Here is a 72,089-nt window from a genome sequence, read left to right on the forward strand (position 1 = left end):
TGTTAAGACTCAGGGGCCAAGCTGAGAAAAATTATTTTTAATACTCTTTCAGAAGGCATTTTCTTAAGAACAAACTTCAGGAAGTGACATCACCAAGATGGCAACATAGGTTGTACCTGACTTTTCTCCCCCTCACAAGAAGGGGGAAACACTATTCACGGACAAGACACCACTGAGAGAATCCTAGAATATGGGAGTGAGGCTAAAGCATCCCCCTGCACAACAGAGACCAAGACAGATGGCATTAGAAGGGTAAAAGAAGTGGCTGTATGTTGACTGCATCTCTGCTAACCCAGGTCAGTGTAGCATTTTACAGAGAGGTCTCCCCTGAGGCTCATGTTCCTCCAGAGCAAAAAGAGAGCCCAAGGGTGATATCCAGCTTTACCCCCAGCATTGTGAATCACTTTGTGGAAGACCCTACTCTGGTTTTGCTCTAGGGGAATCTGAAGTCTCAACTTTTGGGAATCCCATCATGTTGGAGAAGCAGGAAGGGGCTTAGGACAACCATATTTGGGTGGGAAAGAAGCAAAGATGAATAAAAGAGGGAGGGAAAAACAAGAAAGTAGATTCGATAGTTTGAACTCTTAACCAAGTGCATATATGATGTACTAAACCACTTGTAAGCATTGTGCCATTCAATCCTAAAATGACCCTAGAGATAGGTGTTGTCATTGTTTAGTTGGGAAGACTAATCTTCAGAGAAATCAAGTGGCTCAAAGTTAACTGATTACTAAGAGGTAAACCAGATATTCGAGTCCTGGTCTGGCTGCTAGCCAATACTGTGCTTTAAATCGCTTCAATATCCTTCCTTTCTGACTGAGTTGTTGGCTGCTGAATTGGGGTCCAAATGATTACTGTGGGACTTTTTCAAGTGTATTACATTTGTTTTGGTCAGAACATGCAAGAAGTATGTGGTAGATGTCATTCATTGTCCCATTTCCCCATTGTGCGCTTTCTCTAATCATGCCCTTTGACATAGGACTTCACAGTTCCTCCCCTTAAATAACTGAATTATATTCCTCACGCTTTGACTTTGGATGTGGCAATATGACTGGCTTTGAACAGAATGAGGAGGAAGTGATGGTATGCAAGTTCCAATCCTAGGCCTTAAAAGACCTTTTGTGCCTCTGCCACTGTCATAAAGACCCCATACCCTGGCTTTTTCAGTAGTCCAAAGAAGAGGATAAGAAACATATGGAGCCAATTTACAGACCTACAGTGTGAAGCAGAGCTACCCTTAACACTATATCCTTAATCAGTCAAAATCCAGCTGACCTGTTGACTTTCAGATACATGAGAATTCCAGCTGAGTTCAGCAACCACCCAGCCCAACACATATGTTATTTGTGAGTGAACCCAGCTGGGGTCAGTAGAATTGCAGATCAAAAGTTAATCAAATGCTAACTGTGTGTATAGCAGTGAAATGTGTTTTTTATACCCAATAGCTCATACTACAAGATAAGCCTGAAAAGCCAAAGAAATCTTTACAGTCATAAGCCTGATCTATGGCTACAGAAGTGTCATTCTGAAATATCCTATGGCCTGAAGGTGCAGAAATGGCCAATGGACTTTCTCTACTTTGTAAAGTTATTGCATACTCATGAGCCTTTGCTCCCAATAACTACCATTCTGAACAACCATTCATAACGTTTAGGGACTAGAGACCACGAACAGCGGTAATTTTCAAGGTTGGGTAGGTAGGAAAGAAAGGTGAGATGGGAAAAAACAATAAAGGGAGAAAGCTTTTATTATACACATGCCTACCCTAACAGGATTGCTGATGGGGAAGTGCTATGCATATTTTATAAAATAAAATCACCCAACATACCTTGGTACTTGTGCTATGAGTTTTGAATTGAAAAAGACTTTAAGAGCAGTTTTCAACTTTTTTGTCTATGGCCCTTCTTTACCACTTTTTCCATTTTCCAAAGGAAAAATAATTCCATGATTTGGTTCCAATTCCAAGAATTGTAGGGAAACAATTTGTAGTAGAACTGTTGTTAATATACACGTCACTTATTGTTAACTTTACAGAAAACACCTAAGTTGCTGAAAATTATTTTTCAGTCCCTCTACAGTTTTGAAGTTTAGAAATCCAGCTGCTCAAAAAATCAGGGAATGACTAATTCATATTTGAACTTCAATAAATACACACCTTACCATCTAACTATTGGAAAATTATATGTCAAAAATGTTGTTGATGCAAATATGTACGCCTTGTCACTTTAAGGTGAACAAACAACCATTCCCAAGCTAAATTAATAATGATGAAACTAAATTAACAGTATTTATAATTAAAATGCAAGGACTGGAGTACCTGAAAACCACAATCAAGTGAAGAGAACACTGATGATAAATGCACTGATTACAGATTGCCCTTTCTGGAATTTGGTGGCATTCCAATTGCATATATACCTAGCACCATGTGTAGCATTCAGATTTACTAGTAGTATATGAATGAAAATCTAGTAATATGCTAGAAAAAATAAAGTTGGGTCTGGATTATCTTCTTGTATGAAAGCAAAGATGCTTTAAAAAGTTCTGGGTAGTATTAAAGGGAGTCAACCTAATGGGGCTCCCAGGGGTCAAATTGTGTCATTGGAACATGAAAATAATAATAATTATATTCAGTAGTGCTTCTGAGCATGAGATCTATAATCAACAGAGAAATTGGTAAGTATGACCATCAGACTTTCTGCTATAATGCAGTGGTCATTTACTTGGAAAATACTTATATACTTCAAGATTCACCAGAAAGGATATCACTCCAATTGCACTGGATAGGGCCGTATGAAGTCCTTCCAGCCAGTGACCAATAACAATGTTTCATACTTTCCAGTCCTAAATCTTCATTTCCCCATGTGCGATGCTGTTACACACGCCAAGACCTCTTTGCTCTTAGTTTCATGTATCATGTTTCAGCCATAAAATAAATGTGTGTTTATTGTCTATTTTCTAACCCCAAATTAATCCTTTATAATGCCCATCTTGTAGATAAACATTAGTAAGATCATAAATACAGAATTTCTCTTGCCCTCTGAAAGCAACCAATCCATAGGAAAACCATGCTTCTTTGAACCCACCACCAAAATGACCACAAAGAAACCAGAATCCTGTAACAAGTCCCTTCTGACACCCTTTTACTTAGATGCCTCATGGTTTTAGTCTTCTGTCAGTGTACCTTCAAGATGTACTGTCTTCCTTGTTACATGGAGCCAATAAGCCCAACTTTGTTCAACTACATGTGTGGCCCTAATAGTCTTTGACTTGAAGGTACTGACATCAAAAATAAGATGTGACCTGGATCACCTCAAAAAAAATTAAAGGTTACAGCTTTAAAGCATAGACTACAAGTTAAGTATGTTCTGTAGAGAGAAAGATGAAATAATAACCACTAAAGTAATTAAACATAAAAAGATCACCCTGATAGTTACAACTTACTATGTTGATCTTCCTGGATTTGCTAATATAATTATTATCTTTCAGATTCTAAGGTAAAATGATTTTGCCATTCCACGTTGTAGGTTAATGTCAAAAAAAGACTAACATCAAAATGATATAACTTTTTCTACTTAGTATTCATTATCCAAACGATTCTAAATATTGGGCTTGTGCCCTTAATAATCAGGGCTCTAAAAGAGAAGGTTCTTTAATTGACAAAAATTTATGCATGCATTTCAAATAGCACAGAAGATATCTGTGGTTTGATACCGGCAGATACAATGTAGAGCCAAATTTAAAAAAAAAAGGTACTTAAAAGCAACAATGGGGGCATGTGAAAACATTGCTTTTGGGAAAAAAAATATTAAAATGGAAACAAATCTCTCTTTCATAAGAGAGTCAGCTGTAATTACAGAAATAAAAACAAAATAAACCTTTGTGCCCTAAAATACAGAACTTCAGTTATTCAAATGGGATCTCCAAATAACTATCATGTTAATAAAGTTGAATTTATAACCTGGTGAACTAAAATACAGCTTTGAATAGGTAACTAAATCAGGATAAAGCAAATGTCTCTAAGTAGGATTAGAATGTACTCTGTCTTAACTAACAAACTTCTTTGTTGAGCTTTCTTGTTTTCAAAGAAATTCTCTTGTTGTCAAATTGTTTTGCAACAAGTCTATCTTATCTATCTGACCCCAAACACGCAGCAGAGTGTGGACTTCACACTTGGTAAAAATATTTTAAATAAAACATTACGTCTTTACTGGTGAAGTCTACCAAACATTTAAAGAAGAATGAACACCAATCCTCCTCAAACTCTTTCAAAATATTGAGAAGAGAACACTTCCAAACTCATTCTCTGAGGCCAGGATCACCTTGATACCAAAGCTAGAGTAGGCTACCATAAGAAAAATGCACACAAATATCCCTGATAAATATAGATGCAAAAATCCTCAATAAAATACAGTATAATACACCATGACCAAGTGGGATTTATCCCTGGGATGCAAGGACTGTTCAACATATGCAAATCAATATGTATTTTAAAGCATGTTCTAACATTTTATTCAAATGTGTGTAATAAATGTAATATATCATATCAATAGAATGAAAGATAAAAATCACATGATCATCTCAAGGAACATAAAAAGGATTTGACAAAATACAACATCCTTTCATGATAAAAGCCCTGAGCAGAATGGGTATAGGAGGAACATACTTCTAAATAATAAAGGCCATATACAACAAACCCACAGCTAACACCATACTTAATGGTAAAACACTGAAAGCTTTTCCTCTAAGATCAAGAACAAAACAAGGACACCCATTCTCACCACTCCTACTCAATATAGTACTGGAACTCCTAGCTGGAAAAATTAGGCAAGACAAAGAAATAAAAGGTATCAAACTCAGAAATGAAGAAATAAAATCATTGCTATTTGCTGGTGCAATTTTATATATAGAAAATTCCAGTGTCAACAAAAAACATTTGTAACTCATAAACAATTTTAGTAAAGTTGCAAGATTCAAAATCAATGTATAGAAATCAGTTGCATTTCTATGCACTAACAACAAACTATCTGAAAGAGAAATTAAAACAGTCACATATACAATTGCATCCAAAAGACTAAAATAGCTAGGAATAAATTTAATTTTTTAATGTTTATTTATTTATGAGAGAGAGAGAGCATAGCAGGGGAGGGACAGAGAGAGAGGGAGACACAGAATCCGAAGCAGGTTCCAGGCTTTGAGCTGTCAGCACAGAGCCCTAATGCAGAGCTCAAACTCATGAGCTGTGAGATGACCTGAGCCAAAGTTGGATGCTTAACTTACTGAGCCACCCAGGCACCCCTAGCAATAAATTTAACTAAGAAGGTAAAAGACCTATACACTGAAAACTATGAGACAATGATGAAAGAAAGCGAAGAGAGAGATAAAAGAAAAGATACTCCATGATCATGGATTTAAAGAATTAAAATTGTTGAAATGCCCATACTGTCCAAAACAATCTACAGATTCAATGCAATCCTTATCAAAATCCCAATGGCACTTTTCAGAGAAAAAGAACGATCCTAAAATTTGTACTGAACCCAGAAAACCAAAGCAATCTTGAGAAAGAACAAAGCTGGAGGCATCATGCTCCGTGATTTCAAACTATATCACAAATCTGATGTAATCAAAATGGTATATGGTACTGGTGCAAAAATAGACACATATATCAATGGAACAGAATCGAGAGCAGAGAAATAACCCTAAGCATAAATGGTAAAGTAATATTTGACAAGAGAGGCAAGAGTACTCTCTTCAAAAAATAAATGGTACTGGGAAAATTGGATATTCACATGTGAAAGAATGAAACTAGATCCCTATCTTACACAACTCATAAAAATAAACTTGAAGTGGATTAAAAGCTTAAATATAAGACTTGAAACCGTGCAAGTCCAAAAGAAAGCATAGGAAAAAAGACATGGGTCTTGGCAATGTTTTTTTGTCGTCATGACACCTAAAGCACAGGCAACAAAATAAATAATAAACCAGTAGGCCTATATCAAACTAAAAATCTTCTGCACAACAAAAGAAACAACTAACAAAGTAAAAAGACAACCTATGGAATGGGAAAAATATTTGAAAACCATCTGCCTGATAAGGGACTAATGTAAAAAAAGAAATAGAACTCGTACAACTCAATAGCAAAAAAAAAAAAAAAATGCAATTAAGAAATGGGTAAACAATGTGAAGAGACATTTTTCCAAAGACATACAACTGGTACGTCAACATTGTTAGTCATCAGAGAAATGCAAATATGAGATGTGGTCATTACCTTTGGAATAGGTCATTACCTCTTATCAAAAAGATAAGAGAGAACAAATGCTAGGGAGGATGTGGAGAAAAGGGAACCCTTCTGCACTGCTGGTGGGAATGTAAATTGGTATAGTCCTATGGAAAATGGTATGGAGGATCCTCAAAAAATTGAAAGTAGACCTACCATATGACCCAGCAATTCCACTTCTGGTAATATATCCAAAAGAAACGAAAACACTCACTCAAAAATATATTTGCATCCCCATGTTCATAGCAGCATTATATACTGTAGCCATGACATGGAAACAACCTAAGTATCTGTGGTGGTGTATGTATGTATATGATGGAACATTTATTCTGCCACAAATATGAGAATGTCCTGCCATTTGCAACAATATGAATAAATCTTGAGGGCATTATGCTAAGTGAAATAAGTCAGAAAAAGAAAAACAAATACTGTATGATCCCACATGAGATCAAAACCCCAAACCCTAAACCCAAACAACAATAAAACCTGCTTTGAAACTTCATCGATACAGAGAAAAGTTTGATAGTTGCCAGAGGAGGGGTAGGAGATGGGCAAAATGCATAAAAGGAGTCAAAACATACAAACTTCCAGTTATAAAGTAAAGAAGTCATGGGGATATAATATAGAGCATGGTGACTACAGTTAATATTACTGTATTGTATATATGAAACTTGTTAAGAGAGCAGACCCTAAAAGTCCTCATCATGAAAAAAAAAAGTAACCATGACAGATCTTAACTAGATCCGTGTAATAGCTAGTGATGATCATTGTATAATATATATAAATATCAAATCATTAAGTTATATGACTGAAACTATTATAATGTTATATGTCAATTATACCTCAGTAAAAGAATATGAATTCTTATTTTTGAAAGCTTTTAAAAATTTAGCACATGTAAAGCGATAATTACCTAAGTATCGTTTCATTGCCTTTCACAAGTGCTACTATGGAGGATTTTCAGTGTCATTTTGTGTACATATTTACAAATTTTTTAATTCTGATTTTCTCTTAATTCACATATGACTTAAGAATGCATATTTTAGTTTTTAAATATATGAGTCTTTGTGATTACCTTTTTATTGTTAACTTAAATTTAGGTGACTTATGGTCAAACAATTTGTTGTTTTATGTAATTTGTGAGGGGGGATTTCTTTTTTTTTTTTTTTAGCTTTATTTTTTTTTTATTTTTTTTATTATTATTTTTTTATTATATGAAATTTATTGTCAAATTGGTTTCCATACAACACCCAGTGCTCATCCCAAACGGTGCCCTCCTCAATACCCATCACCCACCCTCTCCTCCCTCCCACCCCCCATCAACCCTCAGTTTGTTCTCAGTTTTTAACAGTCTCTTATGCTTTGGCTCTCTCCCACTCTAACCTCTTTTTTTTTTCTTTTTTCCTCCCCCTCCCCCATGGGTTCCTGTTAAGTTTCTCAGGATCCACATAAGAGTGAAACCATATGGTATCTGTCTTTCTCTGTATGGCTTATTTCACTTAGCATCACACTCTCCAGTTCCATCCACGTTGCTACAAAAGGCCATATTTCATTTTTTCTCATTGGAGGGGGGATTTCTTAAGACCTCTCTTGGCTTCAAAATGTTCAGTGTGTTTTGGAGACAATTTGTAATAAATTTTAAAACTCGATTAAAAAGTATACATCTACAGTCCATGCAGGGTTCTAGATATGTATTTTAAAGCATGTTTTTACATTTTATTCATATATGTGTTTATTCATTTTATTATCTTCAGTTATCAGTTTCTGATGCTTCTGGTAAGTAATCTGATATGATTATAGATTTATTCTGCTTCATATTCTATTAAGAATTTGTGTTTTTAGACAGGGACAGGAGGATATTAGCTCAACACCATGGTACTGAATCTGAACTAGACCATTTATTCTTTGAGGAGATACAGAAATAAAAACTTCATCAATCCATAGAAACTATGATTTCTATTAAGTAGAAAGAGGGAGCTTAGCATTTGATCCTGGACCCTGATTGTTACAGTCAAAAAAGGATCTTACAAATGATTAGATTTCCAGTTACATGCTAATTGCTCTGAGTTAATTTATTGCTCCATCAATGAACAAGAGATTCAAATCTTGGCTGTCTGACTTATTTTATGAGTATATTGAGAGAGAGACAGATTTTTCTTAGGAATTAAAAAATTACTGTTTTTAATAATTTCAAAGAATTTTAAAGAAACTTTTAAATAAAAATACTTTTTATAATCCAGAAGTAGAAACCAGAGAGGAAAGGCGAAAAAAATCAGCTTATTTCAGAAATTTAGTTAAGATAGTAGTGGGAGGGAGAGAGAAGGACCAAGCAAGAGTGTCCCTAATGGTCCCAAGGTCAAAGTAACATTTCTACTCATATAAACAAGCCTCGTATAGAGCTACCTCTACTATATTGCAGCAAGAGAATTGATTTTTTGAATGACCCTTGTGAAAATCCTAAATGATTTATGATTCAATTGTATTTCCTATACTCAACTTACTAAAGTGAAAAAATTTTTCATTTTATTCCCAAAGACACTTCAACAATAAGAATTAAAGGGGAATTCAATTTACATTGTTAATTAGTAGGAAAGTTAAATTAACTAAATCTTCCATTCTTGAGGTACTTTGTTTACTTGAGATTTTACCTCAGTAAATAAAACTCAGACTGCTTTTTCACTAAGAAAGTTCTGTAGTCTAACTCAAAGCTTTGAATCAATGCTATTTAGTTTTTTAATTTTTTTCAGCCACATCTAATAAATAAAAGCCATGAAGACTGCCTTTATCTCATCATTTTTTTAAAAGTTATTCTGCCCAAGACATTCCCGGTATTTGGTGTGCTGCTGGGATATAAATATACATATATACACATATATAATTTTTATTTCCACATATATCCAATACCCGTAAACCATGACCCCAAGTCCAAATCTAAAAGATTTGGTTGAAGAGTACCTAGCTTCAGCATTTGTATGTAATTTAAAACAGTACTTTTCAAAATAAGTCTTTGCCTCTGAAGGGAAGAGTCAAAAAAACAATGACAAAAGAAACACAAAATACTTTGTAGGGTGGGTTGAAAAATTGCGAAGTATTCTTTGTTTTATCATTTACCTTCAAAAAGTGTTTTTCAAGTGTTTCCTTTCCAGAGCTACAGATGGTCTCTGCCATTTAGCATCCTGATTCCTGTTAGAAGCAGCCAATTAATATCATATCCCTATACTTCTAATCAAGGCTGCCCTATTAGTGCTCTGTTGAATGAACTGTTGCTGATTAACTGAAAATTAGTCAGTGAAGCTAACGATTTTCCCTCCATACCCTGTGGGCCCATACAATGTTCGTCTGAATTAAGGACAGTTAATTATGGTGTATGATTTGCCAGTAGACCGAACTTACTGAGTCAGTGTGAGAAACCCAGTTTGGGGGTGGCTGATGTGATGCAGGCTGGCAGATCTCCCTTTCAAGGTTTGCTGTTTTCCTCTGAGCTCATGTCTCTTCCAAGCATTTCTAGGAGATGGTGTCTGGCAGCTCTTTCACTCAGCTTACAAGAAAATCTCCACAGTGCATCATGTGGGGAAGAGCAAAATAGGAGTCTTTTGTCACTGTTAAATGTATACTTACATAAGCAGCAGAATTTCGGGGGGCTACCAAAGATTATTATAATTTTAATAAGCTTTAAAGCTGCTGAAGCACATTGCAATCAGCACAGAGATGACGTATAGGAGTATATGCCAACTAAGTGATGTGCTGTTTGTGACAATGTGATGAACAGATGTGAAGATGTCCTTCTAGATTGTCGGTCCTTGAGCTCCCAACACCAAGAAAAGAAGGTTGGGACAAGTTTTTGAGTAAGAGCAATAAGAAGCATCCCCACTTTATTGTTTCGTAACAGTGGCTATACAGTGAAATGTCAAAGAGAGAAGATGCAAACGTACTGAGATATTAGAATTCATGTTGTCTTTTTCTTGAGGCCTCAAACTACACTTTGATACATGGTACTGTTTTGTAGTCATGTCATTTTGCTCTTCCAGTTAATAAGCCCATTTAATAGAATTTAAGATGGACTTGCATTTTAATAAAAGGTGTGAGGACTGGCATACATAAATTATTTCTATTTTATATCTATTTATCATTTTTCAAAATAAAGACTGCCTAGCATTTTCTCATACTAATGTGCATGGTTAAACAAGAGGGAATTCTAATTCATAAACCTCTAAAACCAATAGTCTTTGGTTAAAGGAGCCTTGATAGTCTTTCATTACTATTTACTGAACCTGCCTTTTCTAGATATAAATAATCCTAGGGCCCCACTGAAGTTTTCTTCTCCCTTTGGTTTACATTTTAGTTCAGTATTATGTACTAAACAGATTGTCTACTTATAGATGTAGGGTGTAACATCGGAACCTCATTTTGAGCTGAGGAATTGATGTTAATTAAATGAAAGTTCTCCCTTAAAAAAAAAAAAGATGATGGTGAGAGAAAAACTCAACCAACAAAGTTCAAGTTTTTCTTCTTTCTAAAAGATTTTTCAAGTGAGGAACATGGAGGCTCAGAATCGGTTGCAGGTGTGAGTAAACCAGACCTTGGGTGAACTAAAGAAATGATTGCAAGAACCCCTTAAATGTAATGTCTTTAATGATAAGCTAATTATTGAGACTGTGTAATGAAAAAAGGCACTCAGGATTAAAAAAGAAATAGCAGAGAAATGTGTTGAAATATTTGCTTGGGCTTTCCCAAGGTAGATGTTGCGAGGCATGAATGAATGGTTGAATTAACCAGGATTTCAGGCAACCTTAGTTTGGTTCAAGCCCTCTACCACCAATGAGCTGTACATCGTCCCTGAGTCATGGATCTTCTCTGTGTCAGATGAAAACATTGGCCAAAAACTGTGGGGTCTGTTGTGGCCGAATCTGCTTACCAATAGGCTGAGTGGCAAAACACTTGGGCATGACTACTGTCTAATTTACCCTCTTGCCCCCCAGTACCCCAAGTTACAATTTTATATCCATCCTTGTTCCTAATTAATGAATCACAGCACAGGTATTAAATGATCAGGTATTGTTTGTGCCTCCAAAGCTTCACGTACCTATCTTTCTAGCAATTATTATGTGCCAGGAATTGACCTTTCTACAGCCAAATAAATTAGTTTTGGGCAGTAAGTTTTAAAATCTGAGTTGAAGAAAAGAGAGAGGATGCTTCATTTCATAGTCTTGCTCCTCTCTTGATTTTCTTCATGCAGTAACAGCTGTCTGGATAAGAGCTTTAAGGTGACTCCATCCCTCTCTTCTTATTTAGCAAGAATGACTACAAATTGATTTTGGGAACCACCTGTAAAAAAATGTAATTCCCTAAAAGGCCCTGCTATTTCAAATAAAAAGTCTATATTATGTTTTGGTTCTCATTATTGGTCCTGGAAAAAGATGTAAAAAAGATGAAAAAGTTCAAGACAGTGGTAACTAAAATGATCAAGGGGTAGCCACAGCATATTGGAGTCAAGGAAAAGATCCTCAAATCAATGATCAAATGTATAGATTTCTCCACACTTTGAGTTTTAAAGGGAGAATTTACAGCTGAAAATTACTTCTTAAGAAGGGTTTTCACACTATATCATCTTTCAACAGCCTTCACAAAGACATCAGGATAGGTATTACCTGCAATTTACAGATAAAAAAAAATCAAAGTATGAGTGATATTATAATTTGTTCAAATTCTCCTGGCCACTGGTAAATGGAAGAACCCAGCCTTGGAATCCAATGTCTTACACCTTCCATTCTTCCAACCTGATTGAACTTACATATCCTATTCAGTCTTGACAGAGAATAGCCAGAATTCTCTTTCCTAATCTCTTCCTGTCTCTAAATGTATTTTCCCTTTGACCTGGAATTGATGGTATATACTTATTGCCTTCTTTCTAATAATTACACGCTACAGGCATATCTAGTATTAATATAATTACTTTATTTGATTTTGAGATTGGGAGTCCTCAGAGCAAGAGGGCTATTTTCATGTGTTTTGCTCAAGAAAATTGTATTAAAAGAAATCAAATAATTCTTTTGCGACTGGCCCAAGAGGATGCCAGACAGGATTTAAGGGGCAGACCAGAGATCAGCAAGCTATGGCCCATGGGCCAAATATGCTTGCTGACTCTTTCTGTAAATAAAGTTTTACTGGAATACAGACACACTCAGTCCTTTGTGTGTTATCTATGTCTGCTTGTCTACCACAATGGCGGGGGGGGGGGGGGGCGGGCAGTTAGAACAGAGACTGTATGGCCTACAAAGCCTAAAATATTTACTCCCTGGCCTTTTGAGGAAAAATTGGCCAACTCCAGGCCCAGAGTCAATCCTCAAAAGTGTCTAAGGGGGGCGCCTGGGTGGCGCAGTCGGTTAAGCGTCCGACTTCAGCCAGGTCACGATCTCGCGGTCCGTGAGTTCGAGCCCCGCGTCGGGCTCTGGGCTGATGGCTCAGAGCCTGGAGCCTGTTTCCGATTCTGTGTCTCCCTCTCTCTCTGCCCCTCCCCCGTTCATGCTCTGTCTCTCTCTGTCCCAAAAAAAATAAAATAAACGTTGAAAAAAAAATTAAAAAAAAAAAGTGTCTAAGGAACAAGAAAAGTAGAGTGGGTTGTCCTCTGTTTCTTTCTAGGAATTCAGTACTTTGGGAGCTGCTGTTATTTCCAGAAAGACTATACTTTGGTACTCAAGGGAATAGAAGGTAGAAAGAGGGAATTGCAAGCAAGTTTGACTAAAGAACACAGAGCACTTCAGAAGGGAAATCATATTTAGGAGAGTTATTCTTCGATCAAGGGAATGAAAGGGAGAATTTCATGAGGTAAAGGTGTTTGTGATAAGCTGATTATAATACAAAGTGGATTTACTAAGCCAATCAAAATCTAAATTTAAATTTAAGAATCATGTAAATTATCAGATTTTATTTATCTTTGCTTTTAGCAAGGAAAATATTATCAGATTTTCTTTATTATAGTGGTAAATTCTAAATCTTGTGACACAGATTCAGCTTAAGAAGAAGTTACTTCACGATCAGATGTTAGTACAAATTCTTGTGCATCAGCTATTATAAAAACAAACTTTTAATATCCCACATTTTGAAATTTATGGAGGTGACTTTCATTTTCTTTAGAGATGATGAATGTGAGCCGACTGGCGCCGCTGTTTAATTATAGATGGCTAGCTGTGAGGAGCGTGGAAATGATCTCAGCCATTTAAACCTCAAGGCAATCTCCTGATGTGACTAAAAAGGTGTGCATTTTATTTATGTAGCTGCTTTACCTACTCACCCAGATTTCCATTGCACTTAGAAATTCCCAAGTGAAGTGTCTACAATTATTTTGTAAAGGGCTTGCAATAATACTCCCTTCCTTCTCATTCTTGCTCCCAGGAAATTTTTGCTTAAAGCTGCATTTGGGAAATAGTACATGGGAAGCATCATGGTATATAGGGAAGAGAACAGACTGGAGGCTCAGGAACACTTGAAACGCCCTTTGAAAGGTCACCGTGTGTTCAAGGAACTGCAAATGGCTCACAATGTCTAGAATGCAGAGTAGATGTTAAGTGTGGACAGTGGCATGTCTACAGAGGCGGTTGGAAACCAGATAATAAGAGGTACTGGGTTTCATGCTAAGGAGTAGGGACAGTTGTCAAGGTAATATGGAACCCCTGAAGGGTTTAAAGGTAAGAATATAGAGGTGCCTGGATGGCTCAGTCAGTTGAACATATGACTTTGGCTCGGGTCAGGATCTCATGGTTTGTGGGTTCGAGCCCCGTCTCAGGCTCTCTGCTGTCAGCACAGAGCCCGCTTCAGATCCTCTGTCCCCCTCCATGTCTGCCCCCCCCCCGCGTGTATGCTCTCTCTCTCTCTCTCAAAAGTAAACTTTTAAAAAAGACAAGAATATAACACAATTAAATTTACACTGTTGAAAAATACCGTGGCAGCAGGGTAGATAATGGACTGAAATGGAGAGAAAAAGAGTGAGGGTACACAGAGATTTGAAGGGCTGGTGTGAGTGAGGTTTTCAAGGAATGGTAAGGTGCAAAGCTGGGGATACGTCTGTGAGGGTAGAGAGCTAAATTGTTGAGGAGATATTTGTGTGGCTTAACTGAAAGAACTTAATTTTAACAGACACAAGAGTGAGGGAAGGGTCAGTGTAGGAGCTGAGTTAATTATAATAAGAACATTTAGGAGGAGAACAAGAATTAATGCCTATCTTAATACTGCATGACCAGAATCTAGGCCTGCCAAGCAGAGTGTTCCTGTGAGCAAGAAAAACTGAGAGGGCATTGTCTCCAAGGGCAGGAGTGTATTTCTAGATAACTTTGCCTATATGGAGCTTTCTTGTGTGGAAAGAATACCTGCCTGGGATCCCCAGGACTAAGACCCTCAGACTAAGGTTTTAGCACACATCTAGGAGGTAATTACCAGCAGGGAGTGGAGAAGTGAGGAGAAAAACAAAAAGAGCTAATATAGAAAGTGTTAATGAGTGGTTACCCCTGTGGGCAATTGGGAGCTCAGTTCTACTGAGGACATCTGGGAGACAGCGTTGAACATGCCTCAGCATTGTTCCATCGAAGGAGCAAAGAAGGTATTTATTCATCAATTCTAGTTTGTCACTGGTTAAGAGGTTAACCAATGACAACTTCCTGGCCCTTCCAACCAGCCCTGTGCTTGAGCTAAGCATACTCCCACGGGCAGGAAAATCCTTGAAACAAAGAGTTGTCAGTGCAGGAACTGTGAATGCAAAGAGTGATGAGCAGGGTTCTGACAGAGCCTACTGCATATATACACACCCAACTGTGGGCAGTAAACCCACTGTACCTTCTTTGAATTTAAGCGGGTAGAATATTTCTTAAGATAGACAAGTTACTTATTTCAATGCAGAAGATTTTCTACCTTTTGGAACCTATCTTAGTACATAGATACACTGGGATTTCGAAGAAGACTCAAACCTCAAGGTGGCCTCCAATGTACATTAAGGAATTATAACAATAAATGGCAATCCATGGTGACATCACCTCTTGAGCAAAGGATGAAACTGCAGAGTTAGGTATGCCAACTATAAATGTAAGAATTAAAACTGACTCAGACATATTTGGAAAAAGAACACACTATTCTCCAAAGCATTACCATTTCCTAAAATGAAACTACTAAGATTTGGTGATTTTCACATAATTTAAATATTTAATTGCTGATTTTGAAAAAAAGAAGATGATGGAGAGACTAATGCACAAGATGCATAAAACATAGTAAAGCAGCACTCCCAACTCTATTACTCTGGAATTGGGTTTAAGAAATTAAACAAAAATATGAGTTCAAGGAACAAAGTCATGAGGAGTCATATACAAAACAAAAGAACTGGATTCATTGCTAAGTAACCTGGAAGTAGCAAACAGAGCTCTAAGGCCAATTTCTGATAATCCATGGATGGAATTTTCTGGTTTTAGCATTTTACTTTACCTGCCCCCCATTCCTTCTTCGAATGCAAAGATACTGGAAATGGGTTACTGAAGAAGTTATCCTCTTTCCCTTCATCCCTGAAGCACTTTGGGAGCCAACGCTCCAGGACAGACATGGTCATGTCCAAGAACCACCCATGCACAGCCAGTCACGAAAACTGCACAGAAACAGCATCAAGAACCCCGGTCACAAAGATATGAATCTCTTAAGGGGGTAGGCTTCAAGTTCCTGATGAACATGCACTTCACCCAGAAGCACAACGAGAAGGGCCTGAAGAAGATGTAGACCAACCCTGCCAGGGCCATGAATGCACGTGCTGAGGCTATCAGTGCCCTTGTCCAGCCCAAGATCCTAAAGGGCGGCAGGTGCAAGCTCAATAGACTTGCCTACATCACTCACCTCAAGTTTGGGAAACATGTTCGTACCTGTATTGCCAAGTGTCTCAGGCTCCTCCGACCAAAGGCCAAGGCCGAGACTCAAATCAAAGCCCCTGCTGCAGCTGCGACTCTGGCTCCAGCTCCTGCTGTGGCTCAGTCTCCCCAAGGTGCCCAGGTGCCCACGAAGGCCATTCTATACTGGAGCTGACGTGAGAACAGGACTGGTGCGACCCCTAGGCTCTGTCTGCATGGGGCCAGTGTCCCTTTATGTTACTTGTACAAATAATCCAGCAGTAGGATCTGTCAAAAAAAAAAAAAAAAGTCATTCATACCAGGGTTTGGTATCCTGAAGGTCTGGCTCTGTTGCTCAGTGTCTATGTAACCTTGGATAAATCACTTAACCTCTGTGTACCTCAGTTTCCTCATTTGAAAAAAAGGTCATAATAATAGTACCTACCTCATAGGGAGTTTATGAGGAATGATAAATTAGCATATGTAAATTAGAGCACCAGACACATAATAAGAAATACACACGTGTTTGTTACTATTAAGAATATATAGCTCTCTTCTGGGCAAAGAGCAAGCTGTCATAGCTTATGGAATGTGACTGCCGTAAATCACACAAAAAGTGTACCAGAATACTGTTTTTAATGATTTTTAACATTCGAAAGAACTGACAGAGAAAATAGATTCTTTGGCATTCCAGAGGCAAAAAAAGACTGATGATGGAGGTTACAGTTCTGACACCAAGAAGAAGTGTTGGTCCTTAGAGCTGTAAAACAATGAGATGGGTTGCCTTTGAGGTCATGCGTTCACTGACATGGGAGCTGCAGGGGACTCTGGTTACTTATTAGTGTTGCTGGAGAAGGAGTTTGTGCATCAGAGAAAAGGTATACATAAATGACCTTTCAGATTTTTCTAATTTCGCAAGTCAATGATTTCACAATTTGTCTCTGAACTCTCTTTCTAATCTTCTACCTTACTAGTTCCTCATATGAACCCTCTGCCCTAGACATACAAGCATAATGGTACACACTCACCAAGTGTTAGGCTGTCTCACCATTTCCCATTTTTTGCCATTTTCTCCACATTGAATGTCATTTTCTTAACAAAATAAGACAAATAGTTTTGTTTTTTTAATGTTTATTTTTGAGAGGGAGAGAGTGCAAGCAGGGTAGGGGAAGAGAGAGAGGGGAACAGAGGATCTGAAGCAGGCTCTGTGCTAACAGCAGGCAGGCCGATGCGGGGCTGGAACTCATGAACCACGAGATCACGACCAGAGCTGAAGTCTGACGCTCAGCCGACTGAGCCACCCAGGTGCCCCTTTCAGGTTTTTTTTTCTTTCTGACTTTTTATTGAAATTCCAATTAGTTAACATAAAGTGTAGTATTAGTTTCAGGAGAAGAATTTAGTGATTCATCACCTACATACAACACCCATTGCTCATCACAAGTGCCCTCCCTAAGGCAAGCATTTTAAAACCCAAGAGTCCAAATGTCCAACAAATGATGAATGGATAAAGAAGATGTTGTGTGTACACATACACAAATGGAATACTACTTGGCAAGGAGAAAAAATGAAATCTTGCCATTTGCAACAACGTGGATGGAACTGGAGGGTATTATGCTAAGTGAAATAAGTCAGTGAGAGAAAGACAGACATCATATATTTTCACTCATGTAGAATTTGAGAAACTTAACAGAAGACTATGGTGGAAGGGAAGGAAAAATAAGTTACAGAGAGGAGGCAAACCCATAAGAGATTCTTAAATACAGAGAACAAACTGAGGGCTGATGGGGGGGTGGGGGTCGGGGAAAATGGGTGATGGGCAATGAGGAGGGCACTTGTTGGGATGAGCACTGGGTGTTGTGTGTAAGTGATGAATCATGGCAATCAACTCCCGAAGCCAAGCCTACACCATTTACACTGTATGTTAGCTAACTTGCTGTCATAGACTCTGGGTCTGGAGTTCTTTCTTGTCCAGCAAGAAAGGAGGATGCAGGATTAAAAAGCGAGAGAGGCTGAGGTCTGGGAGAAGACCAGACCCCTGATTAAGGGTCCTTGCTCCATTTTTATCAGGGTCAGAAGGCTTACAAGCATGATGGACATGCACAAAAAGACAATGAAACTGTAAACATTAACTCCTGGGCGTGAGTGAAAGGTGGTTTTGAAAATATGCTCTGTTAGGGGTTTGGGTTAATACAAAACAAAATCCTGGCGCTGAGCAGAAGGTTGTTTACAGCAGACTTGAGGCACCACCTCTGTGTACCTAAACTGGTCTAGGGGATAAGAAAGACAGAGCAAGCTATCTCAGGGTCAACAAGGCACCTTTCTTCTGCTAATTAGCTCCTCTCTGGGCAACTTCACCCAGAGCAGTATATAGCCCTGTTTACCTGTTTACCTAATTTGGTCCCTCCTTCCTGTGAAAGCAGCTTTCTGCTATAGTACAAAGTTGGGGGTCATTTCTGCCCTGAATACTTAATCTTGTTTACCTCATATACCTTTGCCCTATTCTGGCCCTTTGCCCCGCCCTATCTATACTGGGGCCTTTGCCCTGCCTTACCTATACCTATTTCCTAATCTTGTTTACCCAAACTTGGGTGTGAACATCCTGTGGATTTCTAATTATTTATGCCTTGTTAACCCATTGGTGCAGACTTGGAATTCCTAAGCTTATTCCCCACAACTTGCCAATAAATCGTTTTTTAAAAAGGGCTGAAGAGAGTACAAGAAAGGTGAATGAAATAGGTTTCAATAAATACCAATCTCCAAATATTCCTCTAGAGAAAAAGGATGGATTAGAGGAACTATACTTTCAAAATGAGAGTCCGTTTCAGCTGTGTTGTATTCCTACCTTCCAAATGACTGGAAGTTTTGGTAAATGACAGCCCTTCCACCAGCAGGGACCATGACTTTAGGCATGTAAGATAACATCATTCCATTCCGCAGATGATGCAGTCCTGGTGCCCAGAGAGGCACAGAAACTCATCTCAAGTCACACAATACTTGAAGAAGTTGGCATCTAGAAGTTGGGGCTCCTGAGCTTATCTCTGCTATGTCATGCTCTGTTTTCCCTAAGTCTCAGGATCTCTGTTTTTCTACCACATTCTAGAGTTAATATATTAGCTATCCTAATTATTGTGTAAAAAAAAAAAAATCTTTGAGTATTCCCAGGCTGTTGCTCTGGCAAAAGGCGGGTGGTTGAGAAGCTTTTCAGAGTTGATATGGTGCATATCTGGAATGGAGTCCTGGACTCAGACTCTAAAGACAGGAATCCATGTGATGGTGGATGAATTGGTTGACCTCTCTCTCAATTCCTCATCTGTTTAAAAACGTGCCCAATTCCAAGGGTTTCTGTGAGTCAAATGAGATTTGTTTGTGAAGGTATTTTGTATAAAGAAAAAGGTTTTTTTAAAGTATGGCCCAGAGAGTCTTGAGGGTCCCCATACCTTTTCGGGAGGTTTACAAAATTAAAACTATTTTCATGAATATAAAAAAAATAATAAAAATAAAAGTATAAATCTTATTAAAAGTTGCAGCACATATGGTGTATTAAAGCTTAATCTCTATGCATAATACAATAAGGACTTGCTTTTTTTCCTAGCCATGTTAGGCTTGATCCTGAAATATTTAAATGGATATAAATGAAGGCTGAAACAACAAACCCTCACCCTCCTGCCCATACATACTCATTTAGAAAGGACTAAGTAAGTCTGTGTGTGCTAACTTCTGTAAGAAGTCGTAAAAATATCTCTCATCTTTTAGATTTTTATTTTACAGTATATTTCTAAAAATGTTTTAATTCAACTTTAAATAAAATAAATAAAAGAGTATCTTTATACAGGGGTTCATCAAAAATATATGTTAGTACTTCCTTTCAAGGGAAGGTTTCTAGGGGAAAGAAGGCAAGAAAATGGTAGCTGTTGGCCATTAACTGGTTCAATAGTTACATATATTTTGGTCAGAAGCCTTTATTTAAACCAAAGCTTAGAAAACAGACTATGAAAATTTGGAGCTGCTTTAATTGAGGAGGTGATGGGAGAAAACCCTGCCTCAAAGACTTACAGGGTCACAAGAGTACTTACTCTCTGAAGCTATGCCATTCAAGGGGACAGCACCTTCTCACCCTGAGAACCAAGACCATTTTCTTGGACCAAAGGCAGTGGGAGCTTGCTCTCAGAGATCTTCACAAGGGCAAATGTGAAGTTTTGTATGTTCATTTGAGCTAAAAAAGCATTTGGAACAGGCTCTGGCTTATAACATGATTTTCTGATATGACTTGAGAAGTTACACTACCTTCTCCATGTGGGCTTAAAAACGCCCCAAATTGGGATTGCATTGAATGTGTAGATAGCTTTGGGTAGTATTGACACTTTAACAATATTTATTCTTCCAATCCATAAGCACGGAATGTTTTTCCATTTCTTTATAAAGAGAAACATATACATATGTTTTCACTCTTATGTGGATCCTGAGAAACTTACCAGAAGACCATGGGAGAGGGGAAGGAAAAAAAAAAAGAAAGGTTAGAGAGGGAGGGAGCCAAAACATAAGAGACTCTTAAAAACTGAGAACAAACTGAGAGTTGATGGGGGGTGGGAGGGAGGGGAGGGTGGGTGATGGGTATTGAGGAGGGCACCTGTTGGGATGAGCACTGGGTGTTGTATGGAAACCAATTTGACAATAAATTTCATATTTAAAAAAAACCCAAATTATGCCCTGACAACTTGATTTCCTAGCAGCTTATATATATCTATCTTTTCCTTTTTTTTCCAATTTTTTATTACACAGAACCTGAGTTACTCCTGGGGGGAAAGTATTAGTCCTAAAATATGCACTTTCCTATCAGAAGTCATAAAATAAACCACATATCTTTCCCTTTTTCCATAAAACTCTGAGGGAAAAACTTTTAGAAAATGTAGACTGTAACTGAATAATTCTACTGAGCATAAATAATATAAAATTAAACAATGCTTAGGCAGAAATATGTTGTTCTGAGATCATTGTCAGGTTACAATTTCTTCTGTTATTTCAGAGTGAAAAAGATGAGTTGCTATGGTTTCCTGTCCTGTTCAAACTGGGTTTTGTTTGGCCACACTAATATTTGTACAGTTATTTTTCCATTACTCAGGAAACGCCACAAACACTCAGTGATAATTGCACAAGCTTTTTTTAAAGAGCATCCATCTCCCCTGACAGGTTTTATGAATTCACATATGTTCTCAGAAAATTTTTATGATGCATTAATAAAATGCTTGACAAAGCACATGTTTTCAGTATAATTATTTACTTAAATGCTCCTTTTCTACACCCCCTCATTTGCTTACCTAGATGATTCATTAAAGATAATTTAGATATGTACATGTTAAAATCAAGAACAAATGGAGACCAGCCTTGAAAATTCTCTGAGCAGACAAAACCAATTTAGTTATGACTAAATTTATTTAATTTAGTTACGGCTTAATCTACTTATTTTCCAAGACTAACTTGACCTGGGTCATTTCTTGCTTATGAACTGTTTCCAAAGGTTGATATGAGATCACCACTGACCAATTACCTGTCATTTTGGAAAATTCTAATACTGTAACCCATCACTGTAAAGAATAAACAGTCTGCTTTCTCACAATATAAGCTGCTTTATAACAACATACCCCTGAGCCTCATTCCATGTTCTGGTTTGAGGGCCCCTGGTTTGCAAACCGTCTCATTGTTTTGTCAACAGTAAACTTTTACTAATTATTATTTCAATGGTTAAATGGATTTACTTCTGTTATTTCTGAACTTTTGAGATCTCATGGATCCAAAGAAGATCCCCCAAAGACTCTGAGGCTGGTGACGAAACAGATGCCGGTGCCCACAGAGCCCACTGAGCTCCCTGCTTTCTCCCCAACCCTGGAGACTGAGGGTAAGTGTCTCTTGGATCTGAGATCCACTCGCTCCATGTTTTGAGCTGTCTAACATGCATGTGCATGTTTGCTTTCTGTTTTTATTTGTTGAAGCTTCTTCCTAAGTCACTCTATTCTGTTCAAAAGGGAAGAAAAATTTCCTGTGTCTTGGAGCACATGTTGGGAAGTAGGACCCCTCATAGGTAAGATGTCTTAGGGAACCTAAAGGCAAAGACGTGTTCTACCTCGTCTATAGACCAGAATCTGATGCCTTTTTTGGAAAATGGGTGAACTTTTGGAATTGTAGTGGCCACTTTGGGGAATCTGTAACTTAGGTAAGTCCACCTTGAGGGTCATCCTTAAAAGAGAAAATTCTAAACCTCTCAGAGACAATGCGATGCATTCTTTGATTAGTATGAAGAAGCTTCTAAAAGACAAAATGTATTCAAAAACATCTCTAAAAGGAACCTTACAGCATGCAAATAAAAAATCTTTAGTAAAAACGTGTGGCCATCTGAACAGGTAACTTTAACTTAGTTCACCTGCCAGAAACACAATTTGGATGTAGTTATTCTTCTGAGTTTTGAGACGTGGCTAAAATTTTTAAAACAAAAGTTAAAAGATCTCCATATTTGTCTGTATGTTATAGATATGTGGCAGTTTTCTACCTCTGGATGATATTTCCAAAATTTATTTGTAAAGAGCTCTATTTAACTGGCTTACAGAAAATTAAGCATTTATAAAAGTCAAGTACACTCTCAGAAACAGAAAAGCTAACCCAAATAATCTAGGATAGTCTTTGATAAATAAAAGCCAGTTTAAGTTCGTTGGTTTCATAAAAGTAGGCATGTCTTAAAATTTGTCAACAAGAAAAATAATTTCAGATGATGGTTAGCTGTTTGATGTCTAATCCAAGAATAACTGTTAAAAGCAAGTACTTTAAACAAGTGCAAATAAAAGTTTATACTAACTGAAACTAACTAATGGATATTCATTGAATATCTAAATCATTCCCTCATAAGAAAAACATTAAACACTAAGCATAAGTTTAGGTTTATTTACTTTTGGCTTTTTTTTTTTTTTTTACAGAGAGATAAAAAAATATTTGGGCCTTTTAGTAAATATGTCTTGAGCCACATTGAAAAATTCACTAGGAGGAAGAATGTACTTCTAGAAAATTCTGAAATGTACTTATAAATTGCTACTCTACTACAGGATGCTAATACATGAAAGATAGTTTACACTTGCCTGCTTCTTGTTTATCACTGGGAAGTGAAGATTAAAGTAGCTAAAAATTTATAATCAATATGTAAAAATACAACTATTAGAAATAATAAGGGTAAAAAGAGAAGACTGTATATGAAAAGTAGGTAAGGAAAATAAAGTGTGTTATTTGGACAAGAAAAGGTATTAATGACATGGGGGTGTTTTTTCATGAAAGAGAAAAGAAAGTAATTTTGTCCTACAGAAAAATGATTGTTCCAGAAGAAGAAAGGAAGAAGGGCAAAAATTGAATGGATACAAAAGGCTGTAGAAGGTTTGTGGAAAAGAAATCTTGAGAAAGGAATTTTATGTGGTCAAGATAAGACTGGAATGTTTTAAGTTAAAAAATGGAATAATTTTAATATTAAAGGTATAGTGAGGCAGAATTAGATTTTGATTTTCTGTTAAAAGGACAGGTTTTTTAGATTGTTGATGTGCTCTTAATAAGAAATTATACACGAAGTTTCTTTACCTCTAATGTAATCTCCCTAGGAAACAAGGATTCTGTGGCTTATAAAAATATTTCCAGTGCTTCACATGGTCTTTATCAAATCTTTGATTACTTAGAAAAATAAATGAGTCTTCTCTACTAAAAGAACTAAGGTTATTTTTTTTTATATATAACTACTTGACTATGTGTATTTGCCTTTGAGATCTCTGTCACTTTGGCTGAATGCTTAACTAAGTAAATTGCATAATGTTTTTTCTATGTGCATATGAATCCTCCCCAGATCTTAAACTTGGCTATTTTTTTTAATATGAAATTTATTGTCAAATTGGTTTCCATACAACACCCAGTGCTCATCCCAAAAGGTGCCTCCTCAATGCCCATCACCCACTTTCCCCTCCCTCCCACCCCCATCAACCTTCAGTTTATTCTCAGTTTTTAGGAGTCTCTTATGGTTTGCCTCCCTCCCTAACTTTTTCTTTTTTCCTTCCCCTCCCCCATGGTCTTCTGTTAAGTTTCTTAGGATCCACATAAGAGTGAAAACGTATGGTATCTGTCTTTCTCTGCATGACTTATTTCACTCAGCATAACACTCTCCAGTTCCATCCACATTGCTACAAAAGGCCAGATTTCATTCTTTCTCATTGCTAAGTAGTATTCCATTGTGTATATAAACCACAACTTCTTTTTCCACTCATCAGTTGATGGACACTTAGGCTCTTTCCATAATTTGGCTATTGTTGAAAGTGCTGCTATCAACATTGGGATACAAGTGCCCTTATGCATCAGCACTCCTGTATCCCTTGGGTAAATTGCTAGCGGTGCTACTGCTGGGTCATAGGGTAGATCTATTTTTAACTTTTGGAGGAACCTTCACACTGTTTTGCAGAGCAGCTGCACCAGTTTGCATTCCCACCAACAGTGCAAAAGGGTTCCCATTTATCCATATCCTTGCCAACATGTGTTGTTTCCTGAGTTGTTAATTTTAGCCACTCTGACTTGTGTGTGGTGGTATCTCAATGTGGTTTTGATTTGTATTTCCCTGATGATGAGTGATGTTGAGTGTCTTTTCATGTGTCCGTTGGCCATCTGGATGTCTTCTTTGGAAAGGTGTCTATTTATGTCTTCTACCCATTTCTTCACTGGATTATTTGTTTTTCAGGTGTTGGGCTTGGTTAAGTTCTTTATAGAGTTTGGATACTAAACCTTTAACTGATATGTCATTTGCAAATATCTTCTCCCATTCATCGGTTGCCTTTTAGTTTTGTTGATTGTTTCCTTTGCAGTACAGAAGCTTTTTATCTTCATGAGGTCCCAATAGTTCATTTTTTCTTTTAATTATCTTGCCTGTAGAGATGTGTCAAGTAAGAAATTGCTGCGGCTAGGTCAGAGAGGTTTTTCCCTGCTTTCTCCTCTAGGGTTTTGATGGTTTCCTGTCTCATATTCAGGTCCTTTATCCATTTTGAGTTTATTTTTGTGAATGGTGTAAGAAAGTGGTCTAGTTTCATTATTCTGCATGTTGCTGTCCAGTTCTTCCAGAACCATTTGTTAAAGAGTCTGTCTTTTTTCCATTGGCTATTCTTTCCCGCTTTGTCAAAGATTGGTTGGCCATACATTTGTGGGTCCAATTCTGGAGTCTCTATTCTATTCCATTGGTCTATGTGTCTGTTTTTGTGCCAATACCATGCTGTCTTGATGCTTACAGCTTTGTAGTAGAGGCTAAAGTCTGGGATTGTGATGCCTCCCACTTTGGTCTTCTTCTTCAATATTACTTTGGCTATTTGGGGTCTTTTGTGGTTTCATACAAATTTTAGGATTGCTTGTTCTAGCTTCGAGAAGAATGCTGGTGCCATTTTGATTGGGATTACAATCAAAATTGTATTTGATTTGATTACAATCAAAATTGATTACAATCAAAATTGGCTATTTTTAAGTCTTTTGCCACTTACAGTTATTGCTTTCCTCTCACTTCTCTGAAAATGGTTACAGTGAACTACAGACAAAAGTGCTTCGCCTTTCAAGGGATTCGGGGAAAAGACCCTGATAAGTACTCTAAAATGCAGGATTCTACTAACTTTAAGATCTTAATAGTAAACTGGGTAAAGATTTCTAGAACTTAATGGAAAACTGATTCAAAAAGTGGCTAATCCAAGACAAAGCAAGCAAAAATTAATTACATAAGACTGAATGAACTGATAATGATGATGATAGTTTTCATGAGTTCGTTTAAACAATGCTAGTTGTTTAATGTTTTGCTTTCCAGATTTAAAGCACCCCGTCTTTTCCTCTCTTTCAAGCTATTTATAACGTACAGCTACTTGGTAAAGTTTATCTTTGCAACAAAGGGTGGAATATTTATCTTCTTCTTCTTACATGATTCCCCCAGAATTCATAAACTCTTTTATCAAATATTCTTATTTTTAATATTTTATTCAAATATTCTTAGTTTTCATGACAACTTATGTGTTTGCGTAAGTTCAGTTCAGGACACAATTGGAGAAATCCTTGGCCTGGCTTCCTAGTCTCAAGAGGTTCTTGAAAGTCCAATCTAAGATTCCTTATGAAAAGTACCAGCAAAAAGAGCCTATATGGTTGATTACTATTCTTGCTGCACTTATGTAAATAAACAGGCCAAGTTACTGAAGTTAGACTTAATTTGAAACAAATTACTCTTACTGTCCTTATCTCTGATGGAAATGAGGATGATTATAAAGAAAAAAAAGCATATTTCAATAATACACCTTTGTAGTTATCAGATCCTAGTGCTGTTACATTGTGTTTTCTTAAATGGTTTTATTCAAATTCCAGCTAGTTAACATACAATGCAATAGTAGTTTCATGTGTACAATACAATGATTCAACACTTCCACAGGACAACTGGTGCTCATCACAAGTACAATCCTTAATTGTCATCACCTATTTCACCTATCCCCCACCCACCTCCCCTCAGGTAACCATCAGTTTGTTCTCCTTAGTTAAGCGTCTATTCCTTGCTTTGCCTCTCTCTTTTTTCCCCTATAATCATTTGCTTTGTTTCTTAAATTCCACATATGAGTGAAATCATATGATATTTGTCTTTCTCTGACTTATTTCACTTAGCATTATACTCTCTAGCTCCATCCATGTTGTTGCAACTGGCAAGATTTCATTCTCTTTTACAGTAATTGTTTCTGAGTTTTTGTTTTCTGCCTGTAGAAACTGGATTGGATCCTGAATTCTAGCTTCTTCCAATATGTGGCTACAACTCTCCAAGCTAACATTTCCAATTTTCTCCCATTCTTATGACTTGGAATCATCATGAAACTAAAACTGTCCATTTCCCAAAGCTGTGGGAGCTAAAGCTGAAAAGCTTGATAGAAACTTTGGAGAAATCACCACAACAGCTCCTCTGTGGACAATCTTCTGGCCTGTGGCTCTATGGCCACTCAGAAAAATCACTAGAGACATTCAAGCTGCAAACCAGGAAAAGACGTCAGATTCCCACTGTTTCCTCTCACTCCATCTGAAGACGCTTGGAACCCAACATCTAGCAATCTTTTCAACTGACTGTTCTCCAAACTCCAAAACTAAATTTGCTATAATTTGCTAAAACTATTAACCTTTGTATTTCTTTGGTTTTCATAGAAATGCATCTCATTAAATTACCTGATGGCTCACACCATATAGAGGCCTCACTGAGATGGAAGCTCACCTACAACACCACCTCCTGACATAAAAGACCTTCACATTCATTTTGGCCTAAGTAATCATGAGGATATGTAATTGTTAATACATCATGTTGTGCCTATGGAAATAACTTTTTTTTTTTAATTTTTTTTTCAACATTTATTTATTTTTGGGACAGAGAGAGACAGAGCATGAACGGGGGAGAGGCAGAGAGAGAGGGAGACACAGAATCGGAAACAGGCTCCATGCTCTGAGCCATCAGCCCAGAGCCTGACGCGGGGCTCGAACTCACGGACCGCGAGATCGTGACCTGGCTGAAGTCGGACGCTTAACCGACTGCGCCACCCAGGCGCCCCAGGAAATAACTTTTTAAGAAAGAAACCCATTTGAGTTATTTAACTGGTTACATCTTGGCTCCTGGGAATCTCTACTCTGGGAAATTTTTCAATCCTTGATTATTGTTCTCCTTACAGTCATATTAACCTCTCTAGTGCATCGTATATTGAACTCAATGCCTGTCAGCAGCCACCCACATGCCAAATGGTATCCATTAGGATAGGACAACTGAGTAAAAGAAACAACAATCCTATCAATGATAAAGATGGTTACTACATGGCCCCTCAAGTGGATGAAAACACTGAGTGTGTGATTTTTCAGCCTAACTACATCAACAGTGGTAACTGAGAATAACGCTATACCGGTTGGTCATACTCTCAGCCTGCTTAGAGAATGACCAAAAGGGAGGATTTGTTAAAACCAAAAACAGAGACCAACCTTGAGAATTCTCTGAGCAGACAAAACTAGTTTAGTCATACAAAGAAAGTTTAATTTAGCTTGTTTTCCAAGATTAACTTGACCTGGGTCATTTCTTGCTTATGCCTCTGGAAATCATAAGCAAAACTTGAACTGTGTCCCCAAATCGATAGGAAATAACCACTGACCAATTCCCCATGATTTAAGAAAATTCTATTATAACCAAACACTATGAAGAATAAACAGTCATTGTCTTATTATATAAGCTGCTTTACAACAATATACTCCTAAGCCTCATTCCATGTTTTGGTTCAAGTGCTCCAGCAGTGCAGACTGTCTTTTTGGTGTGTGCACAATAAACTTTTACTAATTACTACTTCAGAGGTTAGTGGGTTTGACCTCTATTATTTTTGAACTTTAAACACATGAATGCAGTGTGCTCCCAGGGATGTAAGGTGTATATTAGAGCATCTTCATTACCCAAGGATTACCTTGATGCCTCCATGCCCAACTCATGAGAGAGATTGGGACCTTGTACAGAGATTTAGACCCTCTCTTTACTCATGGCTTGTACACAACCCACCATAATGTACTCAGTCTGGGAACCTACATAACAGAACCCCGCAAGAAAAAAAATAGTTTGGTTTCTTATTCAAAAAACAACAAAAAACCCTCATTTTTGATCTAAACCATTAATAAATTTAGTCCTTCCTTAAAATTTTAAAGGATTTTGTTGATTTGTAGAACAAAATTATTTCCTACTTCAATTAAGGCAAACATTGTTATTGACTAATTACATGAATTTACCTGAATAGGCAAATCAACTATTACCAATACCAAATTAATTTTAATTTCAATAGAGCATCATGCATAGAATTATAGAGGATGGGAATCACAATCAAAAACATGCTTTACTTTTCCCCCCTCTTCACAGCATATTGTGGTTTAACAATATTTTTGAAGGAAAAAAATAGTATATGGAATTTCTTTCTAGTATCAAGTGAGCTTTAAAAATAGATACAAAATAGGGGCACCTGGGTGGCTCAGTCAGTTAAGCATCCAACTCTTGATTTTATGTTTAAATAAAACATGAAAAAATATATATACAAAATATGTATGATAAATAGATGATCTTTTAAGCCTATTTTTTTTTAAATTTTGAGATAGAGCAGGGTGAGGGGCAGAGAGAGAGAGAGAGGAAGAGAGAGAATCCCAAGCAGGCACTGTGATGTCAGCATAGAGCCCAATGTGGGACCCAATCCCACGAACCACGAGACCATGACCTAAGTGGAAATCAAAACTCAACGCTTAACCGACAGAGCCACCCAGGTGCCCCAATAGATGCTGATTTTTAGTGGGTATGTTATAAAAGCATAGTTTTTGGGGCGCCTGGGTGGCTCCGTCGGTTAAGTGTCCGGCTTTGGCTCAGGTCATGATCTCGCGGTTTGTGAGTTCGAGCCCCGCATCCGGCTCTGTGTTGATAGCTCAGAGCCTGGAGCCTGCTTTGGATTCTGTGTCTCCCTCCCTCTCTGCTCCTCCCCTGCTCATGCTCTCTGTCTCAAGAATAAAACATTTAAAAAAATTTTTAAAAATATAGTTTTTAAGTATATTTACATTCTTGCACTATATTCTCCTAAGTAAAATAATGCATATTGTAACAAAATATTTTGTGAAAACTTCACAAAATTCACAGATTTTAACATAAGCCACTCAAAACTCATGATATTTAGATTTCATGTTCAACTTATCAGAGGGAAAAATATTCAAAATAGAAATGGGTATGGGGCGCCTGGGTGGCTCAGTTGGTTGAGCGGCCGACTTCGGCTCAGGTCACGATCTCGTGGTCCGTGAGTTCGAGCCCTGCGTCGGGCTCTGTGTTGACAGCTCGGAGCCTGGAGCCTGTTTCGGAATCTGTGTCTCCCTCTCTCTGACCCTGCCCCATTCATGCTCTGTCTCTCTCTGTCTCAAAAATAAATAAACGTTAAAAAAAAAAAAAAAGAAATGGGTAAGCCCTGTAACTTCTACCCAATGGCTAGATCTATATAGCTGTGAATTAAAAAACAAAGGCTAGAATGGAAATTGGTTCTTAATCATTATCTCTAGTTTTAAGAGATTGGAACATTCAGATAATTTTGACAGGTTTTCCTCCTTTGGAATCCAGGCATTCAGAGTATCCCAGTGCCTCAGAATGGGGGTGCACAGAGGAGGAAAGAGAATAGAAGAAAGCATTACCATAACACAATACATCAATTCATAACTATACCCTGCACCATTATCCTAGCACTGTAGCCAATGATCTCCTTTAGCTTTCTCCTGGCCACTGTCACCTTCAGTGCTAATTTTAATAGATTTACCTCTTTGGGATGGAGTGGTGAGCAAGGAACACATTGAATCACTATGATGAGTTATGAGTTTTCTTAGGAAGGGCCCCAGAGTCTCCACTGTAGTGTAACAAATCCTATGTGAGTGTTACCTAACTTTGCAACACATGCTGCAGTAATTTAACATGCTGCAAATTTCTCAACTTCATGTAATTTTCCTTTGGTTATTTAGGTTGTCTCTACCTCATCACAAAGATTTGGAGAAGATTTGAAGACAGTACTTAAAATCTTAGCTATTCAACATAGATACATGTATTTTAGCATGACTACAGTTACCTATGAGGCAAAAATGAGCACAGGAGGAGAAGAGTGCTTTTAGTTTTCTATTCATATCCTTTTGTATTGGTTGATTTTTTAATAAAAATATTTTATGTAAGAAAAAATAATAAAATCTTGCCTATTCATAAATGTCTTCCACTTTAGGCTATTTGAAAGTGAAGCAAGGGCAATTCTGAAAAACTCTTCAATTATAGGTTTGGTCAACCAACAACAAATATAAAACAAAGGGCTTCATTTGAGTAATTGATACTTCCAATGCTTGATCAACTGTGGTGTCCTTTAGATTACATCATTGATTGTCAGATCAAAAGTTACGGCAGGAGAAATCATAGAACATTTTTGCCGTTGGGTTTGCATTTACCTACAAATACAAGACCATGGTATATAGTTCCACCCTTTTCATAGCTTTATAACTTTGCCTTGTGTCTCTCTGTTGGATGAGGACCAGGTACATTGGTATAGCTCCATAAAGCCTAATATTGGAAATAATTTAAAATCTAAAAGACAATGTCACCTTACCCATTTCACCTGCCTAATGACTTCCTCTCTTTCCGTACAAGCCCCAAAAATATGTATTCACATTACTGGGAAGAAGAAACTCTACCTGTATTTGCACAATGGGGTAATTTTTTGCCCTTCTAATTAACCAGCATGAGCCAAGTGTTTAAAAGGTTTCCTCTAAAATTGTGCCTTCAATTAACAATCATCATTTCTAAATTAATCATTGCTGACCTTAATATGCAGGATATCTTAAAGACATTATTCAAATGGAAAAAAAAAGATAATTCCATTAAGAGAAATGTACTAACCACCTATGTTTCATAAGTCTTTGGTCACTGCTTTTCTCCTACCACTGCATAAAGTGTCCTGGAATTTGGAACACTGTTTCATCATATCTTTGGATAAAAGTCCTACAAACAACGTTGAATATGATCCCCACAGCTCTCCAATATCAAAAATATGATTAATTAACATCATACAGTGTGCAAAATACATACCATTCCATCTATCATATCATCTGAAATTTCCTGCAAGAAATAGGGGCATACTATATTCCAGAATATTCTTATTACATTTTTGAAAAACCGGAATTATTAAAGGAACCCAAATTTGGGTGGTTTATATTGAAAATCAAAGTAAGAAGCTCCCAATAGAAAGCATTTTCCAAGGATTCAGTGGAACTAATGTCTTCTTTAAGCAATCATAACTCTGGGGAAACGCAAAGATAGAATCTAGCCAAGTCTTACAATGAAGAAGAAAAATAGTTCTAACAGCTAAAAAAGAACACTGTCTATGATATGTACAGTTAGGGACTTAAAGCATCATCTATGAACTACCAATCTATGAGGTGAATAACTTTATCACCATTTACAAAGCCATATTATTCAACATCTTCTTGCCCATGGTGCTAAAGGTAATGTTTTTCTAGGAACAACCTAGCACTCCAGCATCAGAACACTGATGTACACACTGGCTGTTAGGGTGAGCCAAGTGGCTCACCTTGAAACTTTGATCCTGTGTGTCTGGCTCCACCTCTTGAACACCCTTTTTCTATGAATTATGCCTCTGTCCTCAATGGCAGAATCCTGATTATGTTCATTTTTTTATCTTCCTACGTCAATGTGAATTCTGTGTTCCCTCTATTTATTTTATGCTAACCTGATCCTAAAATTTTAAATTTTACTAGTTGAGCTTCAGACAACCAACATTAAAAGTATAAAGTGCATCTAGTCCAATCTCCTCGCCCCTTGTAATCTGACACCAAAAGAAAAAGCAAAAGCAACAAAAGCAAAAATTAACAAGCGGGACCACATCAAGCTTAAAAGCTTCTGCACAGCAAAAGAAACCATCAACAAAACGAAAAGGCAACCTACTGAGTGGGAGAAGATGTTTGCAAATCATGTATCTGATAAGGGGCGAATATCCAAAATATATAAAGAACTCCAACGGGGCGCCTGGGTGGCGCAGTCGGTTGAGCGTCCGACTTCAGCCAGGTCACGATCTCGCGGTCTGTGAGTTCGAGCCCCGCGTCGGGCTCTGGGCTGATGGCTCAGAGCCTGGAGCCTGTTTCCGATTCTGTGTCTCCCTCTCTCTCTGCCCCTCCCCTGTTCATGCTCTGTCTCTCTCTGTCCCAAAAATAAATAAACGTTGAAAAAAAAATTAAAAAAAAAAAATAAATAAAAAAAAAGAACTCCAAGAACTCAGTAGCAAAAAAACAATTTGAAGATCTGAAGAGACAGTTTTCCCAAGAAGACATAGAGATGGCCAACAGGTATATGAAAAGATGTTCTAGGTTATTAATCATCAGGGAAATGTAAATCAAAACCACAATGAGTTATTCCTCACACCTGTCGGAATGGTTATCATCAAAAAGACTAGAAATAACAAGTGTTGGTGAAGATATGAAGAAAAGGGAACCCTTGTGCGCTGCAACTGGTGGGAATATAAATGGATACAGCCACGATGGAAAACAGTGTGGAGATTCCTCAAAAAATTAAAAATGTAACCACCATGTGACCCAGAAATTCCAGTTCTGTGTATTTATGCAAAGAAAATGAAAACACTAATTCAAAAAGATAGCTGCACTCTCATGTTCAGTAGGACATTATTTACAATAGTCAAAATGTGGAATCAAACTAAGTGTCCATCAATGGATGAATAAAGAAATTGTATATATATAGAATGGATTACTATTCAGTCATAAAAAAAAGAATGAGAGCTTGCCATTTATGACAACATGGATGGACCATGAGGGTGTTAGGCTAAGTAAAATAAGTCAAACAGAGAAAGACAAATACTGTATGATTGATCCCATATGTGGAACTTCAAACAAACAAACAAACAAAGAACAACAAAAGACTAAGCTGACAGATACAGAGAATAGACTGATGGCTGCCAGAGGTGGGAGGTAGGAGAAATGGATGAACTGTTTTTGTGTCTTATCTGGTTTAAGTAAACCGAACAAAAAGAATAAAAGGGAAAAAAAAAGCACATGCTCAATTAAAAATAATACACCAACTCTAAAATTCTAAAGTCCATCTATTCCAATCTTTTTCTTTAAATAGGGAAAAACTATGCCCTGGAGAACATGCCTTTCCAAGTTCACATAGTTAGTTAGAGATACAGTTGGAATTTCTTACACCTTCTTACGCACATATTCACTCTGAACTGCATGCTGGAGATTTATAAATCACACATCCCTGAAAGGCGTAAGTGGAGACAAACTAAATATGTACATATGTACATATGACACAATATGTACATATTTACAATATGTAAATATGACAATACAGAGAAATATTCCACTGCATAACCATCCATGATATGTTATTCAGACTCTATCAGGTAAACAGAAATTTCTGGAAGAACCAGCTTAGATGGCCAGAGTGGTGGTGAACAGAACACACATTTTCATCCAGGGGGACTACAACTTGGAGGCTGGTTCCAACACCTAGCAAGGTCTACTAAAGGAAGTGTTCATGAACAGCTTAACCTATCACCAAACTTCTCCATAAAAATACCACTGAAAAAAATTAGTCAACAAACCACTATTTTTATAATGAAAGAATACATTTCCTTTTCTAATATGTCCTGGTTTAGAAAACTTACTGCATTTTCTCCCTTTTCATTGAAGATGAGAAAATTGCAACTTATCTTCTTGCTGACTGAACTGTGAAATATTTTACAGACAGTTTATAGATAGGCCATGAGTCATAGATTATAGCTTAACTGCCAATAATGCATCTGCAGTTCCTAGATTTCTCAAAACCTCTGTTCTAACCCACCTACCATACAGATTTCCCTAATATTACATGTTACTTCAGCACTGAAAAATCAGTCTAGTTGTCATAGATTAGGGTACCTTTTCAGTAATTACTCCCTCTCTCCCCTTTCTACATTACTTAAGGAGTATATCTCCATGCCCCACTGACACTGGACTTGGCCATGTGATTTGCTTTAGCCAATGTTGTGCGGATGTATCTGACTGTGTGCTACTTCAAGGCTGTGCCTTAGGAGGAATTGCTTGTTTTGCGCTCTGAGAGATTTGGGAACCCAACTCCAGCTGAAACACAGAAATCAATTTGTAATATAAACCACCGAAATTCTGTGGTTGTTAGTAGCACCGGCTGACTGATACAATAGTTATTACCTATGTTATTCAATTTGTTGCTTGGTAAATCTTTGCTGGTTTTCCATTTGTATACGTTTTGCTTTCCCAGCCACACTGGAAGACATTTGTGCAATTGAATACATGTTTCTAACTACTTTGGCACCTCCAAAATGCATACTACTGTAACTACTCAATATATTCTAGTTTCAGAAGCCACAGTTTTCCTTGTTACTGCACATTGGAGTTAAATCTTTACTATACCACTCATAGCTCTCAGTGACAAATGTTGTATTTCAGTAGCAATCTCAGAATTGGTTTTAAAAGCACAGAGGCTAAAGCAACTCCACAGGATAATCAGCAGAAATGAGCAAGTGGAGAATCCTTCCTAAGGGGGCATTGCTGGCATTTCAAGACACTTTTCCATTCATCGTAGAAAAACTTGTGCACATAACTGAAAAGGCCATTTTTCTCAAGGCAAAATAGCTGATTTTAGTAGCACGAGGCCTGAAAAACCCTTTTGAGGGAGAGCACTGTTTTCCCGTTGGATTTCTCCATGACTCTGGTATTTAGAACTAGCCCAAGGCTAAGAACAGAGATATTTACTATTACTATTCACAAAAGGGCACAGATCAAGCAGGGTAGGCTGCAAGGTGACCTTTACTTGCGCTCAGACCAGCCTTTCCCACACACTTACAGTAAGACACACAGTCCTGAAATTTATTCTGTCCTCCCTGAGGTATGAAGGTCAAGCATCTGAGAAAGCTGAAGGAAACTAAGGGTGTGATGGGAGAAAGTGCAATAAGGGAGCAGGTGAGGAGAGATGGCATTCACATACAGGTGAGCTTGGTCTCATACAGAGCTCTAGGCCAATCTAACACTGCATGAAGTCCCTGCCTAAAACACAGTGTTCTCCCACCCCCTCTAATATCTGAACAGATGTTGCTATTTACACTTCATTTTCAATGCCTCGGCAAAAAAAAAAAAAAAAAAAAAAAAAAAAAAAAAAAAAATCAGGGGGAAACCATCTAGGATTATTTACTTTGAGGGATAATCTAATCATTGCCATTTCCATGGTATGTCAAGCCAAAATGTAAGGCAGTAATATTTATCAATGTACATACATCACATAGGTGACACATTAGGAGTGTTAGAAAAACTATCCAGGTAGTTTACTGAGGTGAGTTTTCTTTATTTATTCAACTAAGAAATGGTTTAATGAACATTACCAAGTAACACCAATTCTACTACGGAATGATAAACTTTTAAGGCATTCAAGATGATTTAAAAAATGTATTAAGGGAGAGGGTAAAGAAATCTCGCAACTCCCAAATTGGATCTACCAGTGGCAGCAGAGGAGTGCTTAGCCAGTCTATTGAAAAGATTTAATTACATCTCTTTCTTACCTTGAATGTCTGAATCAATTTGACAGACCGCTTAAAGCAATAGTTGTCTAAAGAACAAACTCTTCCTGCGGCTGGTAAAGTGAGTCCCCCCTCACAGTAAGACTTATTAATAGCAAATTAATGATTGTCAAATCTAGGGCTCAATAATGACAAAGCTCTGTTTGAACTTACCATATTCTGTATGTGTGACATTTTTAGCTTTAAATGTCTGCCTGTTAGGTTCTTTGCTAGCTTGACATGTACAATCTTGATATGTCATCATGGGAGCACTCCTAGTTAAGATCTCTGCAACCTGCTTAAACAGGGAAGAAAGACTACGAAAATAAATAATGCACTTTGGTTTTGGTGCTATTCCTAACTTATCCGATGTTAGCAAGATGTTTTTCCTTTGCAAAAGAACTAAACTAGCACAGATTCTCCAGGGCTCGAAACAAAAATGAGAACCAGTCCTAAGAAACTTAGGTTACTGAAAGGAAACGTTTTAATTCAAAAAAGAAATTAAAACCGCTAGTATTCGACATTATTTTAGTTCTTGGCTTTTCATAGTCATTTATCATGCTTGTCTTGAGACACTGTTAAACGTAGGAATGTTTCAGGATATCTTGCAGGCTATGGAAAATATTTGCCTGTTCACAGACTGTTGCAAAGTTTATACAAGACTGTTTGAGAACATTTGTACCTTTTCTAGAATCCTATTATTCTTGAAACATGGGTGCTTTTCCTTGTCATTCCTCCCATGGGCACTGGAATCAGTTTGTTGAAAAGAGAAACATCACATTTCTTTTCAAGTTTTTTTAAGCTCCGGAACGAGGGGGGAAAGTCTGAGGAATGTGGCTAGGCTGGGAATGGAAACGTATTATGGTTTTACAGCTGAGAGGAATCCATTCAAAGCTCCACCCCTTTCTCAGCCAAGCTGATGGACAACATTCACAGGTGTCTGCACTTTATTGTCTTTCTAGGTCGTGGTGCCCTCCATTCTCGGAAAGTAGACCCCAACTATAAAACATATTCTTCTGTAGCCTGACCACTACCCACATCCTGGACGAGCCCTGGACAGAGCCCCTCAGAAAACCTGCCACCCCCTGCTCTCCCTGGCCAAGAGCTGATTCCCTCTTCTGCCCACCGCCCTGCCATGGGCACAGCTACAGCCCTTTCACATCCTTTAAACCCCTTGAAAGGCTCAGCCTGACAAACTCGGGGCTGACATTTCTCTAGATGTCTGGCTCCTCTCCTCCCTTGGAGAGTGCATAAACTCTGTCCTGCTGGTTTGCTCCACTCTTTGTGCGTTTCTTTGCCGCCTGCATCACCAGCCACCCTAACATTTTGGTGATCCTACGTGCAGGGACTAACCATCACCTACTGACTAGGACTTCTCTCAACCAGATCTCCTTGTCAACAATTCTCATGTGAGTCAAAATTTTCATTTTGGGGAGGGCTCTTTAAGATCTTGAGCATTGGGAACAATCACCAGGTGTTGGCCACTTCCCCACAGCAAGGTTCAAGCCCCAGTACTAGGCTCAGTCAACAATTAAGGTCAACAATCAATGGGCTGATCATTGGAGGGAGGCCTCCTCTGTGTCTTTCCACAGTTTTGGGATCCTCGATCCCTTCCCCTCACATGGACCCTTGAGTTTGGGGGACACCCCTTTCTCTCAGGATCCACACTGGTCAAGGTTTCGTTTTCTTCTCAGGACTCTGAGTCAAGATGTCCTCCTTCACGGTCTTCCCCTTTGTTCCTCATCCTCAAAATCTCCCTTCTCCTTTTCCTAGATTTCCAGATGGGCAATACCTTGTCCACCCCACCCAAGGACTTCCCTCTGGTATGCCTCCTTAAACATCTCAAAAACCTCCAACAAGAACAAGATATTCAGCCCAAATGTCTTATTTTCTACTGTAATACAGCGTGGCCCCAACATAAATTGAATGACCAGGAGGTCTGGTGCGAGAACAGCTCTTTTAACCACAATACTCTTCTCCAATTGAGTCTGTATTATTGTCAACTGGGTAAATGGTTTGAGGTTCCTTATATCAAAGCTTTCTGTGAACTTGCTCATCTTCCTCATCTTCACACAGCTTGCCGTATGCTCCTTCTATCTTCCCAAAAGACCCCTCTCTATCTCCCCAATTCTCCCAACTCAGACTTCAATCCTGCCACATAAAATTTAAGGTTGGTGTTTTCTCAACCTATCCCTCCAGGTTCACTAAGGAGTTTAAATATCTTACCATTTCCTATGTTTTATCCTGGAAAGACCTGTATATTATTCTCTCCATCTCTATCACCTGAGAGAAAAAGACCAGAATTTGGCCCAAAGCTACTGAATATGCTGATAATTTAAACCTCAGACAACCCTCATGATATGCTCCTGGCATTGCAGCACTTCCCTTAGCCAAGCCCAATTGGAATTACCATTTCTCCCCTGGAGACAAGGTCAAATGCAACTACATAGTCATCTGCCTAACAGAAGGCATAAACTGGGCAGCTTCTAAACAGGTTAATTATAAAAGGTTAAGGGAGATCACCCAGAAATCAGATTTAAAACAAAACAAAACAACTCTACTCTTCTTTTCACTCGCCTGACCGAGGCTCTCCAAAAATTCACTAGTCTTGATCCTAACTTTCACGAAGGGAAAAGGGAAATTGATCTTGGCAATGCATTTCATTTTTCAGTCAACCCCAGATATTGGAGAAACTTCAAAAACTAGATAAGGGCCCTCAAACCCCTCAATCTGAACTTGGCCTAGACCTGGCCTTCAAGGTCTTTAACAACAGAGAGGAAGAAACCAAAGAGACGAAGAGATAAAAAATGATCTCAGGCTTATTAGTTCTTGGCTACTGCCCTTACTGGAGCTATTGCAGAAAAGTCTTACCCTGCCAGCTCAACCAAACATTCCACAAGCCCCTTCTGGGAACTTTGTCACACCTGCGGTAACCCTGGCCTGGGTGGCTCAGTGAGTTAAGCCTCTGACTCTTGATTTCACCTCAGGACATGATTTCACGTTTCCTGAGTTCGAGCCCAGCATCGGGCTCTGCACTGTCAGTGGAGATCCTGCTTGGGATTCTCTCTCGCACCCTCTCTCTGCTGCTCCCTGGCTTGGGCACGCGGGCTCAATCTCTTTCTCTCTCTCTCTCTCTCTCTCTCTCTCTCTCAAAATAAACTTAAAGTGTCTCAATAAAAAAATGAAAAACAAAAACACCATCCACAAAGCTTTGCACCACCTGTGAGCAGGTTGACTGCTCCGCCTTCAAAGTAGGGGGGAAGGCACCAACGGGGGGAATCAGCCATATCTCCCTTGGCAGAGCTCTTGGGACTTCTTCAGGACATGGACTGACATAGCCCAGGGCCGGCCAAAGCTCCCATATGTGTCATCCTCACAGCTGAGTTCAGGGTAACTCTCTGTTAAAGGATTTTTTCCCTACATCAGGACAACTCACCCGATTGCCCTGGTGAGCCCAACTCTCGCACCTATTGTCTCTGGAAGACAGGCCTTTCTCTGCTTACCCCCACTTGGAAGAGGCACTGCAGCCTCATAAACCTAATTCTTGACCTACACTTCCCCCAACTCACCAGTCCTCATACCCCTAACACAGACTGTAACAGGCGTTCAAATAAAAACCCAGTCTTTTTTATCTTGCTCCCACACAACTGAGCCAACGTCTGTCCTCACACTCCTTGGCATCCTTAGGGGAACTGGGTTAGGCACAGGAGAAGCAGCTCATTTTATCCATACACGGGCACTCTCTCTTTCCTTGAGTCAAAATGTAGCTGACTTGGCTTCCACACTCCAAGCAATGCAGAGGCAGATTGATTCCCTGGCAGGAATAATTCTTCAAAATTGTTGAGCTTTGGTCCTGTTAACTGCTAACTGGGGGGAGACATACGCTTTACTATAAAAAAACAAAAAACAAAAAAAAAAACGTGGCTTCTACATAAGTGAGTCAGGCCAGGTGTTAGCCTTGATAAAGTCACCAACACAGCTAAAGACAATCAGGAATAATGTAAAGAAAGGGGGGCTGAGTGGTTTTCGGGGAAACTAGGTATCTGGTCTTGGTTCTCATGGCTCACTCCTTTCCTGGGACCTTTGGCATTCTTGGTCTAGCCCTTATTTTGGGGCCACATATTTTAAAATACCGAGATCTCTTTCATCCAGGACCAAATCTCAGCTCTTGGTAGCTAAGGTCTCAACAAGATCATGCTCAAGTCCTTGCTTTCAGAACAGTCGGCTACCAACATCTCCATCACTCTGGTCTCTCTTACAGCTAGGTAAGGTCAGCTCTATACCCCTATTCAGCAGAAGGTAGTTACAGAATAATAGCTTTCTCCCCCTCTCCCAATCAAGAATAATTTTAAATAAAGAGAGGAAGGAATGGAAGGAATCTATTCCAAGCACCTCCCCCCACCAGCCAAACTTACAGGCAAAACTCACAGGTGTCTGTGTCTGCACTTAGCCCTAACTCTGTCTTTCTAGGTCACGGTGCCCTCTATTTTCAGAAGGTAGACCCCGACCACAAGACAAATTCTTCTCTAGCATGACCATAACCCATATCACAGATGAGCCTCCTGAGAAACCTGCCACCTCCTGTTCTACCTGGCCAAGACCTGACTCCCACCCCACACCCCTCCAGGGACACAGCTACAGCCCTCTCACATCCTTCACAACTCTTTAAGAGGCTCAGCCTGACAGAAGCTCAGGGCCGACATCTCTCTAGATGTCTGGCCCCTCTCCTCCCTTGAACAGTGAACAAACTCTGTCCTGCTGATTGCTCCACTCTTTGCTCAATTCTTCGCCGTCCATGTCACCGGCCACCCTAACAACAAATCAAGTAGCAGATTTGCTTTGTGTTTGGGAGTTAATCTACACTCTCTAAAAATGCTCCAAAAGCCAGTTAAAGCAATTGAAGTAAAAGACTTTGCTGAAACTCCCAAGAGAGAACACAGCACTATGTCAAACAGCTCTCACAAATGAGTGGGAGAGATCGTCTTAAACCTTAAACCGTGTGTTTAAAACACATGCCAATTGCTCTGATTCTTGCCATTAACAACTTCAGAATTAGCTTACAGATGGTAATCTCCATAGAGCAGTGACTTTTATGTGGGAAACCCAGAGAAAAGCTTTTTAATTTTTTTTTTTCTTTTGCAGCTGAACAGAAGTGAATTGGGAGACCCGGCACCGTATAGAAAATACAACTATATTATTGACGTGTTCGGTGTTAATAATTCAGAGAAAGTGATAAACAGTTAAGGCTTTGAGAGAAGCTGGAAATAAACTTTCAAAGTATAAAAGCTGAAAGCTAAAGTTTTGAACATTGCTTGGCGATTTAAAAATTCATGTAAACCGGTAGTTTTGAGTCCACATTTTGGTATCCAAATTCTAATGCGTCCATTTTTCTGCCTGATTCCAAACAACAGTCCTGGGTATAAAACTGGAATAGGCCCCAAATATTAAAACTGAGATAGAAAAATAATGTAGTTGTTTATTTTGAAGCGGAGGCAATAAATAGTTGCTAATACATTAGTCATTTGTTTTTACACTTGTCCAAAAATCCTAACAGTGAGGAGCTGCTGTATTCCTCCCCATTCTTCTAAGTGGCTTAGTGTTTGGTAGCATGATAGGATTCTGCCCAGAAATAATGGAGAAGGGGAAGTTCGCAAAAAAGACTATGACAGCCAGAAAGAAATGCCCTGTTACCTTTCAACAGTGCAAGACAGGTGAGGTAGACGATGCCAACTACAGAGTGACCCCCAAGTCATTTGTATTTGGCTGTGAAGTACATTGGTGGCTGTTTATAGTTTTATGTTTCCTTCTTAGTGGTACTTCTTTCAGGCCAATATTAAGACGGGGGCTACTCAATTGTGTACAGTAGGGAAACCTGAGGATATCAATGGAGGAACCAAACAGCTCAGAAGGCAGGGAAAGAATCAAAAGTAATTAGATATCTGCTGTCATCATCCCCAGTGGCAAATAATCTGTGCAAAAATACTTAAAGGTCAAGTCTTTTATGCTACATGCCCCACTCATTCATTAAGTGAGTGCCTCTCCCCATCCCCTAACTGAAACAATGTGGTTTTCTGTGGCTAAGAAAACTAATTTCAGGAATGAATTTCATCATTATAATGGTTAGAAAGCACAAACACAGAATAAATGATGGGTCACATCTTATCTCAGAAAAACCCCGTGCCTTAAATGATAGTGCTTGAAATTCAGGCATTTTAAGCTGAACATAAGAAATTTCTTTGGAGAGACGCCTTCCTTGACTACTTGTGAAATGAAATAAGCCCATTTCACTTGCCTTCTCAAATAATGGCATGTCTAGACTTATATTTAAATTAATTTTATTCCTGTTTAGTTCCTGGACAGGCACACAACTCTATCATCATTCAGAGGTGCTCCATTTGCAAAATCTCTAAAGGTGAAATCATCTCTCACAAGAGACTTCTCTTTCTCCACCTCTTTCACTTTTTTTTTTTTTTTTTTTTTACTTCTTTGTGGATAGTTCTCTTCAAACATCTCTTCACAATTTAACCACATGGCCCAGCTGTGAGTATGTCCTTGAGGAGAGCTCCTCAGCTCTTTCCCATGACCAGTGGAAAAAGGAAAGATTTTTCAACAAGAAAAGCAGGGCTTTCCACTGACCTGGCCCCACCAACCTCTTTATTTTCATCTCTTCCCTCATAATGAGTTATATTATTCACAACTAGTTTATGCTAAGTGCTGTTAACCTTCCCAAAGCATGCCTCCCTCTTTATATTAACATGCTAAAAAGCATTGTTTCCTTACTTCCTTTCTAGCAGAGACTGACCTCTCAGCCTGGGCACTCAAGGTTCTCCCTATCAATTCTAGGACTGTACCACCCTACAATGGAAAGTTTAGTAAATAGTAACCCTGAACTTGGCAATCAAGGGCAGCGAGGAGACCACAGTGGGACTCAAGTAACCCCAGCAGTGAGAAGGAAAAGGTGGACTGCAGGGCTGGGGAACCTACTGGGACTGACACTGCAAACATTTTCACACATATATCGAATGCATACTTTGTGACATAGATGTTTTCACACTGAACCAACCAAGGCTGAGACAGTATAAGTAACTCCCCCAGAGTTACAAAGCTTCTAAGTGTCAGAGGCAAGTGTCAATGCCAGGCATCTTTCAATCCAGAGCCCTATTTATTTTGAATGCACAAACCTGCCTTCTAGTGCTTATTTCCACATTAAATGTTTCTTCCATCATAATCCTACTTGTGTTTCCAGGTCCAGACAAAATTCACAAAGACTTACTTGAATTGCCAAAAATATATGGTCATTTATTACTTGGAGAACTATCTGCAAAGATGAAAATGTCCTATATCTTTTTTTAAGTTTATTTATTTATTTTTGAGAGAGAGAGAGAGAATATGAATGAATGAGTATCCCAAGCAGGCTTTGTGCTGGCAGCATGGAGCCTTACGTGGGGCTCGAACTCACAAACCGCAAGATCATGACGTGAACCAAAACCAAGAGTTGGATGTTCAAACAACTGAGCCACCCAGCACCCTGGAAATGTCCTATATCTTTGTCATCCAGTATGGCAGCCACTGGCCACATACAGCTATTGAGCACTTGAAATGTGGCTAGTGAGACTGAGGAATGGAATTTTAAAATTTCTTTAAATTTTATTAACTAGTCACTTGTGGCTATTAGATCTGTAGCTCTGGATCTCTGCTCTTCAAAAGTAGCCAATCAGCACTGGCATCACCTGGGAGCTTATTAAATATGTTAAATCTCGGGCCCTGCCTCAGACCTGGCAAATCAGAACATCTAACAATCGCTCCTGGTGATTTATGTGCACATTAAAGTATGATAAACACTGCCCCAGAACATTTATTAGCAATCATTATGGATTTTTTAAAAACTCATTTTATATCAAGTTTTCTAATATGGGCACCTGGAAGGGAGGAAACACTCTGTTCAGATAGCTAAATATTTGGTGTATTGAACACACTATGTATACTTAAAGAAAGTACCTGGTGATCCTTCTGGCCATGCTTTCCTGCTTGTTGGGGAAGTAAGGGTAGTTTGGGTTATGTTTCCTCCAATGTGGCCAAGCCATTGGTGCCCTTCAGGTCACTTGCCTGTTCGCACTCTTGGTTATGGGCTCCTCCACACTATCAGATGACCCCTGAGCCTGGGACAGGGTCTTTTCAGCCACCATATGACCCATACTATAGACCCCATGAAATCTGTTGCCCATTTATCATCTGTCCTTTCAAGGATATGGATGTCTTCTAGTCTCATCTGCCTCAGCACCAGCTATAGGGTCTCATATGGGATTCTGCCCTGATCGCTCTCACTACCATCGGTGCCCTTATAGTCCTTCCAGGTCCCAGCCTCCTATAGTCCTTGGGTTACATATTCCTTCAGGCCACTAGCCTTTTGGCTTGCTGGACAACTGAGGGAAATCTTGGTCATCTTCCCTTCATGGCACTGGTGCCTCAGGAATCCTTCAGTCACTAGCTCACTCTCCCCTCAAGATCCTTTGGGCTGTAAGCCTGCCCAAATGCTAGAAAAGTATGGCTCTTTTTGCTCACTGTCTTATCGCCCTAGTCCACCCTCAGAAGCTGTCTAAGCATCAGCCTGAACATGTGCTATGGTTCTAATTATTCTTCTGGCCACTGGCTCTCCCTTTGCTGTGGAATGGAGAGCACTGTATATCATCCCCCATGTAGAGCCCTGTTGTGCCAGGAGTCTATCTGGTCACTAACCTGCCCACCTTTCTGGGATTCTTTAGTCCACAAGTCTACCTTAACACTATAAAACCATGACCCCTATCATTCACCATAGTCTCCTCAAGGTGGTACATAGGTGTTCCCTTCTGGGCACACACACTAGAATTCCAAATAATCCCTAAGGCCTTTACCTTCCCTCTTTCTGGGAAACGTAAAAATTTTCATCCACTTTTCCTCCAGTGCCTGACTACACAGTGGAGTTCTGGAGATACTTTAGGCCATAAGCATGCTGGGGGTCTGGGGAAACATGTCTCTTTCTGTGCACTATAATATCTTGACAATGGTGCCTCATGTAACTTTCCCAGCATCAGCTCACCCTAGCGCTAGGGTTCCAGTACGCTTCAGGCTGCCAACTTTCCATTTTGCTGGGGAACTGAAAGCTCATTCAGGTCACCTTCCCTGCAGTGCAATGATTCTTGGGAAGGGCCAAATGGTCATTAGCCTACCCACTCATTGAGGTTTTGGGGATTTGTTCACTCACAAATTTGTCTGCGTGCTGTGGAACTATAGTTGTTGTAGGCTACCATGGTATCATTTCACTTGTGCTTCCAAAGAACCATCTGGGTTCCATCCCATCTTTGTGATATCTTTATGGTGGTCCTTAAACCTACCTTAAATTAACCCTCCCTTCCCCTGCAGGGAAAAGGGATTTTTTTTTGTTTTAAGAGAGAGAGAGATAGAGAGCGCAAACAGGAGAGAGGGACAGAAGGAGAGAGAGAGTCTTAAGCAGGCTCCAAGCTCAGCAAAGAGCCCAATGCAGGGCTTGACCCAGAACTCTGGGATCATAACCTGAGCCAAAATAAAAAATCGGATGCTCAACTAACTGAGCCACCCAGGCACCCCAAAAAAGGATGAACTTTAAGCCATCTTTACATACCACACTGATTCTCTGGTCACTAGCTTGCCCACACTCAGGGATTTCTAAGATTTTTAAAGCTACAAACCTGCTCATCTGCTAGGGAAACATGGCTCCCTTTGGTTACACCCTTTACTTGTGATAGTGCCCTGGGGCAACCATCGGGCACTAACCTGTCCACGTGCTATGGTTCCTTATGTCCTTCAGGCCACAGTCTTCCCCACTGCTGGGCAATTGAGGTCACACTGTGCTATCTTACTTGCGGTACAGTGACATGTTATGTGCCTACGTAGTTACTAGTTTGCACTCCCTGTACCTTTCAGTATTTTTTGGACCACAAACCTGTCCCTGTGCTAAAGAAGTGTGGCTCCTTTTGCCCACCATCTTATCCTTATCCCAGTCACTTGGAGAACCTCTGGACAAAAGCCTGAGGAAGTGTTATGGTTCTGCTTGTTTTTCCAGCCATCAGCATTCCCCTTAGCTGCAGAAGGGAGAGTACTTTAGGTCACCTCCCCAAAGAGCAATGATACTCTAGGGGCCCGTATGGTCACTAGCCTGCCCATGTCCTGGCCTTTCTGGGATCCTCTGCAGCAAAGCCTACTGTCATGCCTGGAAACTATGTCTCCTTTCACTCACTGTAGTTCTGTCAAGGTGGTGCACTGGTCATACCTTCCAGGCTTCTGGTGGTCCTCAAGCCATCGCCGGCCCCCTTGATGTGAAAATAGAAGAGCTTTTATCCACCTTCTCTCCACTACACTGATGGGTGGTGGGCCTATCAGTCAGCAGACAATCTATATGGTGGGTTGTGAGGATATTTTGGGCTACATGCCTGCTGGGTGTGGTGTTCTGAGATAATGTGGCTCTTCCTCGTCACCGTAGTTCTTCAAGAATGATGTCTCACGGAGCTTTCCCTGTGCTAGCCTGCCCTAGCGCTGAGGCCCCCATGCAGTTCAGGCTGTCAGCCTTCCACTTTGCTGCAGAACCACATTCCCTGCAGTGTACTAATTCCTTGTGAGGATGGAGGGGAAGAAACGTCCAGTTACCAGCCTGTCCACCAGCTCAGGTTTCAAAGATCCCTATACTCCTAAGCTTCCCCGTATGCTTAGGGGGAAGAGAAAACCTGTCTCCTATTGGCCACCATCCTGTACTCACACTGGTGCCTCCAGAGAACCACTGCCTGTAAGCATGCTAGGGTTTCTTTAGTTCTTACCCTTACCAGGTTTCTCCCTTGCTGAAGAGATGGGAGAACTTTCAGCCAACTGTCCTGCTGCTTGCTGATGCTAGGTGGGGTTGGGGTGAGGGGCATCCAGTTAGTAGCTCTCCTCCTGGGATTCCTTGGGACACAAGCCTGCCCACGTGCTGTGGAACGGTGGTTCCTTTCACTGAGTCTTATCCTTGCCTCAGTCCCCCTGCAGAACCTTTTGACTGCTAGCCTCCCCTGTACTGTTTCTAAGTGTTCTTCCAGCCATTAGCCTTTCTGCCCTCGATGCTGAAATCAGATCACTGTTGGTCACCTTCCTTGCAGTGCACAGGTGCCCTGAGTGCCCATGTGGTTACCAACCTGACTGCCCTCTGGGTTTTCTGGGATACTTTTGGTTGTAAGCCTGGCAGTATGATACGAAGTGTAGTTCATTCTGCCCATGGTTGTATCCTCACCCCGGGGCCTTTGGGAAAAACTTCCTTGCACAGCTTGCAGACATACTGTGGTTCTCATGCTTCTGGGCTTCCCTTTGCTGAGGAACGCAGAGCACTTTAGGTCACTTTTCCTCCATAGCACTGATATCCTGGGGACCCATCTGGTCACTAGCTTGCCGGTTCCTTGGGATTCCTGGGATCCTTAGGGACACAAGACTTCCTGCATGCTGGGGAACTGTGACTCCTTTTGTTTACATCATTTCCTCCTGATGGCACTCTGGAGGGGCCCCCAGAACGTCTGTCTGCCCACGTGCTATGGTTCTGGTGGTCCTCGGGCCACTCGCCTCCCTGCTTGCTGGGAAACTAAAGGCACTTTGGACCACCCTCCTTTAGATGCAGTGGTGCTCCAGTGACCCTTCCCCTTTCTCACCTGCTCTGTGCCACGAGCTACGATTCCTGTGTTCCTTCTGGCTGTCAGGCCTTCATATATTATATGGTTCTATTTATGGTAAAGTCCATAATAAGCAAGTCTATACAAGTAGAAAGTGGAATAGTGATTGCTAAGGGATGAGGGAAGGGAAGAACTTGAAGGTAGAGAGTTAAGAGAGAATGGAAATATTCTGGAATTAGATAGTGGTGATGGTTGCCAACATTATGAATATCCAAAAAAAAAAAAAAAAAAACCATTCAACTACTCAGTTTAAAATGTTTAAAATGGTGAATTGTGTTAATGTGGATTTTTATTTTAATAAAGCATAAGCTCAGAAATTCATTATTTTAATAATTTCCTCCATGATTTTAGTAGAGAGTATAATGCTAAGTGAAAGAAGTCAGAGAAAGACAAATACAATATGACTTCACTCATATGTGAAATTTAAGAAACAAAACAAATTAGCAAAGGAAAAAAAAATAAGAGAGAGTGGCAAGCCAAGAAATGGAGTCTTAATTACAGAGAACAAACTGATGGTTATCGGAGGGCAGGTGGGTGGGAGGGTGGGTGGGGGATGGGTGAAATAGGTGATGGGGATTAAGGAGGGAACTTGTGATGAGCACCAGGTGTTGTATGGAGGTGTTGAATCACCATATTGTACACCTAAAACTAGTATTACACTATTTGTAACTACCTGGAATTAAAACAAAAACTTAAAACAATTAGGGCACCAGGGTGGCTCAGCTGGTTAAGGGTCCGACTCTGGATTTTGGCTTGGGTTGTGATCTCCAGGTTTGGTAGGTCTATCCCTGTGTCTCTGGCTCTGTGCTGACAGCACAGAGCCTGCTTGGGATTCTCTCTCTGCCCTCCACCTCTCTAAACAAACAACAAATATTAAAAAAAAAAAAAACTTCAAAAAGCTAAATAGCTTCCTACATGATTTTAATGAAGATGTTTCATAGACTAGTGCTTAAGAATCAGAGCGAACGAAAACCCATATATTCTCCAATAATTGCTTACAATTTATTTTGTAAAAATAAAGGCTGCTACTTACCAAGGGCAAACAAGTCACTTTTTCAAAGATGTGGGTGAAACTTAATGATTTTCTCAAGATAATTCTGAAATTCCTTTTTAAGAGGGTTTTATATGAATGAGCTCCATACGGTGTGAGTGATCCTGCGGAACAGTGTGCGGTATGGTGCACCAGTACTTGCCCCGTGACCGTCTGCTGAGTACTCTTTGTAGAACTAAAATCAATCCCACTGTCTTTTCCTGCCTGATGAGAAACTAAATGCAGCACTAACAAAATAGAGCAGAAGAAAGCCAAAAGAAAAAGAGGGTTAACAAATACCTTTGCAAATCCTCTTCTGTAACCCTGGGCTTGGCCTGTGAGCAGCAACTCTTCCAAAAGTGCTCATTCTGAGAGACTGCTTCAAAGTCACAGCTGTAATCAGATAATGAGATCATGCAACTGAAGTTCCCATAGTTTATGTCAACAAAAGAGATGTCATCCCCTCAACCTCAATTGCCAAAGAAACTACATTTGGGTTATAAAGAAAAATTCCTGAATTATCAGTGTAAAAAAAGGAGACACAAGTACTGGCTGATCTAATATACTTGGTTAAAGTACAGTTAAAGAACAGAAAATAATTTTTTTCCTTATTTTATTTCATTTGAAGGCACAAAAAAAAATATTTTCCAACTGCTTCACTTGCTGCCCTACTGTGTTTCATGCTCCATTTTGTTCATCTTTAGTACCTACCTATTGTAGCCCAGTTTTTCTCTTAATTTATCCAGGTTATTTATAAAATGCTTAATGGGACCTCAGCCCTGGGGATATGAAGACAACAACAAAAGGGGCATCTGGTTGGCTCAATGAGTTAAGCTTGTGACTCTTGATTTCAGCTCAGGTCATGATCGCGCAGTAGTGACATAGAGCCCCATGATGGGCTGAGCATGGGACCTGCTTAAGATTCTCTGTCTCTCTCCCTCTGCACCTTTCCCTAGCTCACATGCGCGTGCTCTATCTCTCTCTCAAAAAAAAAAAAAAAAAAAGACAAAAAAACAAAAAAAACAAAAAACAACTGAAGACAAAGACAAAACAAAACAACACAATACAACCAAAAAACACAATTCTTGTTTCCAATAAACTTCCACAGAGTAATAGTAGAGCATGGAAGATGGTGGTTTTAAGAAATGGGATTGTTTTATTTCTCACTTTCAGAGAAATTTCTCAAGAGTTGTTTCTGTGAACCTTAGTTTTGAGATGTTAGTTTAAAAATGTATATTTTAAGGTTTCAACAATTTCTTATCACTGCTTCCCACTCCACCCAGATTGTATAGACAAGTCCATGTGGAGATTGCAGAGAAGATCCTGTTACAGTCCTAAAAGTGGATTTAATGGTTTTGTTTGTTTGTTTGTTTTGCTGTAGGAGCAGCAAGGGGATGGGCAAAAACCTGTTTTCAGTTTTACCTCATTTCCCCTTTTAAAGCTGGACCTTGCATTTGCCAGCTATGGTTATGCTAATCACCATAATTTTTAGAAATGTAATTTCTCAGGCTTATGGGTAAGAAAAATGCTGCCAAAAAAAATCCCCCACAAAACTTGTCCTCTGCTGTTTAATAAGGCCATTACCCATTTTTTTCTAATGTATTTTTCCCCCTCAAGACTAGTTGCGGAGTAGCAGGAGGTTCTTTGCTTCCTTACAGAAAGTTCCTAGAACCAATCATGCACATTACTTACACCTTAAAAAAGATACAAACACAGGGACTATAACAATGTAATACAAATATAACCCACTAAAGTAAAGGAGGGTTTATCTCAGGAATGCAGAAATGATAAAAACATAAGGATATGCGTTAATGTAATTATGTCGATAATACACTAGTTGCAGAAAGACATTTGCTAAAATTGAACACTGAAAGGTATTTTTTAAAGAAATGGAAGATTTTTCCCATTTATATATATAATTAATAGTCCTTATCATAAACCTGCCATCACTATAGTTAATAAAAGATCTCTAGAGGAACTCCCTGTAAACTCAGGGACTACAATAAGAAATATGTGTTCACTGTTTTGATAAAGTAGAATTTTGGAAATTTTTATTAATGTAGTAAGTCTTGTAAAAGAAACAGGAGTAAAAGAAAATAATATGCAAAATTATTTTGAGATGATTTGATTAGACTCCTAGAAACCCAAGGCATTCAGCTAAAAATAACAATCTCTAGTCTTAATGAAAGCTTAGTCAAGGTAATGGTTTTTGATAAATACCCAGAAGTCAGTAATACTCTGTAACTTCATAATAGAGAAGTAAAAGATAATTTTAAAAAGATCCATTCAATAGAAATATACTCCCCTTAAAAGTAATAAAAGGAATAAACTTAAGAAAGGATAGGTAGAAACTGAATAGGCAAAACTGTAAAATTTTATTGGTACATTGAGAAGAGGACCCAAATAAATAAAAAACTGTGACTTATTACCAGATGGAAAGACCAAATATTTTCTTATTGTTCTCTCCAAGCTAGGTTTTAGATGACCTGGAATTCAATTCTTAATCTTAAATGGTATTTTTCATAGACTTTGACAGTTTTATCCTAGAGTTCAACATTTGGAAATACGAAACTTCACAAAGGGAAGCAGAACTCCAGAAATGGTAACGACATGGGTAAATATAGAAGGTCTAAAAATTTAAGTCACAATTTAAATTTTTATTTAAATCTTTTCAAAAGACAGTTAACTGTTTTTCATAGAATTGCCATATAACCGAGCAAGTCCACTTCTAGATATATACCCCGAAGAATGGAAAGCAGAAACTCAACGGAAATTTGTACACCAGTGTTCACAGCAGCATTATTCATAACAGCCAAAAGGTAGAAACAACCCAAACATCCATTGTCAGGTGAATGGATAAACCACATATAGTATATACATGCAATTGAATATTATTCAACTTTAAAAAGGAAGAAATTCTGATGTGTGCTAAAACCTGAATGAACCTTGAAAGAAGTATGCTACATGAAATTAGCTAGGCAAAAAAGACAAACACTGTATGACTGCACTTAATATGAGGACTCTAAGGGCGCCTGGGTGGCTCAGTGGGTTAAGTGTCTGACTCTTCATTTCGGCTCAGGTCCTGACCTCACTGTTTGTGAGATCGAGCCCTGCATCGGGTTCTGCACTGACAGCTTGGGGCCTGCTTGGGACTCTCATTCTCCCTCTTTCTCTGCCCCTTCCCCGCTCCTACACATGTGCGTGCTCTCTCAAAATAAATAAACGGTAAAAAAATAAAGAAATCTAGAGTAGTCAAATTCATAGAGACAGAAAGAATAGTGGTGGCTAGGGAGTAGGGGAGTGGGAAGTTACTGTTTAATGGGTACAGAGTTTTAGTTTGAAATGATAAAAAAAATCTGGAGATAGATAGTGATGGTCATTCACAACAATGTCAATGTATTTAATGCCACTGAACTGTATACTTAAAAATGGCTAAGATGGTACATGTGATGTTATGCATATTTTACTACCAAAAAAAGATAATTAACTGCTTTATGAATAATAAAAATGTATTATGGAAACACACACACACACACAAAAAAAAAGAAACACACACACACACACACACACACACACACACACACACATAATGACCTTGAGGGGAGAAATGTACGTATACAATGGTAAGATTTTTAAGCTGTATATAAGGTTGTGTACAGTTATAGGTGAGTGGTACACAATTAAAAGTAAAAAGAGATATAGTAAAGACCTGTACTATACAGCCTAAAGCAATCACTAAAATAAGAAAATAGAGTTATAAACTAATAATCTAACAAAGGCGATAAAACAGAATAAAAATATTTAGTTAATCCAAAAGAAAGCAGAAAAGGAATAAAAAGAGAACAGTTTGAACAAACAGAAAACAAATAGCTAGATGAAAGACTTCAACCTAATCCTATCAATCATTATATTAAACATGAAAAGTTCTAATTGTCCCAACTAAAAGTTAAAGATTGTAAGAGTAGATAAAAATTCAAGAGTTTTACGAAATATACTGTAAATATAAAGAAACAAATAGATTAACACTGAAAGAATGGAAAAGCATTCCATGTTAACACTGCTCAAATAAAACTTGAGTGGCTATATTAAAATCAAAGATTTCAGAGGAAAGAATATTACCAAGGAGAAAGAAGATGATTTCAAAATAATAACAGGGTCTATTCATCAAGGGAATATTGTTCTAAACTTTTATACACAGAAAATAAGCACATGAAGATATGGTCAACATTGTTAATTATTATTATTAATTTAGGAATGGCTTAAAGACTGATCATAGGGGCCTCTGCATGGCTGGGTCGGTTGAGCAACAGGCTCTCGTTCACCACTTGGGTCATGATCTCGTGGTTGGTGGGTTGGAGCCTCGCATCAGGCTCTGTGCTCAGTGTGCGGAGACTGCTTTGAATCCTCTGTCTCCCTCTTTCTGCCCTCCCCTGCTCTCTAGCTTTCTCTCTCTCTCAAAAATAAATGAACATTAAAAAAATTATATATATAAAAAGACTGATCATACCATGTGTTAGGATATGGAAGAACTGCAACTTTTTTTTTTAAACGTTTGTTTATTTTTTAGACAGAGAGAGAGAGAGCGTGAGCGGGGAGGAGCAGAGAAGAGAGGGAGACACAGAATCAGAAGCAGGTTCCAGGCTCTGAGCTGTCAGCGCACAGCCTGACGTGGTGCGTGAACCTATGGACCATGAGATCATGACCTGAGCTGAAGTCAGATGCTTAACTGACTGAGCCACCCAGGTGCCCCAAGAACTGCGACTGTTATATATGGCTGGTGGGAATATAACATGAGAAAAGAAATTTGGTAACAGTTTGACATTTTCTTAAAAAATTAAACACACTGTGATGGTATAATTAAGCCATTCTATACTTACTTACCTGAGAGAAATGAAGGTATATGTCTATACAAAGACTTGTATATGAATGTTCATAACATCTTTACTTGTAATAGTTAAAAATATGAAAGGAACCAAACGTTCATTGACAGAATGGATAAACAACCTGGGGTATATCCACCCAATGGAATGCTGGACAGCAATAAAATTAATGAACTACGGATATACACTACAACATCGATGAATTCCACAATACTTATGCTTCATGGAACAAGCCAGACCAAAAGGGTACATTCTGTATGATTCCATTTATACAGAATTCTAAAAACTTCAGTCTAATCTATAGTGGCTAGTAGTTACTTGGGGATGGGAGTAAATCTCTGAGGGGCAAGAAGGAGGGGGTATGAAAGGGCACAGGAAAACTTTTGGGGGGTGATGGATATATTCATTATTTTGATTATGGTAGTGATACATTCTAAGTATGTGCCATCTACTGTATGTCAACTATACCTTAATGAAGCTATTAAAATATGTAGAACATATTATATATAAATTTAAATATAAACAAAAAGTCATTTTATTGTCTTTAAGAAAGGAAAAACAAAAACAATACTTAAAACTGGAATAATTCTTTAGCAAATGGACAACAATATAAAGAACATATATACCACACTAACTATGAAAGAAAAGTTTTATATAAATAAGCTTCTAAGGAACAAAATCAAATTGTATTGATTATTTACCAAAACCTGTGCAGAGGATGCTGACTTTCTAAGTATAGGAAAGAAAGAGTCACAAAGGAAAAGACTGACAAACAATTCTGTATATTCTACAGAAAATAAAAAGCCATCTGGGAAAAATATTTGCAGCAAAAATGCCTGAGGGTTAACATCTCTAATCTATAAAGAGCCCAAACAAACAGGTTGATTCTAATATCAACAAGTAAACAGGAAAAAGATGTGAACAGACAATTCACAAACAAAGAAAATTGAACAAGTAAATGTTCAATAACAAAGTGGTAACATTTTTCACCCACTTAATTAGAAAAGCCTTATAAACAAATACTGGTAAGTGTATGTTAAATCTGATACCCTTCTGTATTAGTGCTGCTTTGAATACTAGCATAAACTTTATAGGTTATAAGTTTTAGTTTTTAAGAACTATAAAACTATTCAAATCCTTAGGTACAGTGATTTTCCTCCTGGACTTCAGCCTAAGGAAATAATCTAAATTCTGGAATAATCTTATCCATTAAGATATTTTTCAAATAACAATGAAAATTAAAATCTCCAAATAACTAAAATAGGAGACTTGTTAATTAAATTAGGGTATAACTGCTCAATGGCATATTTTATAGGCCTTAAACAAAACACAGATACTGTATAGCTAAATGGAAAAGGCATAGGACATAATGCTAGTCTCAAAAGCATGATATTAAATTTTATGCACTCTATGGTTAGAATAATGTAAATATTTTAATGCACCAAATGCAAAAGGTGGCTTTTTATATTTTAAAGCCAATAGCAGTAGATGGGCAAGTGACTTATTTACCTATTTTTAACTGTAATGTTCTTAGTCTATTTTTATATTTAAAAATTTAAAACAATTCATGACAAACTGTTTTACAGTAAATGAGATATAAATGCCAAACATCTTTGGGAAATGTTTATGGGAAAGCAGCCATATAAACATGAGAGCTTTTGGTGTGTAAGGTGAGCATTTTGGGGTTAACTTTCTGGAACTCATTTCCTTCCTGGTACATTGATCTCTAAATCTCAGATTTTATGATTGTCAGTGCTTCACCAATACCAATTAAGTTAAGCCAGGTTTCCAATGATTTTCTTTGTCTATTTGTAAACTACAAAATACTAAACCAATCAGTTTATACAAACTAATCCAACTGATCAATTCAATGAAAAAAGTCAAAGTGCTAATTGTGCATTATATTGTTTCAAAGAAAGCTAAATGGATCTTGGATTTTTAAGGGATTTTTTTCACAGTTTGGTTAAACCTTGAGGTAAAGTATAGGCACTAAGGATCTGGCTGTTCCTAAAAGGTTAAAAATGAACTCTAGAGTTCTCAGAGCCACCCTTCAATGCAAACCACACTAACTACTAATCCTCCTACAACTCTGGATGGCTCAGTTGCAAAAAATTATCAGATTTTTGCTCAGAGTGGCTTTCTTTGATTATCCTTTCCGAAATAGCCACCCCTTGCTGTAATACCATAACCCATAATCCTATTTTATTTTTTCATAGGACTTATTACCATCTGAAGTTATTTCATCAATTTATTCACTCTTTTATTCACCTTAACTCACAAGATCTTACCTGTCTTATTGGCTGAAATATCCTATGGGTCTAGCACACCGTATAGTACATAGAAAGTGTTCAATTAATAATTGTTGAATAGGGACGCCTAGGTGGCTCAGTTGGTTAAGCGTCTGACTTTGGCTCAGTTCATGATCTCACAGTTTGTGAGTTCGTGACCCGCATCGGGCTCCATGCTGACAGCTCAGAGTCTGGAGCCTGCGTCTGACTTTGGCTCAGTTCATGATCTCACAGTTTGTGAGTTCGCGACCCGCATCGGGCTCCATGCTGACAGCTCAGAGTCTGGAGCCTGCTTCTGATTCTGTGTCTCCCTCTCTCTCTGCCTCTCCCCTGCTTGTGCGCGCTCTCTCTCTCTCTCTCAAAAATATATAAACATTAAACAAATTTAAACAAATAATTTGAATAATTGAGTGAATGTATTTGACACCAGTAATGCTAAGAACGAGCCACAACAGAGCTGAAACCTATCATCCAGGACAAGAGGAAGATTATGGAAGTCTCACCCAAGACCAGAGTTGGGACCAAAAAGGAAAGCCTAACGAAACAAAATACTCTCAATCCTCACTATGGAGAAGGGTTGGCACCAGGATATTCAACAAGATGGTTTTGTGAATAATGGGAAATCTATACTACTCTGAGATTAAGGAGTAGAGTGAGGAGGTAAAGCAATGGATCATCCTCATTCTTAGGTTCATTATGGAGGCTCTCAGGAATCACCAAAACTTAGACATAGGTGAGGTTTGGCATCTCTCCTCCAACTTGGTAATAAGTTACCAAGTTGCAGACCAAATCCCGCTGCACACACAGACATTTATTAACAAATAGGTAAGAAGATCCATATAATGCTAAATTAAAAAAAAAATCCTAGAAGTCTTTCCTTTTTGGTGCTTCCATATGTAACTTGAAGAAATAGTTCACATGAGAAAAATACAGTATTATTGTAGTGGTAGGACTGACTCACCATCTACTTTACAGAGGTGATGAGGAACATTCCAGAGCAACAACTGGGTTCCAGGTTTAGGGTTAAACATGTGCCACAATTAATGGTAAGTGTAAAGCTCTTGCTAGACTCTCATTCTTTATTTACTCAAAAGATGGGTAGTGTCTTTACAGCATTTTAGCCAATAAATACATCCGGAATAGCAGCAAGTGCATCTATGACAGCCTATTTCTAACAGCTTAGCCTAACTAGCAAGCTATAAATTTCACCGTTGAAAATCCATTTCTACCATGAATTATTCTAATTAGAAAAACTTCCAGTGTTGATGGGAGTTAAAGATACTTATTTATAGTAGCCATCCCTGGAACAGTCTTTCTTGTTGTTACCTTACCATTCCTGGGATATGTAATTCTGATGAGCATTGCTGATTGCTCTTAAGGGTAGATTCAAACAACACATTTGTATCGTGTAGTTTATGCTTAAGTATTTTAAAGAAAAATTACAGACATCATAAATGGTATCTCTGTTCATAACCAACAGGGCCTCAGCCAGGGAGCCAGAGTTAGAATAAGGAGGTATACTGGAGAGAATATTGCAAGATCTGTGGCCCCAAGAACTAAGCAGGAATCCAAGGCAAGCAAGAATCTCATGTCAGGGCAGAAAGCTAAGCCAGGTAAGTGAACAATCCATACAGGGGGCACGAATGTGAGCGGGTCCTACCTAGAAAAGGGAAAACAGGGCAGATGTAAGATATTACTTTGGGAGCAAAATGGATAAGCAGGACTTATCTCCTGGGGCACAGAATCTCCACTCTGATCTTGGTACCTGAGAGCATGAAGAGTCCTGAAGTCAGAGATTGAGATTTAATTATAAGTCCCACTGTGTTATGGGAAAAATAAAGAGAAATGACAAGGGCTGAAGTTCCTTGAGCTGGTATGTATGTATGTAGGAATACACTCTTATCTTTAGTCCAGGTTACCAATCATTGTTCACTGTAACTCTTTTTCTTTGTAATCCTATATATTTTATTCTATGAATTTAAAAACATTCTGAGGGATGCCTGGGTGGGTCAGTCGATTGAGCATCTGACTTCGGCTCAGGTCATGATCTCCCGGTTTGTGAATTTGAACCCCACCTCGGGCTGTCTGTTGTCAGTGCAGAGCCTGCTTCAGATGCTCTGTTCCCCCCTCCCTGCCCTTCCCCTGCTTGCTCATGCACATGCTCTCCCTCTCTCACAAATAAACTAAAAAAAAAAAAAAACCCACCATTCTGAAACGTATCCATAAGCTGCCAAAGGATTTCATAGCATAAAAAATATTAAGAACTCCTGGATGTGTGTGTGTGTGTGTGTGTGTGGAGCGGGGGGAGCTGGTGAAAGACTGTATGAGGACTCAGAAGTTGAGTGAAGCCAAACCTATGGGCAGGGTAGTAGGGGTGGTCAACAGAACACCCATCAACACAGTACAGGGGAAGATGAAGCAGGTTTTGGGGTATGAGGCAAGGGCCAGCCCTGCCATTCATATCCAAATGAAATCAATACAATTTAATCATAAGGGGAAAAGCTGCCACGGAAGGATAGCATCCATTAGCGGCAGTGTATAAAAGGGTGGATTGTGTATACATAAATCTCATCTAACAAAGCAGCTCATCTTTTAGAGTCCATATCTCAAAACTGTGTCTTTGAAGCCAACCCACAGACACTTTCAAGTGCAAGTAAGTAGTTTACTGAGGGTGTGATCTCAGGAGGGGGGCACAGTAGAGGAGTAGGGAAATGAAACAAACAATGGGATCTTTGACAACAAAGTTGTGTTATTACTACTGTGGGCAACTACAGCTTAATCTCACTGGGGGCCATGGAACCCAGAGTCGAAGAATGCCTCTGAGGCATCTGAGGGACAAAGGCACTGAGATATTTACACACCAACTCTGTCAGTCACTGGTCAAAGGCTGTTCTTGTAGGGAGACATTTAGTTCTTGGCATTTCTGGCCTCACGTATGTATGGGGGAATACAAGTGCTGAGAAGTGTAAGCCCAGAGAAAGCCCAAATGCAAAGAGAGGCAGATGCTGGAAGCTGGCAGGTCTGAAGGGGTATGGGTGTGGTGGTTGCTGGGAGGGAGGATTGGCCATACTTGATAAGTAACAGCCGCAATTAACTTTACCTAATAGGGTGTCTGAAGTCAGATTAAGGCGGGATTCAGGTTTTGTATGTCTTCTCTCCTTGTTTCAGCCCTCTGAACCATTACTGTGGCCCTCCTCCTCTGTGGCTAAGAGAAAGAGGAGGTAGAAGGCCAAAAATTTCTTCTCCAAAATTATTTTTATAGTTCTCAGATTCTGAGCAGTATATCCTTGGCTGTACAGAAGTAAACAGTGAGGCTGTACCAAAAGACTGCAGTGCTATTTGTCTTCAGTACCAGTGGGGGTATAGTGTGAGTGGAATTAAGTGAAGGTTGAACATATAAGGCACTTAGCCAGCCACCCCTCACCAGTCCGAGGAGGGAGAGTCTTCTGTTCAGCTCAAAGCTCACACTGTTCTCAGTCCTCTTGGATGACTCAGGAGAATGGATCTTTTCAAAGGCATTAAAGGAGGCTGTTAAACGAAAAATGGTTTTAAAAGCATGATGAAATTAAAAAGAAAACAAAACAAAACTCCTGGCATCTGTGCCCTGAAACATCATCCAACTTGTATAATAAGCACAAGCACAGCCTTTAATTTGGGAGTGCTTGTGGTCCTGGCATTTTTCCCTTCCTGAAACTAAAAAGAACCATCCCTATACCCAGGTCATTGAATAATAAAGTTTATGCCGCTACAACTGACATTGATTTTTCCCTGACCACAAAATGTTGTGAGAAAGAGCCAGATTTCTGTGAGAAGCCCCAAAGACTTGTATTTCAGAAGGTAAAAGGTTTTTTTCTTTGAATGGTAATTTACTATTATTCCTCAAACTGATCTTTCCTGGAGAAATGTATGAAGCCTAGAAAACATTTTTTAATGCTTATTTATTTATTTTGAGAGAGAGAGTGTGTATGTGCATGTGCATGCAGGGGAGGGGAAGAGAGAGGGAGAAAGAGAGAATCCCAGGCAGGCTCCGAGCTGTCAGCACAGAGCCTGATGAGGGGCTCGATCTCATGAACCATGAGATCATGGACCTGAGCTGAAATTCAGAGTCAGACACAACCCACTGAACCCCACTCAAGCACCCCAAGCCTAGAAAACATTTTAATGCTGTAATTATAAGGGGTTAGTTCGTGCTAAATGGAATATGATAAGCCTCTTGCTGTGTAGCTGGACCACCAAAGTTTTAATCATGTCAGAAGAGAAGGAATTATACCTTTTTAGTCTAGAAATTGGGTTTTGAAGTCAATTTTTAGCTTAAAACATTTTTTTTGTTGTTGTTGTTCAAGACTATCCACAAAAGTCTTTGGAACATATTATGGGCTCAGAAGTCAGGTTTCTTGTAAATATGTGTATCTAAATGTTTCTATCGACCTTTTTCCACTCAAGAATCACTAGAAACTAGGACATCTTAATCAGAAATGGCAGTGATGATTCACAAATAGAAATGGAGGCTTTTTTTCTAAGTAATTGAAAATAGTCTTATAGTGATCACTGAAACTCTTTCAGATCTAGAGGTCAGAGTTTGCCTGCTATTATTTCCTAATCTAATATATCTCTGTTGGGAAGTACATAGTATTTCAACAGCCTCTTTAGTGTGAATTGATAATGAGAAGAATTGCCTTTTTGAAGAAGAAAAGTCACTGATGGTTTATTGGGAATTAGGAAGGCTTCATTTATCTGGATGGTGAGGCTGAAATGGGGAAAGGATATGAGATCTATTTCATCCAAAATGGACGCTGATAAGGTCCAACTTATATCTAGCTATCTGTCTGGAGGGGAACTGAGTACTTCACAATATTTTTGGTTTTTTGGATTTTTGTTGTGGTTTTTATTTCGGTCTGCTTCTGACCACACACACACACACACACACACACACACACACACACACACACACGGATTTGACTCAAATAAGAAGATGATTCAACCTGGCCTTGGAGAAGGCACTTGGTAACAGAATAAGTTTGCTCATCTGTAAAATGATGGCTTTTGTGAGGTCCTTTCCTCAAATAAAGCCAGTGTTTTGTCTATGTTATACGCCTTCACACCTATCTCCTTGTGGATAAGCTAGTCAGAGGGGAAGGGAAGCTCTGGGAAAAAGGAAGAAAAAGGAAACTAGAAATGAGGAATATTTTATTCCTTTCTTCTGGAAAAAGTTTTCTTAGCTTAATTATAATTTACAGTAAAAAATAAGAGACTAGTCTACTTCATTATTTCTTTTACACCTACGAAGGCTGTATGAACATTGTTTCTCAGGCTCATAAAGGAAAATGAAGAGGAAAAATGTATCTGTTCTTATCTCACTTCCCTCCACAACTGACGTTTCCTCTAGGATTTCAGATTGGCATATGAATAGGAGGTTTCTAGGAAGATGTATACGGAGTAGGATACCAGCAACCTTGCTACCCGGACTAGACCTGCAGGGACATACAACTCCTTTCTCTTATGTCCTCAAAAAGTAGAGCGCCAGACATGGAAGACAAATTGCCAGCATACTGCATCAGTGTGGTAATCATTCCTCTGATTGGGGTCAATACATACGTTTTTCTAATAGACTAGAAAAATACTTTTGGCTTTAGGACTACTAGTTAATGGCTTTCTCTTTTGTTAACTCTATGTTAGAATGTTCTATGTGAAGGCCCTTAAATTAGTTGCACACAAACACAGATGCCCCTTTAATATGGATTTCCTATTTACAAGTCAAATTTTACTGGGTATGAGCCTACAGACTGTTTTTGAAAAAGTTACATAAATGGAATTGGGCACAGTTGAGAGGTACTCACTACTTTAACAACAGAGAGATTATTAGTCAACTTTTATCATATTTTCAGAATCCCCAAAGAAATATAATTTTAAATATTGGGTTCTTAATGAAGGCCAAGTTATTCAGTGCTAAAACTCAACACAGTTGAAAATAACACCCCATTAAGGTTTTAAAACTGTCAGGCTTTATTCTTGTCAATTTGAATTGTTTTCTTTCAGTATGTTAGCTATGTAATATGCAAACAACCTCAACATTAATATTCACTCAATCTGATGCCTCTGGTGTAGCCAGATGCTAGCAGAGGAGAATCTCTGTAGAACCGAATACCGTCTGAATTAAGAAAACCATCCATAATGAGTCTAGCTACATTGCAGATAAAATGTAACCCCATCTCAAATGGCCTTAGCATTTACAGGAAAATTCATTAAATTAGCTCCAGAAAGAAAGGCAAAAGAGCACATTTCTCTACATTGATGGAAATCATAGATTTTTTTTTAACTGAGACTCTAAGAGCCAGGGATGGATGTTATCCCACTTTCTAAATGTCTATGCATTGGAGACAGGATTGATAGTCTTATTAGTCTGTCCTTTGTGTACTTAAAACATCCCAAGTCTCTGGTGCTAAAAGATTTATACATCATTTTATATTTATAACTCATTTCTATTCATTACTCTTCAGGGTAGCTGCAAGAAGGTTGCTCTGGTACTGGCCCCAGGTTTTAGAGAGGACAACAGCTACTGAGAGACTATGTGACGGGATGAAAGCTTGCAAGTGGCAGCAGTAGAATTATAGCGAACTGAGTTTTTATTGTCTCTCAGAATATGTGATCAGAAGTCAAAGAGATGCTTTGGAGATTCAGAGGATTTTGCTTGCATAAGATAAATTCCCCCAAACCTAAGGGAACTAGCACCTTCCCCACTACTGCTAGATCCTTAGAAGTCTCTTTGGGACTGTGTATTGTGGCGAGTAAATTAGGGGAGTAAGTAGAAATAGAGTAGGTAGAGGGAGATGCTTATTATTTATCAGCCCTGAACCTTCTCTCCATGCTTTTGTTTTTTAACAGTTTTCTTGCACACCATATATTTAAAAATGAAAAGAAGAGGCCAACATAGTCATATAATGTTAAGAGTTATCCACCAGGAAACAAAATGTAACTGTGCAATTTTCACTCCTTCTCAAGTAAGAGAACACGAGTCAGTGCTACATTATGCTGAGTATCCTAAAACTTACTATGCTAGAAATTTCACAGAACAGTACCGCTAACTATCACCATTTCTTTGTGTAAGAAGGGCTTTTGCTCCCATGTATGTGCTTTCGGGAGCAACACACCATGAAATTGTCTTGGCATTGTTTCTAAAAGTATTTTTTCTAAGGATGCTGTTCTGTGATGTTAACATAATTACGGTAAAATACACATAACAAAGTTAACTATCTTAGCCATTTCTAAGTGCACAGTTTGGTGGTGTCAACTATCTTCACACTGTCATGCAACCAATCTTCAGAATGCTTCATCTTGTAAAACTGAAACTCTGTACCCATTGAACAACTCCCTAGTCTTCTCTGCCCCCAGCCCCTGACAACTACCATTCTGTTTTCTGCACCTATTAATTTGAGAGTTCACGTTCATGTTGTAACATGTGTCAGAATTTCCTTTCTTTTTAAGGCTGAATAATAATCGATTGCATGTTTATACCACATTTTGCTTATCTAGTCATCCATAGCCTGACGGTTGAGTTGCTTCCACCTTTTAATATTATGAATAATGCTGCTATGAGCAAGGGGATACAAGTATCTTTTCAAGAATCTGTTTTCAATTATTTTGGGTGAACACTCAGAAGTGGAATTGCCACTGGGGCCCCCGGGGGGCTCAGTCAGTCAAGCGACCGACTTCGGCTCAGGTCATGATCTCACGGTTTCGGGAGTTTGAGCCCCGTGTTGGGCTCTGTGCTGACAGCTCACAGCCTGGAGCCTGCTTCGGATTCTGTGTCTCCCTCTCTCTGCCCCTTCCCGACCTCCCCCCTCAAAAATATATAAAAATTTTTAAAAATTTAAAAAAAAAGAAGTGGAATTGCTGGATCCTATGGTAATTCTATTTTTAATCTTCTGGGAAAGTACCATACTGTTTCCTACAGTGGCTGTATCGTTTTACATTCCTACCAATAGTGCACATTGTACACTCCACATCTTCATCCATGTTTGCTATTGACTGCTTTTGTTTTTTAACAGTAGCCATCCTAATGGATGTGAGGTGGTATCTCATTGTGGTTTTGATTTGCATTTCCATAATCATGTTGAGCATCTTTTCATGTGCTTGTTGTTGTATATATCATCTTTAAAAAATGCCTATTCTAGTTCTTTGACTGTTTTAAAATCAAACAACTTTTTTGGTTGTCATTGTTGAGTTGAATTGTGTGAAGTTTTGTAGTAAAAGGATCCTTCAGGCAGAGAGTTTGGGAAACCCTGACTTTTACCAACTTCTTGAAGATATGCAATGTACCTATATCACGTTGAAGGCTTTGAGAATTACTATAGTAAAGAAGAATGCTAATTCTGTCTAACAGAGCATTTTCCATACATACCTACTGTGGAAACATTTTACGCTGAACACAGTCTCATCTTCAGCCGGTGGGTAGCCACTGCATTCAATTTGTGAAAAACTCTTTTGTGGTTTAGAAAATCAATAGTTCATAAAGAAACATATCCATGAGAGAGGGAATGTTTTGTAGTAGGCTTCGTCATGCCGTGTCTCCCCCTTAGACAAGCTTTTCTCTTACATCATTTTGCAAATATTTACTGAGTGCTGACTCAGTGTTGGGGATAGAAAAAACCTAAGTTATAACTACTTCAAGAATCTCTAGGAGGAGATAAATAATTATAATAGAAATTGATAAAGATGCTGTGATAACCTAAGACGTATTATCTTAGGGTATTTGGTTGTAAGTAACAGAAAGCAAATCAAACTAGCTTTAATGAAAGAAAAGAAAGTGTTATAAGGATACAAAAGTCTATCATGAAACTCAAGGGCAGGAATGCAGCCAGCTTAGGAAAGACCTGGAAAGCAGCCAGGACTTCATTTGTCCTTTCTTCTTGCTAAGGGTCTGTCTATATAAATCTTCCTCTATGTACAATATTCTTTTTATATAGCTCCCACAAAGCTTTTTTCTTCACATTTAATGGCTGTATACAATTTCAGAGATTTTTTTTCAGTTCCAATTCTAAATTCAAAGGAAAGAGACTGACTGACTAAGCCTGTGTCAAGTGTCTGTACATGGTTCATTCAACTGTGGGCAGGGGGATGGAGTCATATATCAAAACATGGCTGCTATGTACCCAACAAACTCTCTGACTTCATCTCTTTTCACTTCTTCCATACATCCCACGTTCTACTGATACCAATAATGACTGTCTATTGAGGAAGCCCAAAATAATTAGCTTAAACGTTGGCTATTGATAAGGTCATTCTGGATAAACATTCAAAGCCATATCTACATATCAGCAGTAACTACTTACAACATGTAATGGAAAAGTACAATCCTTTCACACTAATAATAAAAAGACAATTTAAATAAAGATTATTCTCCACAAGAATGTGCAAGCCTAAAAACTTTAAAATTTAAATGATAAGCCATTGATCTTGGCCAAAATATCTGAACTGGGCTTTCTAGAAGCTGAATTCTAAAACTCAGTTACTGCCATCCTGTATTCCTTTGCACCAACTTGGAAAAACAGTGAGAGGAGCCAATGAAGTGAGCGACCCAGTCTCAATGAAACAGACAGCAGATATTCATTGACTTATGCTGTCATCTGCCTTTATATATGTTAGCAACTTGAACTAATTGTTGAGGTAATGAATAAGTAAGAGAGGATTTAGGCAATTTCAGGAAAGACAGATTAGCTGCCAGAAGCCAGAGAACAATAAATCAAAGTGGAATCCAGGTCTGAGAAGTTGGCAGAGAGCAAATTTATTGCATACATAAAATAGTTTAGTTAAATACTATACACCTGAGGTTCTGTCTTTTCCTAATTTGCAATTTGAGAGGAAATTTGTAGATTCAGAAAGGGAAATGCTTGGGATAATGTTTTACATATTTCACAGGGAAGTATTTTCATCTTATGAGTGTTGGAAAATGTATTCTATAAATGATTTCACAAAAATATTGCATTTTTACTGTAGACATTAGATAGTTTTAACTTAGGTAGAAAAAATATTACATTGGTTATCCTATTCCTTAGACATGTTATATTACTTTTGTTGCTAAAATTTATGCTTTTCACTCACATAACTTTTCCTCTTCAAATACGTTAAATTCATGAGGGTAGATAGTGCTGTTTTTCTCCTCTATCCTGTGAGGCTTAACTCTTTAACCCTGTGAAGGCCTCTAATTTTTCAAGGCTGATTTCTTGAAGGATACAGTTATCTGAATCCTTGGTACTTAAGGTTTTACTACATTTCTTTCTGCAAGGAATGGAAAATTACCATTTTTGAATCGCCATTAAGTGGAAACAGCTCACTGTTTGCCTCGTATTACCTAGACTCAATTATTATTTGGGAAAGTAGAGAGTAAAACTAATTTCAGTAGGAAAAAAAGCAATTTCAGTAGAAAACTAAGTGACTTATTTTTCCCCTTTTATTTGAACTTGGGTATATAGAGTAACTTGTATGATTAAAGTTGTAACAGCAAAAGTATACAGGTTATTAAATCTCTCCTATCTGATAATTTTAAAAGAGAAGCATATCTGTGACATCATCAAATTTCTTAAAGACATTTTAACATGCAAACAGATTCACTCACTTACTGATCCATTTGACAAATCAAACCATGAACCAATTTCCAGTTTTCAGGATTTTCCATCCATGCATCAATCAGGAATCAGCAAACTATGGCCTGCAGGCTAAATCCAGACAATTCCTTGTTTTTGTAAATAAAGTTTTATTGGAACACCACCAAATTCATTCATTTATGTATTGTGCATAGTTGCTTTGATGCTACAACAACGGTTTATTAGTTGCAAGAGAGACTGCATGGCCCGCAAAGCTGAAAATACTTGCCATCTAGCTCTTTACAGAAAAACTTGGTAGGCAATTCCAGTTTCAGCTGGAATTGTAAAATCCAAAATGTAAAGATCTTTGAAGCTGCCACTCCTGTCCTTATAACTCATGTCTTTACAGCTAAGTGAATTCAAAGTCTACAAATTTTCAAGGCCCCATCAGAGAATCAAGGTCACAGGACAAACTGCCATCTGCAAATCTGCAGAGACAGGTGACTGCAGAGAGTCACTGTCAAAATGTGCTTACCTGGAACAGAAGCATTAGGGTCATTAACTGGTAGGAACACTTAGATGGTAGTCATCACTAATTGCTGGAGCCTGAATATGGCCTAGCATGAGAATAAGAAAATCCTGGGGTTTTTGGCAGTCCCCACGCTTTAATGAAATTTACTTTCAGAAACATAACCAGTGTGAGATGGTAAAAAAGCTGCCCTTGAGGCTCTGGCAGAAGGAGGAGAAGAATAACCATTGTGAAATATGCCCAGAGTAATTTATATAACAAAGGCCTTGTCCCACATTGGGGAAGAATATTCTCTTATTACAGTTACCTCTAGCCTTTCTGTCTCCTTAAAGGAGGGTAAGCTAAAAGGTACTTGTGAAGGTCACCATCTAGGGACACAGGTTCAATAAAAGACGGAGATTTAATCATAAAGTAATAGCATGTTTCCCCTCCCTCACACCTTATCACCAAACAGGAATCCAGTATAGTGACAGGGAATGAAACTGAACAAGTGGCAAGACACAGACTCTGAGAAGGAGTACTCAGGGAAGCCCAAAGCCTCCAAGAGAGACAAAGACAAAAACACAAGAGGAATTTGAATCCCCTGGCCCCTTTGGGTGCAGCAAACATTAAACACACTCTAATTCCTAACCAGATTAATGTAAAAAACCACACTAAAGACCCATTTCCCTCAGTTTCTATTCCTTAAGGAATCCTGTCCAGCTTTCAACAGAAAATTTAAAAGCATTATAAAAGGCAAAAAAAAAAAACAAAACAAAAACAAAAAACCAAACTGCTCTGAAAAGCCTAGACAAGTATCAGAACCACACTTAGATAAAACAGATGTTGGAAATATCAGATAGGTAATTTAAAATATGATTAATATTTTAATGTTTCTAATGAAAACAAGTAGACATGTGAGAACATAGGTAACATAAGCAGAGAAGTACAAACTCGAAGAAAAAATCTAAATAAAATATTAGAAATTTTTTAAATGTACTATAATGGAAAAGAAAAAAGTCTTTGACAGGACTCAGTAGAGAATCAGTGAGCTCAAATACAGGTTAAGAGAAACTTCCCTAATGAAAATGCAGAGAGAAAAAAAGAATTAAAAAACATAATAGAATATTCAAGAATTGTGGGACAATTTCAAAATGTGTAACATGTATAATTGGAAAATGAAAAGGAGAAGAAAGAGACTGGAGAATATGTGTAGATAAAAGACCAATAATTTTCCAAAATTGACAGAAGAAACCAAATTGCAGATCCAGGAAGCTCAGAAGCATCAAGAAGGATAAATAGCAATTATACCATGCAGATTTTTTTTTTACCATATTTAAACTGCAGAAAACCAAAGACCTAGAAAATTTTGAAAGAAGCCAAAGGGTAAAAGTATCTTATCTATAAAGAAACAAGGATAAGAATTACAGTATACTTCTTGTCAGAAACCAAGTAAGTGAAAAGAGAGAAGAATGAAGCCTTTACCGTGTTGAAAGAAAAACAAAACAAAACAAAACACCTACTCAGAATTCTACATCCAGCAAAATTATCCTTCAAAAGCACTAGAGAAAGACTTTATCATACAAACAATAATTGAGAGAATTGATCAGTAAACCTGATTGTCAAGAAACATTAAAAGAAGTTCTTCAGGGAAAAGGCTGGTGATAAAGGTCAGAAACTTGGATAAACATAAAGGAAGAAAGAACATCAAAGAAGGAATAAGTGAAGGCAAAATAAAATACCTTACTTATTTAATTCTTTATTGGACAAAAACATAATTTTGTGTAAAGTAATACTGGTAACAATGAATAGTAATAACGGATATATAAACTGAATACCAGCAATATCATAAGGGATGTGAGAAAAAAATTGTGAGTATTCGGTTTTAATGTCCCTGCACTACAAGTGAAGTACAATAGTGTTATCTGAAGATAAATTTATGTTTGTCAAATATATATATATTTCAAACTCGGGAAAAATGCTAAAATTTTATCGAAGTAAGTATTACTGATATGTTATGCATGGAGATAAAATGAAATCATAAAGAATGATCCATTAAAACCAGAAAAGGCAGAAAAAAGACAAAAAAACAAAAACAAATGAAATCAATAGAAAGCAGTTATAAACTGGTATATATGGTAGATGTTAATCCAACTGTGTCAGTAACACTTTAAATGTCAATGGTATTAATATACCAATCAACAAAAATGCACTACTGAGACCTCATCAAAATAAAAAGCTTCTGCACAGCAAAGGAAACAATCAGCAAAACTGACAGAATGGGAGAAGATATTTGCAAACGACCTATCAGATAAAGGGTTAGTATCCAAAACCTATAAAGAACTTATCAAACTCCACACCCAAAAAACAAATAATCCAGTGAAGAAACGGACAAAATACACGAATAGACACTTCTCCAAAGAAGACATCCAGATGGCCAACCGACACATGAAAAAATGCTCAACATCACTCATCATCAGAGAAATACAAATCCAAACCACAATGAGATACCACGTGACACCTGTCCGAATGGCTAACGTGAACAACTCAGGCAACAACAGATGTTGGCGAGGATGCAGAGAGAGAGGATCTCTTTTGCACTGTTGGTGGGAATGCAAACTGGTGCAGCCACTCTGGAAAACAGTATGGAGGTTCCTCAAAAGATTAAAAATAGAACTACCCTATGACCCAGCAATGGCACTACTAGGTATTTATCCAAGGGATACAGGTATGCTGTTTTGAAGGGGGCACATGTGTTATGGAACCAAGCTGGAACGCTGGCGGAAAAACCAAGCGGCACTCGGAGATCTTGGTGGATCGGAGATTTATTTAACACCGGCGGGCTCAGAGGAGACTGTTTCTCCAAAGATCTGAGCACCGAATGCAAGTGGGGAGGGTAATTTATAGTTGTCAGCTTCCATATCTGTGGGGGTTTTCGTGCATGCAGCAAACAAAGGAAGAAGAACACAGAGGAGGGGTATCTAAGCCAGAGACCAGAGTCTGTTTTAAGCCCCATTGGCCATCTTTGGTGTACTTTATTCACTTCTTCAACACATGCACCCCCGTGTTTAGAGCAGCACTATCAACAATAGCTAAACTATGGAAAGAGCCCAAATGTCCATCAATAGATGAATGGATAAAGAAGATGTGGTATATATATACAATGGACTGTTACTCGGCAATCAAAAAGAATGAAATCTTGCCATTCACAAGATGGATGGAACTAGAGGGTATTATGCTAAGTGAAATTAGTCAGAGAAAGACAAGTATCATATGACTTCACTCATATGAGGACTTTAAGATACAAGACAGATGAACATAAGGGAAAGGAAGCAAAAAATAGTATAAAACAGGGAGGGGGACAAAAACATAATAGACTCTTAAATATGGAGAACAAACAGAGGGTTACTGGAGGGGTTGTGGGAGGGAGGATGGCCTAAATGGGTAAGGGGCATTAAGGAATCTACTCCTGAAATCACTGTTGTACTATATGCTAACTAACTTGGATGTAATTTTTAAAAAATTAATTAAAACCAAATGGAAAAAAATATATACCAATTAAAAGATAGAAATTTGTCAGAGTGGATTACAAAAAACACTCAGCCATAAGTGTCTATAAGAAACCCACTTTATTTTTCTAATGTTTATTTATTTTTGAGGGTGGGGGCATGCCCACACACAGGGGAGGGGCAGAGAGAGAGGGCGACACAGAATACAAGACAGGCTCCAGGCTCTGACCTGTTAGCGCCTGGGACTCGAACCCACGAACTGTGAGATCATGACCTAAGCCGAAGTCCTATGCTCAGCCAACTGAGCTACTGAGGCGCCCCAGAAACCTAGTTTATTTTTTTTCCCCACATGACTCCTTATTTATTGAAAGACAGTATGGTAGAGTATAATGTGGTATGGTTGAAAAACTTGCAAATCAATGGTACGATTGCCTGGAAAATATTATATGACCTGGGTTAACAAACTTGAATATCCTGTCTTATTGTCATCATTTGAAAACTGGGGTAAGAGTTTTTTATATCTACCATCTCTACTAGTGAAACCATGTATGGAAAAAAGTGGGTTGACAGCTACAAAATGGAACAAAAAGTTGATATTGTATTAATAATATTAAAGCAATCATTGGGGCACCTGCGTGGCTCAGTGGGTTGAGCGTCCGACTTTGGCTCAGGTCATGATCTCATGGTCTGTGATCTCGAGCCCCATGTCGGGCTCTGTGCTGACAGCTCAGAGCCTGGAGCCTGCTTTGGATTCTGTGTCTCCCTCTCTCTCTGACCCTCCCCCATTCATGCTCTGTCTCTCTCTGTCTCAAAAATATATAAAAGCATTAAAATTTTTTTTTTTTAAAAAAAGCAATCATTATCTTTGACAGAATGAGTTTGGACAGCACTTGCATTTGAATCCTACCTCAATCATATGCTAATTAAGATAATGAGCAACCTACTTAACCCTTTTCAGCTTCAAGCTTTGCTTCTTTAAGGCAGAGGATATAATAGCACCGATGGCAGGTTTTTATGAGTTTTAAAATCCTCCAATGCTCTGATCACTTCCACGTTTATATTCCTAGATCAGCTTTCTTTCCTGGACTCCACACTCCAATGTTCGGATTCCAAACTGACATCTCCATTTGAGTACCTCATAATTAACTCAGAGTCACAAATCTTCAAAATGTTAACTTTTCATCCTCAAGTAGCGCAAATATGTATGATGCGTGCTACTCTTTTGCTTTCTTCCTCGTCTCAGTTAAAGCACCATCATCCATCCAGTGACTTAAGCCAAAGATGGCAGTA

General features: G+C 38.5%; 1 long non-coding RNA gene and 1 pseudogene across 1 annotated transcript; both read left to right on the forward strand.

Annotated features, from left to right (window-relative positions):
• Nucleotides 1-15,852: 15,852 nt before the first annotated feature.
• On the forward strand, nucleotides 15,853-16,415 carry LOC123593981 (annotated as a pseudogene).
• Nucleotides 16,416-21,807: 5,392 nt separating this feature from the next.
• LOC123593982 lies at nucleotides 21,808-27,375 on the forward strand. Its single transcript, XR_006710638.1, has 2 exons — nucleotides 21,808-22,021; nucleotides 26,908-27,375. It is a non-coding gene; the product is annotated as an uncharacterized LOC123593982 (long non-coding RNA).
• The last annotated feature ends 44,714 nt before the right edge of the window (nucleotides 27,376-72,089 follow it).

The sequence above is a fragment of the Leopardus geoffroyi genome, chromosome X (genome assembly GCF_018350155.1).
Source record: "Leopardus geoffroyi isolate Oge1 chromosome X, O.geoffroyi_Oge1_pat1.0, whole genome shotgun sequence".
Lineage (NCBI taxonomy): Eukaryota > Metazoa > Chordata > Mammalia > Carnivora > Felidae > Leopardus > Leopardus geoffroyi.